Here is a 72,089-nt window from a genome sequence, read left to right as displayed (position 1 = left end):
AATAATCAAAAAATATTAAAATAAATTCAAGTGCATTAAAAGTGGTTTTTGTGGCTGCTGTTCAAAGTATCGTCGAGTGGCAGTGCAAACGCGTTAATTTGAATTTGTTCATACGGCAGCTGCTTGTGATTATCTATCTATCTATCTGCATTCATCAGCAGATTCCTCAGATTGTCAATTGGTACAAATTATCGAAATTTTCTCTTTCACTTCGGGGAAGTCAGCCAACTAGCCAGCCAGCCAGCCAGCCATGACATCAGTGCGCAACAATGCAGTCTCCGCCGCTCTGCTGTTGGGATGGGTTATTTTTGGGTGCCTAAATAGTTCTGGTATGTGAATGCGAACTGAACAAAATATTAAATTTCGCAATTAGTAGGAGGGGGAACATTTGCTTTTTTTTCCACACAATTTTTTGAAGTGCGTGTATGCCATGATTTGCTTGGAGAGCATTTTGCCGAAACATGTAATGTACTTATACGTATGTATGTATGTGTGTGGGTATCATACATACATAGTCGGCATTTAAAAGTTGTCCTTCAACGAATGAAAGGTGTGTAAAGGACATTATTACTACTTTTTATGCTCTTTTGGTGTTTTTAAGATATATTTGTGTGTGTGTGTGAACGGTGTGTGTGTGCGAAGTGTGCGCACAATTTGAGGATTTTAAGATTGCATATTGGATTAGCGTAAATATTTGACGTAACTACTCGTATTTAATACCAATGAAGGCAGTGACTTCTTGGTTCAACATTGAGGCATACACATTTGTCTCTACTCGTGCACATATGGCCGATATTGCTCCACTAAAAACATTTAAGCGATTTTAAAATCTATCTACGTGCATACTTATGTACATATATATGTATGTATTGAAAAACATAGGGTGAAAATTTGACCTAAAAAGTTTCGAACATAAAATCAATCACTTTCCTTTTAAAAAATATCAATTAACTTTTTTCTTACTTGAATTAAGACTTTCGAGCTTATATCCATCTTTGAAAAGAATTTATGGATATTAGAAATTTTTGGTTCTGCACTAAAATTTAAAATGCTTTCGTTGCCAAAAAATTAGAATATAAATGAATTCGTTGAGTTCTAATGGGCTTATTCATAAAAAAAGTTTTCAAAAGCTGATTTATGTGATTTTTATATTCATAAAATAATTTCATTCTTTCTAATCTTTTTATTTTAATTTTATCGTGACATAAAATAAAATTTTATTGCGAGATTAAATAAAAAAATTATAAAATAATAATAATAAATAAAAAATTAAATTCTATTTTTTATTATATTTTCTATTAAATCAAATTTAAGTATCATAAAACATAATGAAATAAAACAAATTCATATCCATTAGATGCACAATAAATTATCTTTACGACTTCAAAATAGACAAATATAGCCAACTTCATCTTGAAATTTCTTTTCACTTAGCTTTTTGCCATTATTGAAAATAACTCAATCATTCCATTTCCATTTTTGAAAATAACTCATAATCGGAAATAGTCAAATCTGAACCAAAGCTAGAAAGGTTAAGCATTTCGTAGCCTGAATTGTGTAGGGCAGTCCTGGCAACATGACTCTGGTGGAAGTGCGCATTTGCGTGCAAAAGAAACATGCCTTGATTTCATTTTTGTATATATATATTTTTTCTTATTATCATGATATGGATTTTCTAGCAGTAATATTGACATGTTTTTCTATGAAATCGACCAAGGAATTAACTTCTGCATCACAAAAAGCAGTTGTCATAACTCATTAGATGTTACGTACCTTTTTTGTGCCACTGTAGCGACTTGTGCAACGTCTGCACTGACTCAGACTCATAGTGGCAAAGTGAAGTTTCATCCCCGGTTCATAAAATAATCCCAGCTCTGACTACAGAAATTCCAAAATTAGCGTAAAAACTCGTCACGCTGTTACTTCTGTAGTGGTCTGAGAATTTGTGACACCCACCTTGCCTTGGCCTTGGACATACCAAGTTTCTCAAGACGGTCGTAGATGACTAAGTGTCATTTTTGCTCTATGTTGCTCGTTCAAACGTGCAACTTTTAAAGCAAGTTTTTCGACTTTTTCAGTAATATGTGAGGACGATACTTCAATTGCAAGGTCTGCGTGATGTTTTGAGTACTCGTATATTGACTTTCTAGCTTGTTTGATGTCGCATATGTATATGTAAACATATACTATGGGTTTAATGAAGCATTGCTTTTCATGGGCAAGGCAAGCTGTAAACAGCTGGCATTTCTTCCATAATGATCAATAATGTTTTTTCTGCTTTGTGCGACCCCTAACCTCGGCACGAATTTCAGTTTTCTCCATAATTGATGTCTTTTTTTTCTGTTTCGATATTCAGAAATCATCTGACCTTCACTTAAATATATAGTGGAAGATGGTGCAAAATTGATTACACCATCAGAAAGGGTATAATTTTGGGAAATGGCGTCGTACGTCAATCATATTTGACACTTGTAAGCTGTCAGCTAGACAGCTGCAGAATACAAAGAGATAAGCAATGGAGCGCTCATTGAGTATTATACAGTTGTTCAAAAACAAATTTAGATGGCACTTGGCATATCGCTGAAATTATTTTCATTTCAAATTACAAGCCTAGTTAAGAAGGCTATGGCTGATATGGCTACTATGGCCCTCAGTTTGAACTTATATTGGAGTTATTATAGCTTGAAACACAGAAAACTGCTACTAAAGCAGGAAGGTATTGATCTGTTAAATATTTATTTTAGTATTTTGGTTCAGTGGCCCCCAAAATCTGAATTCATAATACATATTTTTAGAAGAGACTTATTAAAACATTTTTGATAAACTTCATACATTTTAAAATTATTGCATAACTGAGTGAATATTTTCCCCGCTTTTGATTTATTATCTTACCCCACATCTTCGCAGGCAAAAGTATATATCTTGTTATCCTATGCATATCAGGCAATATATTGCCAATGGTCTCCCATTAATTTCTCATGATGAGCGAGAAACATCAGGATAAATATCTTGATAAGTACCCAAAACTCTCGTCATAGCATTATAATTGAAATGAGCGCAAACTGTTAATTTGCGGCATCTTGTTTTTAGTCATTTTGTTTGCGTGAGTTCTATTTGCTCCTAAAACACAATAAAACGTATTGATCTATGATGATTTTTTTCCTTTTTTCGGCTATTTTTGCATTTTTTTTTTAATTTTTAAGCGCTTCAATGCAATGAACAGCATACTTGATTGACGCCATTCCACAAACGCTTACACAAGGTGGCGCAAAATTAATCATCAAATTTCTTTTTTGAATAACTTTTTTACTAAATACAAAACAAAAGTTTTTGAATGTTGAACATCTTTAGTTTGAACTTTACGCGCTACATTGCTTGTCTGTTTGTAGCAGCTGTCTAGTTCATAAGGATCAAATATGATTGACTTAATTTGCAAAAATATACATATCTTCCGAGAGGGTGATTAATTTTGCGCCACTTTGTAGTAGGTACTAGTAAAGCACATTGAAATCAGAAAAAGAACGGCACGAGGAATTTATGTCAAATCTGATTTGCAAACATTATAAATCTTCCCATAGGGTGATTAATTTTGCGCCACCTTGTGTAAGAACTCAAAAGCCCACACACAAAATTAAATATCAATGTATGTGTTGACATGGCTCAAGCAAATTGACAGCTAATCGATAACAACTGTTTCCCTATGGAGATATGCCATTAGGATCGGAGGCCGAATAAAAATGTCGGCACTCATTCCCACACTATCGCTCTTTCTCTCTCTCAAAATTTTTTCAGTTTGCAAGAAAAGTTAAATTTAAAACATGGTTTGTTCTGCTTGTAAAAGGACTTTGACATCCTGATTCCTGGTGGTTGTGGAGATTAAGAAACTCTTCAATTGTGGCCAGCTAAGCATGCACGAAAAGAGCGACCGAGAGTAAGGATTTTAAGTTTGTTCAAAATAAGATGTTAAAATAGAAAAAAAATTGTAAAATCATAATATTCCGTTGTTTAAATTTTTCAAGCTACCAAAAAAAAGTGAAAAAAAAACAAACAATGAAATTTGAATATGGCAAATAAAACTTGAATTCTCAGAATTTGCATCTCGTTTTGCCAATATTGCAAGTTTTGCGCTGCTAGTCGGGGAGAAAAATGTGTGTTTAAATGTTTGTATGTACATACATATGCGCCTGTGTAGATATGTACGAGTAAATATACGTCTATTCATGAACTTTTATTTCATGTACTCGCATACATATATATACCTATACATATGTACAAGTGCACGTACATAGATACATATATTTATTAACATTTCGTTTTTGTGTTTTGCGGCAACACAGCAAAACTATGTTATGGCATTTCGTCGTGTCAAACATAGGAACAGCAGCAGTGCGCGCAGTGGCAGCATTGGCAACAGCGGCAGCAGCTTTCCTAAAGCTCGCATGCTGTGAAGCAATTTTGTGTGTTGTGATAAGAATTTAATACACCATTAAAGAGCGCGCACACTCAAACCAACACACTTACACATGCACATACATAGTATATGCATCGTTGCATAGTTGCATATTTATGCAGAAATGCATTTTTTCTAATCAATGGACATATTAAAAAAATTACAAACTTACTAAGTAATGGAAATGAAAATGGTATTGGAAATAGAAACAGAAATAGAAATACAGTAATCGCAATGGCAAAAACGGCCAAACCGAGGGGCGGAAATGCGCAAACAAATTAACATACATGCGTACATACAAGTGAAAACATACTTACGCATAGTTGTACATAATACACGTATGCATAGATACTTACATACATACATAAAAAATTGCCTGAATATCAGTTTTTGTAAACTTTTTATACACGTGAATGGTTTCGAATAGAGACACTCGCAGATACTATGCACATGTTCATACAGCGGTGGGCAACTATATAAGGTGATGTGGTCGAATAATATATTTCCCTTATTTCTTTTTTATTACTTCGAGCCACAGACAACAGGCGTGTCAATGTACCCGAAATTGTTATTGTTGTAAGAGCATGTAAATTGCTGCTAAAGTGACAGTCCTTGGCCGGATACAAATCCAGGTCGTTCCGGTAATGTACAAGTAGAAACGTGAATGGCCATAATTATTTTAAACGGTAAGTTAAGTGTGAAAATGGTGTCGGACTGGCGGGTGCCGCAATTGTTGGCGGTGTGCAACAAGCATATTGAGATATCTAATGCCAAAACTAATGCAGTTTCGATCTGATTAAGCGAAAGGCGCGTAATTTTTTGCATTATACCCAACTGCATGTATTGGCAGACCAAAAGGCAGCCAAACCAAGGGACTTTTCGGGCAAAAGTGTTACGATGAAAAAAAGGCTGTTAGTTACTGCTCAAAGTTTTTTGTTTTTGAGAGTTTTTCTAAATAGAAGAAATTACGATCAGTGGGCATTGCTATATAGTCCGGTGCAATTAATATTAAAGGAGACACCACTAAGCAAAAAAAGTGCTGTTTCACCGGGTTAAAGGGTCCCGGTGGTTTAGAATTTTCAAAAAATGTATATTTTTTTCTTTTGATATCTCGAAAGTATAAGCTTTTAAGAATATACAGTCAAATTTTTGGAAGGATATTCCCAGCATTTTCGATTCTACAGCAGTTTCAGCAGCTAGGGTCAGATTCGTCACGTGGCGGCATCAATGGAAAATAACCACTCTCAAAGTTTGAACTCATTTATCTCGAAACGATTTTTTCGGGCTGGTGTTGTAAAAAAAAAACTCTTCAACCCAATCGAATTTTAATATGTTGTTCGCAACATCAATGGCTATCGCCCGTACTAGAATCATATTATTATTTCAATTATTTCGAATTTATTTATTTATTTAATTAACAAACGGAAAAAAACGATTTTTAGAGTGTAAAATTCAAAACCGCGCCATTTTATGATTTTTTTTTATTCTAGTACGGGACATAGCTACAGTCATACTGATTAATAATTTTTTTGGTTTTTGTGTTTCAAATAAATAGAAGAGCCAAAATGGGCAACACCGTCTAGGTCCAATTTTTCGGGAGGATCAACTTCAGCGCTATTTTTAAAATTATTAAAATTAAAAAAATTATAATAAATATATAATATTGCTTTTTTTAAGGACACACAACAAGTTTCAGCCAGATCGGCCTATTTCTTTGTGTTTGGCATTCGTTTAAATCGAGGAAGTAGCAGTTGTGGTTGCAATATTAATGGAAATAGGGTTCCAATGCATTTCACATCCCCCCTATTCCCTACACTTGGCTACCTCGGATGCCTCGGTCTACTATTTGTTCTCCAATTTGAAGAAATGGCTCGCGAGAAAAAGGCAAACGAGGCAGTGATTGCAGAAACGAATGACTATTTTTCAGACTTAGACAAATCCAAGTTTTCTAAAATAGAACAGTGCTGGATGAAGTGTATAAGCCTAAAAGGAGACTATATTGAAAAATAAAACAGGTTTACCGAAAAATATTAAGCAGTTTTTATTTTTTTTATTTTACCTCGTACTTGCCCGACCTGGTTACCTCAAACTGTCTTCTATTACCTAGCATGAAAATGTGACTCCCAGGAATTCAGTTCAAACAACGAGGTTCCGGCCAAAAATTGGAATCTAGCTCAATTAAAGAAGTTGTTGCCGAAAATGAGACGTATTTGAAAGTCCATGAAGAGTTGAGAAATACCAGACGCTAGGAAAATTATATCGACCTTAAAGAGGTTTACCTAAAACAAAAGTTAAATAAAAATTTGAGAAAAAGCTTGCATCTCACGCTTCTGATTCTTGTAATTTTTTGGTGAAAATGGTGTCGGACAGGTGGGTGCCGCAATTGCTGGCGGTGTGCAGCAAGCACATTAAGATATCTAATGCCAAAACGAATGCAGTTTCGATCTGATTAAGCGAAAGGCGCGTAATTTTTTGCATTAGACCCAACTGCATGTATTAACTGACCAAAAGGCAGCACACATATTTAGAATTATACAAGGTGACGCTAAATTTGATTTGAATAACTTTTTTACTAAATAGAAAAAACTGATTTTGAGTGATTGAAATCTTTATTTTGACTTTTACGCGCTTCATTGCTTGTCTGTTTGTGGACTGACTGCAGCTGTTTAGTTCACAAGTGTCAAAAGTGATCGAACGACATCATTTGCAAACATTATAAATCTTCCCATAGGGTGAATAATTTTGCGCCACCTTGTATAATAGCTGATTGAAATAATATGCGCTTGCAAATTATAGACAGAAAACCCTAGGCATAGCGCTCACTGCAATAGATAAAAAGCACATTGGCCGACTATTGAGTTCCATACGCATGCGATTCCTCTCAATTCTAATCAGTCTTATGAGGCGCATGATTGGCCGTATGTGAGCTTTTGGATCCAAAAAAAACCCTAATGGGATTTCTATGTTAACTCATGATTCTCTTAACATTTGCTTTATAGTAGAAAAGTCAGAATTCCTTGGATCATTTTAGAAACTGAATTTCGTCAATTTTCGAAGGCAAGTACCAACGCGACACCTTGAATTTGTCGACATCTCCTGCAACCACAGAGAATAGTGTTTTAGAATTGTTTTCTGTGAATGGGAATCGGGGAAGTTTTTCAGTTATTGATTTAATACACCATAAAACGGATTTCCATTCAGTTGCCAATCGAGCTGATTTGTCAGTACCCGACTTCGATTCTCTTCTTTGCTTTGAACTGAAGTCTTAAGGTAATTAGCAGTCCTCATTTTGAAAAGTATTCAGAAGGTGTGGTCAAGATCAGACGGTTAATTGATTCTCAGCGAATTTGAAAAACTCAGTTGGTTAGCTGACGTCCCCGGGGTTATGACAGCAGTTTTTTTATAAAAAAAGGTGAGATTGTGTTGGTGATATACGAAAAGAATCAACACAATATACGCTTATGTTGCTTGGTTGCTGTTTGAACAACAATGAGTGGATTGCGAATACGTGGATTGGATGAGTGTGCGAATACGTGTGAAATGAGCGGACGGAATTCGGTTTCCGAGTGCCCGTTGACAAAGTTGCTCGCACAATTTTGATCTTGACCATAGCATATTGGCCAAACCTGGTAATCTATCACCCACATCCAAGTTTGCTTTGCAGTCCTGCTTTTACCAAGCGTTGATGGACGTGCAGTACGATTGGATAAGCAGACGTTGTTCTCAATCAAAAATGTCCGATTAGTATAATATTTTGTAAATCTATGTTTTCAATGAAGCTTTCTTGCTCATTTATGTACAGGAACGGCTTTCGTGGTCACATACCCCCCAGAATAGTTTAGCGTTTCCTTTTCTTACGAAGTTCCTCTTGCTAAATATTTTGTTTATTACTTAAAGGGCACACATTTTTTATAGAAAATTATGTTTTATTAACAATTTTAATTTATATTAAGAGCAGAACAGCTATTCGACAAAGTGAGCTTGTGCTGGTTTCTTTTTGAAATTTCTTCAAAATCACAGTTTAATTTCGCAGTGACTTTTTTTTTTATTAGAAGAATAAAACTTCGTTTAAATGGCTGTCTAGGCAAGCTAAACAAACATATTTTATGTAGAGCCATACTTCCACTTCACAAATATTTAATTTAGTTAGTCACAAAATATTTAGTCACAAAATATTAGTTTGGGGAAAAAGAAATCCATGATTTTCTCGGTAGATGGCTGTAGTGATTGATATCTCTTAAAGTATCAATCAAACAATTGAAAGTTGATGCTCGTTGTCAAGGTAGCATTTCACACTAAAAAGATTATTTTGCTGTTTTTCATTTGTTCCAGAAAAGTCAGAAAATTGAAAATTCGGTTCATTTTACAGATTTTCTTTAATAAAAGCGTAAATGCATCCCTGGTCTTGGGTTCAGACATTTTTGATGTTAAAAAAAATGTCGAAAAAGTTGATAAAATCACAGTGGCCGGCATGTTAGTAGTCGTGGCATCGCCAAGAAGCTAAAAATCGACCATAACAGTTTTAAACCATTTGCGCAAAAAATGTATGCAAAAATATTGGATTTCTTTCTCCGCAAACTAATATTATCACCAAAGAATTGTCCTACGCTGTCTCTCAAAATTAGTTTGTAAATGAGTTCAAAGATCACAAATTGCAACTGAAGATTCATTCCTGCTATGAAAAATGTACGCATGTGTGTTATGCTAATTAAAATACTACCATTAGCTCCAGTTAGTTTGCCACCACTGTACAAACACACACACATGTATTTTTGTACTTATTTTCCTAAGCGTACACAACATAAATTCTTGCATATCGTACATCTGTTTATATGCTTGTGTGCATGGATGTATGTGACGCATGTATGCACTTCCAAGTTCGCTTTGCCACAGTAGCATGCCAATGAGCGGGTTAGCTACTGGAACTCTATTCATCGAATATGCCATAATCCACCACTAAGCTATTTCAATGTTTAATTGCTTCATTATAATTATTTGTGTGTGCGTGCTTGTTTTTTCTTCTTCTCAATTTCTCCTCGATCTAAGTGCTGTACTCATGTGCACCCAGAGTACTTACACACATGCGCGCGTACTTATGTACATACTTATGTGTGTATGTTTGTATGTATGCACTCACATGCTTACATTTATTTACATGATATCTTTGTCGCAATGTATTTACGCATGCTCAACACGACATTTGAGAATATTTTTAATTTTTTTGTTTTTTGTTTTGTTTAATTGAGGAATTCAGAAATTGTGTACGGCAAATTTTTTTCTTGTTCTGTTTTTTGTTGAAATTAACAGTTGTTTTGTTCATGACTTTTTAATCTTTTTAACGATTTTTATCCATTTTAACCCTTAATGGCAACTACATATGTACTTACATATATACAAAAACACATACATACATACATATGTATGTATAAATAATCCAATATGGGCATACATACATGCTCACACGTACTTAAATTCATTAAATTACCCATTGGCCCATTATTGGCTGGGAATTTTTAATTGACCTTCCTTTTGAGTATTTTCTGACGCATTTTTGCCGCTATTTTATTTGTAGCTTTTCGCCTATTCTATATGCGAGTAAAATTATTTGCGTTTCATTTTGCCTCAGCACGAAAAAAAGAAAGTTAAGTGCCTCAGAACATAACCGTTAAATTCGTTAAAATATGAATACTGATTTCAGAAAATGCATACCAAAATGTAGAAAAAAATTCAAGTTAAGCTTAAGGTGCTAAAAGTCACTAATTTGGCGATCATATTTTAGTAGCAATCGTTGTAAGATAAAAAAACAAAATTATGCAAACTAAAATAGCCACGTCTTTATAAACGAAAAAAATAAAAATTAATAAAATATAATTTTTCTCGTTTTTATTTTTTCGTTTAATAATATCATATTATATTTCACAAAATGGTTGAAAAACTATAACATTTTTTGTGAGACACCCTTCTGTATGTATTGTAATTCATTGGCGAAAAGATGGATTGGGTAGTGTTAGAAACAAATTATTGGCTTATTTTTGTCCGTTGTCGCACAATCTTTTCGTTGGAAAAGGCACCAACTCAAATTTTGAGGGGAGTATTTTCATGGCACCTTCCATTGACGCTGCAAATTTAATATTTTTCCGAATTTTTTAAGTAATAGTCAAAATAAGCCACACGTGTAAAAAATATTGAGTTAAAATCTTCCACAAAAATATGCGTCACTAAATTCTTTTAAAGATTCTTATAAACAATTTTAAAAGTAAATATACCTTTATACGAGTTTTTTTTTTCAAATAATTCAAAGATCAACTTGAGGCCAAATTAAGAAAACTCCTATACACTGCAAAAAAAACCAAAAGCAAAAAAATAAATAAATTGTGACATTTAGAGAAAAAACGGCAGCTGGCTTCCTCTTCCTTAATTGCTAAACAGCATGCTTGTCTCTTTAGTGTAATTATTTAAGGGATACCTGTTAACGGCCATATTTTCCCTGATTTTCATTAAAATTATTTAAAATGAAGAAGTCAATATATTTTTTTCAAAATTGGCATACAGTTTATTTATACATTAAAATAATATAAAAATTTTTTTTTTATTATAAAAAATAAAATGGCGGATGCACACTCAATTCTTCCAGGAAGGTCGCAGCGAAACTTCTCAATCGACGGCCATTGTAGCATCGGCGTCAGTGACCTGAATACAAAAAACCAACATTTTTTTGTTTATTAATGCCATAGGTAGGTAGGTTTGGCAGCCGCATCGCACATAGAGACAACGATGCCACTTAGACCACGGAATGGGTCCGTTGTGAGCCGCGGGGGCTGGGCTACATTTCCCTTTCCATACTGAACCATCCTGAGCTTTTGACAAAGCGTAAAAGGTTGTTGATACCTAAAGTGTATAGATTATCTATGTTCGTTAAGAAGTACGATTTTAAAAATCGGTTTCTGCTTCTGGATAGAGCCGGGCATGTGCAAAAGAGGTGTTGAATTGTTTCCAATTCCTCCTCATTTCTGCAGCTACGACAGAAATCATGCGTGTATACGCCTAATCTCTCTGCATGATTTCCTATGAGACAATGTCCTGTGAGGGCCTCTACTAAGGTCCTGATTTGAAGTCTACTCAGTTTTATGATACTCTTGGGCAGACGTAAATTAAGCCTTGGCCATGTTTGCCTAGCAATTTCGCAGGTGTTAGCGCTAATCCATCTCTGATTTGCAGAATGGATTAGTACGTCCTTAATGAGAAGCTTACAAGTTGCGAGAGGTATCTCCATAAAATTACTTATGTCTGGCATGCAGGTACCTTCTCTTGCAAGTTGGTCTGCCCTACAGTTCCCTGGTATATCTCTGTGGCCTGGGACCCAGCATAATATTATACGATATTGTTTGGCCATCTCATTTAGAGATTGGCGACAACGTAAGACACTCCTTGGTGTTGTTTGGTATGCATCCAGGGCTCGTAGGGCAGCTTGGCTGTCTGATAGAATGCAGATATCCGTTGATGATATTCTGTTTATCTTTAACCATTTCAAGGCTTCATGAATAGCGTTTATTTCCGCTTGAAAAACGCTACAGTGATCCGGTAATTTAAAGGATTCACTAATAGAAAGCTCTTCGCAAAATAACCCTGATCCTACACCGGTGTCCATTTTGGATCCGTCCGTGTAGATCTTAACGGGTGTGTTCGGTGTTGGATCTTCTTCAAGCCATTCCAGCCTAGAAGGGATTTTCATTAGGAAATTCCTTTCGAAGCAAAGAATGGGAGGGTGATAATCACATTCACTGGGTATATCCGTGTAGGAGTCTAAAATGGTTGAATGTCCATGTGTGGCAGTTCTCCATTGTGAGCTCGCTTTGAGCCTTAAAGCGGCGCAGGCCGCTGAGTATTTGCAGAAGAGATCTAGGGGTGGCAGATGTAACATGATGTCCAAAGCCATGGATGGCGTGGTTTTCATGGCGCCACATATTGCTAGTTCCGCTGATCTCTGCACCTTATTCAATAAATTAGAATAGGTTTTTTTCTGCATAGCACACCACCAGACAACATTTCCATATAGAAGAATGGGTCTGACGACAGCAGTGTAGAGCCAATGAGCAACCTTAGGTTTAATTCCCCAGGTCTTCCCTAAAGCTCTCTTACAGGCATAAAAAGCTAGGTTCGCTTTCCTGACCCTTTCTAAGGTGTTTGACTTCCAAGTCAGTTTCCTATCTGTGTTTAGTCCCAAGTACTTGGTTTCTTCCGAAATCACAAGAGCTTCCCCTTTGAGCGTAATTGGACTTAGCTGAGGGATTCTGTGTTTCCTAGTGAACAATATGAGTTGTGTTTTGTCTGGGTTGACTCCTAGACCACACTTTCCTGCCCACCTAGAAAGTATATCTAGAGCATTTTGTATTAGGTCTCTTAATGTAGATACAAATTTACCAGAGACAGCAATAACAACATCGTCGGCGTAAGCTATCACCTTACAGCCCACCGATTCCAGTATTAACAGAAGTTTATTTACAACTGCGTTCCATAAAAACGGTGAGAGGACTCCACCTTGCGGTGTACCTCTACTTACCGATCTCCTGAGCACCGATTCTCCTAGTTCCGCTTCAATGATTCTGCTATTTAGCATTTTGCCAATGAAGCCTACCAAGCCCGGTTCTACCCTAAGATCAGTGAGTGCTGCAGTAATTGCCCCCCCTTCAACATTGTTAAAGGCCCCTTCAATATCAAGGAAAGCGGCTAAAGTAAATTCCTGTTTGTGCAGTGAACTCTCTGCCGTGTAAATAAGGTTATGTAGAGCTGTCTCTACCGATTTTCCCGATTAATGCCACAATTTCTATATGAATTAAAAACAAATGAAAAAAAAGTTCGCGGAATAAAAAGCTTAACAAAAAATGATATTTGGGTCGAATTTTCGTACTATTTTTGCATCGAAAAAATTATTTTTTCCAAAAATTTTCGAAAACTTGTAAATTCACATAGAAAGTAGTATCATAAAAAAAAAATAAATAAATATATAAATATTTTTTTCAAATAATTCGAAGATCAACTTGAGACCAAATTAAGAAAACTCCAATACACGCAAAAAAAAAAAACCAAAACAAATTATGACATTTAGAGAAAAGACGGTAGCTGGTCCAATATTAAAGAGCTCTTCCTCTTTCTTGATTGGTAAACCGCATGCTGGTCTCTTTTTGGCTGTTACACAGTGTAATTATTTAAGTAAAAAAGTAATACATTTTGTAAACTTTATTCAGCGGAACAATGAAATAAATGAAAGTTCTGAAAGAGTTCTTTACTACACAGTATTATTATTATAAATTTTTCTTTCGTTAAGTCATTTAAAAGACTCGCAGCTGCACAGCTTCCTTGCGAAGCCTGTTTACGAAGTGCGCGCATGCGGATCAACTGCATTTGGAATTTTTAGTAAATCGATTAAAGGTGGACAAAAAAAAAGTTCATTATACAAGATGGCGCAAAATTGATCACCATCACTCCATTCAGCAGTGCGTAGGTTCGAATCTACGTGCGTGAAACAGCAAAATACGAGAAAAAGGTTATTTTAATAGCCGTCGCCCCTCGGCAGGTAATAGCAAACTTCCGAGAGTTTTTCAGCCATGAAAAAACTCCTCACAAAAAACATCTGGGGTCGGCCGTTCGGAGTCGACTTAGAACTGGCATCGGATGTCAATCACATTTGACACTTGCGAGTTAGACAGCTGCAATATGCAAACAGGAAAGCAATAGAGCGGCTAAAGGTCAAAACAAAATTGTCAAGTTATTCAAAAACAAAATTGGATGATTAATTTTACGTCGCCTTGTATATCATTACCGTAATACACCTTATATATCGTAACTCCTACTTTTTCAAAAATGATTTTTTAATGGACTTTAATGTTTTTCAATGTTTTTTGTTTTTAAATGCATTATTGGACAAAGTAACTAGAATACATAAACAAAGCTCTAATTGAACTCTTCATGTGCTGATTAAGTTAACGTTCAGTTCTTTGCTTCGCCTGTAAAGTAACAAAAAATGAGTTAGAGTTTTTTTTTACATTAAGCTATGTAAATATCTACAGAAGTAGAGAAGAAGTTTTGTTGAGTAAAAATTAAAAAAACAATAGTAAAAACTTAAAAAAAAAAATAATTCGAAAATTTTTAAAAGTAAAAAGTATGTCTAATGGAGATAAAAATCCAACCGCACTTCTAAGTGTAATTGTGAATATACTTGCCCATTTTAAATTTTAAGTCAATCGATCAAGATTTATGTATGTCGAGTTACGATTTTAGCTGACTTAAAAAATGTATGTGGTATCGAATGAAATGTGTTTTGTAGTTCGTATTCAAAATAGAAGTATCTGTTTATTCATTTTTCCTCACCTTAATTCTTTGCGTAATTCACTTTTAAGCTCTAAGAGCATCTTTTAAGCAAAGCAGTTGCTTGAAATTTCTGCAGTAGCTTAACCAATTAATACCAGTTTACAACAGCTAAATACAGCAGTAAATGTTTAAATTGCTGTTATGTCAAATCTCATACATTCTCTGCCCATATACCCTCTTTCAAAACGGAGTTGAGTCAACTTTAATGGCAATAACAGAGAGTGTTATTTTAACAGTGTGAGTCATGCGTACAAATGTAAAATGTTTTACAGAACACTTTCAGGCGCGGCCAGAGCCGTAACTAATTATACGAACAAAAGAAGGGGCGTTAATTACATTGTATGTGTAGTGCAGAAAATTATGTTTTCTCTTATTTTTGGGGTAAAATATAACCAGCAATATTTGCAAAAAAAAGACATAACAATTTTTTTAAATATTTTATAAAAATGTAAAAAAATAGTTAAACTTTGCTCCTATGAATTAAAATTAATGCAATGGCAATAAAATAAAATATTCTGGCAAAAAGTAAAGGACATTTTTTAATAGCTGGAAATATCTGCTATCATTTTATAACCATATCAATGCCATGGAGTGAGTATATGTAAGTATATTATAATATGTAAAATTATTTATTAAAAATTAAGTTCTTGAAAGCTTAAAAGTGCTTAAAAATTTAAATTGATGAGAAAACGAAAAACTGAGTATGCAGTATGACTACATAAAATCGATAGTTTCACATGCGTATTACATTTTTAATGAATAACAAAAATAGCTTATTTTTGTCGTATGGTAATATATGCAAAATATTGTTTACCCCTTAAAAATCCATTACAAGCCACATAAAACTTTTACATATTTGCTACGCAATTAATTAACTGTGGCCAATATTTTTTCTTTCGTAGTTCTAGCAGATGTTGCCCAAAAGTCAGGTGAAAAATCGCAAAACCAAGACAGCGTCGACGTAGACTACTACGATGAATCGAGCCCTGAGAACATGAAGGCGCCAGTCAAACCCGCGCCCACACTAATGCCATATTTTGAGGAGGAGAAGAAAACTGTGTACGCCAAAGAGGATACCGAAGTGATTTTGAATTGCCCAGTTAAAAATTATAATGGTAAGTAATTAAGAAACAAAAAGGAAAAGAGGAACCAAACACGCAAATACCAATACACACTTATGCATCTACACACACACACGCATGCTTGTATTTGCTTGCGTTTGCACAGGGTATTTGTAAGGTTGGCATGATTCATTGGCAAAGCGTAGCTTCATTATCACATAACTAAACAAACAATATTTCCATATGTACATACCTACTCACATTTTCACATGCATATGCGCACACATACTCGTGCATTTACGTATATATCATGTAAATGAAAACAAAATATGTAAATTAATTTCGAAGTAAGCACATGTGTGCTTCTATCTTCTACTCGTTTATAGAAATTCACACCTATTTTTTTGTACACACCCTTTCCTTGGATTGATCTGTGTGTGCGAAGTACGATTTCCTTTCAACGCCACCCCTACCTCTGTCGACGCCTACACCTTCTTACTAATATCCACCATTTCCATTTTCACCGACAGTCACACAAATCCGCATTAGCATTTAGCATTAATTAGAACATAACTTTTTTTCTCACATTTGTGCCCGATATTTAATACTGATTCTCTTTTCACTTTTTCTTACGCTTGGCCCCATTTCAATAGAATCGCAACATATGATAATGTGGTTTAAAAACAACAACACCATCACCACTGGCAGAGAAATACTCGTCGATGCCGCTCTTGGCTATCACCTGGACAAGGACATGAATTTGGTCATTGATAAAGTGTCCGAAAAGACCAAAGGCGAATATTATTGCACCATTATGCCACAGAATGTGCGTTTGAATATAGTTTTGGAAATCGGTGAGCAACCCGCAGCGGACAATAAGCAGGCGATGGTGAGCGCAAGCGCTCTCAGCCTGGTATTAGCGCTCTTGGCGCATAAATTGAGCTTCGGAATTGTTAGCTTAGACAACATTTTTTAGGCATTCAATGTATTCAACTTATTTACCTGAATATGTGTAAAGAAGTAAAAGAAAAATATTGTAATTGTACTATAGCTGAGGATAATTGTTTTTTTGTTTTTCGTTTTTTGAATCCAGTACCTACGACTACTTGCATACTTAATAGATGAAGACCAAATACAAAAATAAAACAGGCACATACTCGTCTACAAATAGACAGACATACATATGTACGTATGTATGTTTATACTTAGTATTCAAGTACATATGATAGTATAAATTCCAGCATACGCAAAAACTAATAAATACAACAGTAATTTTAAAATTCGTGTATGTATGCAATGTGTATGTGAAGCAACTAGAAAAAATGTCTTCAAACAAAATAAATACTATTTTAGTGTATACAGCCCTAGAGAGATATTTGTTTTGTCATTAAGATGGATTTCGTCGAATCGATGAATTCGTACGAATATCTCCAATTAAGCAAAAATTGTTTCGGTGAGCAAGAAAATTTCATATTCGACAAGTCTCAAAGACGGTATTCGTCGAATCGATGAATTTTCACAAATAACCTCAAATAACATAAAATTAGTTTTGGTGAGCAAAATTTTATATATGATATGTCTTAAAGACGGTGTTCGTCGAATCAATGAATTTGCGCAAAATAACTTCAAATAACATAAAATTCGTTTCAGTAAGCAAAATTATCGAAAAATTTCATATTTCGCATTTATTAAAAACGGTGTTCGTCGAATCGATGAATTTGCGTGGAATAACTTAAAATAACATAAAATTCATTTTGGTGAGCAAAACTCTAGGAAAATTTCATATTTGGCATTTCTTAAAGATGGTGTTCGTCGAATCGATAAATTTGTGTAAAAAAACTTCAAATATCATAAATCTCATTTCTGTGAGCAAAACTCTAAGAAAATTTCATATTTGGAATTTCTTAAAGACACTGTACGTAGAATCGATGAATTTGCGTGAAATAACTTAAAATAACATAAAATTCGTTTCGGTGAGCAAAATTCTAGAAAAATTTCATATGTAGTAGGTCTTAAAGACGGTGTTCGTCGAATCGATGAATATGCGTGAAATAACTTCAAATAACATAAACTTCATTTCGGTGAGAAAAACTCCGGGAAAATTTCATATTTGGTATGTCTTAAAAACCATGTTGGTCGAATCTGTGAATTTCCGTGAAATAACTTCAAATAACATAAAATTAGTTTCGGTGAGCGAAACTCCAGAAAATTTCCCACTTGATATTTATTAAAGACGGTGTTCGTCGAATCGATGAACTTTCGTGAAAAATCTTCAAACAAAATAAAATTCGTACTGTGAGCAAAACTCTAGGACAATTTCATATTTGGTATGTCTTAAAGATAGTGATAGTCGAATCGATGAATTTGCGTGAAATAACTTCAAATAATATAAAATATTTTTCGATCAGAAAAGTACTTTAAATAAGCACAAATTACTTTAAATAACAATACCAAATTTTCGCGTTGAAAAGCTTTTAAGGGGATGTTCATCGAGTATATGAATTTGCATCTGTTCACCTGTTTTTTTTTACTGAAAACTGTAAAGGCGTTCTCCATGTTTTTGTAAACTTAACAAAAAAACACAAATCTGGCTTAAGCAGAGTTTGCTTTGGAACGAATAAAATATGAGCTTTTACGCAATAAATCAAAAACTCTACTTTCCTTAATATGGATTCTAAAATGACTAGTAGTTGAAAGATTGCATTGAAATCCAGATTGGATCAAGAGCTTGATAAACAGAAAGAGCTAATTTGTTTTTTGTTACATATCTGCAGAGTTTTGTTTTATATTTTTCTGCACCAAACTGCAAAGTCGCATTTACATTTTTTTCTTTAATTATCGCCACACTTGTTTTCTTACAAATAAAAGTTCCCTACCACATTTAGATTCTAGAAACATTTTTTTTTTTAACAAAGCTTTAATTAAAGCCACTAGCTTAAAAAATGTTCGACAGAAAATTTACTTTATGGGCTTATATGCATAGATGTAATTCCAAGGAGTAATAGGTTACTTTCAGACTAAGCTTTAAGCAATGGCAAAACCAGTAGCAAAGTATTGCAGATTTTGCAATTCCTACATCCTTATTGGACTTTGGCCAAACATTGGCCATTTGTAGGAAAATACAACATTTTGAATCCATTTTTTTCTTTCATATTTACACCTTTCGGCCGTAGAAGTCACTATTTATTACTGGTATAATTTATATAAACTAACAGCTAACAAACAATAAAAAAACACGTGTTCATCGAATCGATGAAAATAGTCTTTCTTGGGTTAAGTACAGATTTTCACGAATGTGGAGTAACTTGAGGCAATTTGTGTGCCAAACATCCCCAATAACAGAAGCCTAGGCTATGCAGGGTGTTTGAATTTGTACAAAAGTTCGTTTAATAAACGAAAATTATGTTATGTCTATACAGCAATCGACGCATAGTGATTTTAATGGGTACATACACCCAATTATGCTGTTAAATTCGATTTAAATGTTGAGTGCATACTTTTCTTGGCCTCAGAGTATTTTACATATTTACTATACTTAAATATTCGTGTAATGTAGAAATATTGTGGTTTTATAAACATAGAACTCCGTTAGATAATACAGAGTATTGTGAGATTTTTTAAAGAAATTTCCGGTAATGCGAACATAAAGTAACATATTAGTAAAAAGCTGTTAATGAGTATTTTGAGGGGAGAACTGCATTCATTCAATAGTTGAAAGGATTAAATTTGAGCAGAGTTACTTAAAGTTGGGCAATTAAAGTGGGAATTTTCCACAAATGGAGATTCTGTTCAGAAAAACTATTGCATCAGTTTGTCTAATGGATGAATACTGAAAATTTAGGATTTTCATAATTCGAGGATATTTAAGTGCATTCTCGTTGACATGTTAAGGATGCGAAAGGTATTTCTAAATATTTGAACTCTCTGCTTTGACAAAAAATCATTTAATAAAATATAATTTTTTTTTAATATACCTGCATCCTCTTTTATGTAAGCATACTCGATTTGCTTCTCAAACTGCCTTTGGTTACTCTACGCAATCACATATTTGCACACTCAAACATAAAGTATTTACGTACGCTAAAGAAGTGACATTTTTAAAAAGAGTTATAAAGAGTATTCTAAAGCGAAAAAGGTGTGGAGAAACCAAATACTCGATTCAGTCATAAGTAAAGTAGTTTTTACTCAAACCTTTAGCTGTTGATTTAGTATATAATTCCATACATATATGCGTATATACACCCGTATTTATTTACAAATACAGATACATACTGTGTACTCGTTGTAAGGATTTTGTATTGTCGACGAAATTTGGAACCTAAACAGCAGTTATAATAGAAATGTCCCAAACGAAATGCCAACCAATCACCAAAAGCCACATTCTAGCACTTGCTAGCAACCACAAAATGCAGATGTTCAAAGCAAGCGCTGAAAATTTGCTGAAAGCGTAGGCTGCCGGTATGCGTTGAGCGATCATCTACAAATAAGTTAAATAATGACTAGACTAATTAAGGGAGTCAAGGAATTGATGGCGTACTTGTCCATAGATATGCATGTACTCGTATGTAGAATGCATGTGGAGGTAACAGAGAAAGCAGTGAAACCGAAAAGTGCCATTATTTTACATAAAAAAGATAGGAACGAATCAAGTGTAGCAGATTTTATTAAAAAAATGTTTTTTAGCAAATGCTTTTAAAAACAAACTAAAATAATTTTACTGAAATGAAAAACTTTTTTCTATTGAAATATTAAAACTTTTTTTTTTAAATTTCTGTTGACTAAAAATCAGTAAAACATGTGTGTGTAGCAAATAGAATAATTTTTGATGCCTCTTCTTAAAATTAAAAAAAAAAAAAATTAAATTAAAAAAATATTCACGCATAAATATATATTTATATGAATACTAAAAAATATCCTTTAAAATCTATTATAACTGCTTGTTTACGCTGTCATGAGTACAAATTTTTATTTAGGATATTGAAAGTTGTGTATGTAGATGGACTGTATTGAAAATTGTATGTATTGTAGTTATAGCTATGCTTGTTAATAGCTGAAAGAATTTATTAAAACTTATATAAAGAAAATAGCAACAAAAATGAAAAAGAAAAAAATAAATGTAATGGAAATTGTAGCAGCTTCTTTAGCAGCAGCAGCCAGCAAATGCAGCAGCAGCACTAAAACAAAATGCCTTGAAAAATTTGATTATCTTTACTTGTAATGAAGCTGAGAAAAAAGTCGAAAATCGTAAATTTGTGTGTACTTAAATGATAATGCAAACCAAAAAATAGTCACATACATATGCATGTATGTATGTGCACAAACTGGCATACAGTTATACTTATTCACGCACTACAATTTTGAAGTGTATGGCATGTTTTCGAAAATGGGAAATAAAAAGTATGTACTTATTTTTCGAAGTGGCAAATGGAACTTGAAATTATTTGCACGAAGTGGAAGCGGTGTTTTGTGGCTGTAAGTATGGAATAAAGTTATGTTTATACTAAAGGGTAGTTAAGTTTCAAGGGCCGATGTTAATTTTGAATAAAATACACTTTTTTTAGGAAATTATTGTCATTTCTCTTTATTATGATAATATTGGTATGGCTCAATTACGTATAGAACAAAATATCGGCCAAATGGCCGCCGCGGTCTCGGCGGCACACCTCCATCCGATGGTCCAAATTTTCGATGACGCTGAGGCATAATTGAGGTTCTATGCCGTTAATGTGCCGAACTATCTCATTCTTTAGCTCTTGAATTATTGCTAGCTTATCGACGTACACCTTTTCTTTCAAATAACCCCAAAGAAAGAAGTCCAACGGCGTCAAATCACATGCTCTTGGCGGCCAATTGACATCACCGCGACGTGAGATTATTCGGTCATCAAATTTTTCGCGCAAAAGAGTTATTGTTTCGTTAGCTATGTGACAAGTGGCACCGTCCTGTTGAAACCACATATCGTCCACCTCCATATCTTCCAATTCGGGCCATAAAAAGTTCGTTCTCATCTCACGATCGCGAGCACTATTCACAGTAACTGCCTGGCCGGCCTCATTTTGGAAAAAATACGTCCAATGATGCCGCCGGCCCATAAACCGCACCAAACAGTCACTCTTTGTGGGTGCATTGGTTTTTCGGCAATCACTCTTGGATTATCATTTGCCCAAATGCGGCCATTCTGTTTATGTTACAAATCCACTGAGGTGATTATGTGCCTCATCACTGAAAATGATTTTCTTCGAAAATTGGTCATTCACTGTTGCCATTTCCTGCCACCATTCTGACCATTGACTTGGTTGTTTATCTTTCCATGGTTTAAATTGAGTTAGTCTGAAATTGAAAAATTTCAAATAAAATGCACAAAAGAACTTGACGTTTAGGTGTGGTTCATGTTCAACATCGGCCCTTGAAATTTAACCGCCCTTTATATACATACATATATATATATATTTATACATAAAATTGCTTAAAAGAGCCGAAAAAAAATTTGAAACTTAGTTTTCTAGCCAGGAATTTGTTTAGCAATTAATTTCTAAAGAAAATTAGGTCATCATTTTTCTGTAGTAAAAATAAATACTGAAATGGAAATAAATACTTATGCGCGCCCGCTTACATATATGTACATATGTATGCATGTAGAAATATGAGGACTTTTATGGACGTCTGAGCGCTATGTAACACATACACACGTAAGCACATATGTGCATAAATCTCTCTGACGTTATTCCTCTAAAGAACGTGACAAAATCGAATTTTTGGCGATTTCCATTCGAAACGTATGGCATTACTCAGTCTCAACATAACGTCTCGTTGCCAAGGCTGAGAAAAACATGAAATTTATTTTTTATTTGTTTTTAATTTTTTTTTTCAACAAATAAGTAAACTAAAATATATTATATTACATAAGCCTATGATGCTCGGCGTCAATACAATAATACTGTGTGGCTTTTGCAATCTTGACAAGTTTAGGCCAAGTGAAACATTTAATTGAGAAAGTTTCTCCTTCAACTTGAATGTCGCCGCCGAATGCCAGCTAGTTTTTATGAAAAGCTTTTTCATGTCATTGGTTTTTGGTGAGCGTTAAAAAATAATTATAGTGAAATAATTTCGCCAAACTGAATCAATTGAAAAATTAAATTGCATTTGCTCCAAAGATGTTTATTACTTTGGGGCAGCTCATAAATAAGTACAAACAACCTAACATTAAAACCTTTGTTGGGTGTTTGGCCGAGCTATTATTTTTGCAAGGGCCTTGAAAAACACTCAAAATGATTTCAAAATGTTAAAAGTAAGAAATAAATACAACTTTTAAATAGATGATGGGGTATTATTTTCGAATAATTATGAAGGGGAATGAAAAGAGGAGATTAAATAATACCGTTATGTTATGTTATGTTATGATATGTTATGTTATGTTATGTTACGTTATGTTATGTTGTATGACAGGTGCATTTTTCCCAAGGAAATTCAAGGGCACTTTTCAAAATGTTGGCGGCAAGGGTAGGTAGTTAGGTAGGGGAAATGGTTGAAGTGCCAGTCTGGCACTCCTCAAGTAGCACTAAAGCGCCGTTTTGATACCATTATGAGACCTCCAACAGGCAGATATCTACAGCCAACCAGACTGTTGATATGATGGAGAAGATTGATGGGATTTAGGTTGGCGCACTGCCCCAGGCTGTCAAAGAAGTGATCTTAATCGTCTAGCTGTCAAACCCGGGCATTTACAGAGAAAGTGCTCAACAGTCTCCTTCTCTGAAAGCTCCCAACAGCTTCTGCGATCGTCCAGTGACCGGTAAGCACAGCAACGAGGCACAGCGACAAGGGTAAATATTAAATAAAAAAATAAGTGTCTGATTTTTTTGGCCATAAAAAAAGGCGGTAACCCCAAAAAAATTTGTTTTGTGTTATCCTAGTATGTAAAGTTTAACTAACAGAAGCATGGCCGGCAAAATTCAAACTAAGAACTGCGTTATAAAAAAAATTTAAATTCTGCTAAATAGGCGCATTTCTTTCACAGTACGCTTGTGTCATTCCTTAGTTTTCTACGTTTTTTCGTTGTTTTTACGAATTGAAGCACTGAAACAAAATAGTTAAATCCTCAAATTACGGGATATATTGAAAAAACAAAAAAACCGCTGCTTCCATTATAACCAAATGAAAAAAGGCTTGCATGGGCAAAGGCAAATCCAGAACGGCATTGGGCAAGTGTAATATTCAAAGATCACTTGGCGAAGTCGATGTTGCGCGAACTAGCAGATGCCGATATCACATGGGACACCACAAAAACAACAGCCCAACACTGTATACAATGGAAGAGTCTTGTCGAGGCCGTATGCTCTCGAGCGAAGTGAACAAGGAAATAAAAAAGATATTCACGAATGATTATTCCTTTTGAGCGAATTGTTGTCAGTCCTGGTGTTCTGCTGATAATCGATCACTTCAATGAACTGTTAAACATCCATTTAAAGTTCATATTTAGGACTGCCTCTCCAAAAAAAGGATTTGCGCGTTTATTAGTGTTTACCGCTAAATTGAATGCAAATTTGATGAATAATTTTTATGATAGAAATAATATACATTCGGAGATTCGCCTTTGACTGGCGAGGGAGCGAGCGCTATTAGAAAAAACGTTTCTATTATTTGTTGTTCCTACACGGAGATTCAAACCTGTTCACCTCAATGTTAGACACGCATTAACCTATTCGGCTACGGTGGCAGCTTAATAATTGCAATTCACAAACAAATAATAATAATTTTTCCCTTTTATTTATATTTTTTAAAGTATTGATGTGTGATTCAAATGTCCGTTGCGGCTTCGCACGATGGCACAACTGATCCAATTTTCATTGACTTTCCCGCATAGATCCGACAGAAATTGAGTAATAGCCTGCCTGGTAATTTAATGAAATCAGTCGATTGTGAAATTTTGGAATATATCTGCGACTTCCTAGCTTTGCTAGCTTCCCAAAACAATAAGGTATCGAGGTCTAATCGCACGATCTTGGTAACCAATTCACGCCGCTTCTACGGAGGAGACTTCTAACATACCCCAAGTCGTCCATGCAAAATGTTTATGTTGTTGTTATAACGGCATAAAACATTTATTTTTAAAAGATTAAATTTGGTTTTTTCATTCTACTTTTTCTTAAATAAACTGTGTCAAAATTTCGAGGAAATCAGAGAAAATTACGGGGATATATAGTTAGAGAAATTTGAAACAAAGAAAATTTTAAACGAATTTGATGCATTTATTTTCAAAGCTTCGAATTTGTTGATTTTCTTACTTTCTTCTTCTGTGTTCAGATTTCAAGGAAATCAAAGAAAAACCTGCGGAGATTTATAACTTTTACCGAAGTAGTCTCCTTAGGGAAACTTAAAGCAAAGAAACCTTAAACGAGTTTTATAGATTTTTTTTTTGGAATTGTTTTTACTTTCTTCCAGGATGCGCTCATAAGAATTATTTTCCAATTGTAAATTTTTCATTTGTAATTTTTTCCTCTTCTTGGTCTGAAATTTACAAAATTTTATTTAATCTAATTTGTAAAGACCGGTTTTTTAGGTTTTAATAAAAACCACGTAAGATAAACCTCTTATTAAATTCATAACTATTTAAACATATTTACTTCCAAACAAGTTTTTTCTAATAGCGGTCGCCCCTCGGCAGGCAATGGCAAAACACCTCCTAACAGAAGTATGCGCGCCAATTATTTTTACTTTACTTTTACGTACAGATGAAAATTTCACTTTATTAAGCATTTCAAACAAATTTCAGTTTATGAGCATAAGTTAGTGATTGTTTTGAAATAACAAAAAATAAAATAAAAATAAAACAATCATACTTACATCAGTACGCACACACATATATATTTTTTAGGGACCACATGTAAGCCCCCGCATAATTATCTTTAATCGACGAAGTTTTAGGCTTTTTTTAAATATTGCTACCTTTAAAGTTCCTTTTAACTCGTTTTCTTTTTTTAACTGCCAGAAAAAATTAGATTAGCTTGCTCCGAAACTAAGGCAAGGCTGTTGTAGTAAAATCCCTAAATTTTCTTGTTCAATTACGTACTGTTAAGGAGTGCCGGTGGTTTAGAATTTTCAAAAAAATGACTTTTTTCTTTTGATATTTCGAAAGTATGGGCTTTTAAGAATATACAGTCAAATTTTTGGAAGGATATTCCAGTATTTTCGATTATACAGCCGTTTTAGCATGTGGAGTCAGATTCGTCATGCGGCGACATCAATGGAAACTATCCACTCTCAAAACTTTAAACTCAATTATCTCAAAACTACTTTATTCGGCCTGGTGTTGTCAAAACTAAAAACTATTCAACCGAATCGTCTGAAATTTTTAATATGTTGTTTACAACATCAATGGCTATAGCCCGTACTAAAATCATATTATTATTTTAAATATTTCTTTTTTTTTCATTAAAAAACTTAAAAACAACAACGTGTTTTTGAGTGCCAAATTCAAAACCGCGCCACTTTGTGTAATTTTTTTCTTTTTTATTCTAGTACGGGACATAGCTACAGTAATACTGATGAATAGTTTTTTTGGTTTTTATGTTTCAGATAAATAGAAGAGTCAAAATGGACAACACCGTCTAGGTCCAATTTTTCGGGAGGGTCAGCTTCAACGCCATTTTTAAAATTAAAAATTTATTTTTTTCATTTTAATAAAAAAAAAATTATTAATATTACTATTACTATTAGCTTTTTATTAAAATGAAAAAAATTTATGTTATTAAAATTATTATTTTAAAAAATTTATTTTAATGTTATTAAAAATATATTTTTTTTTTTTGTATGTAAAAGAAGTTAATAAAAAACATACAAAATTTAAATATCGTTTTTCACTTTTTTTGATTGTAAAAAAAACTTTCTGAAAATACCCAAAATTTTCGAGCTCAAACCACCGGGACCCTTAAGGCAAAATCAGCAGTTCTTAATTCGCATCGCCTTAATTGCAATTTTACTTCACTTTCAGAATTTCCTCCAACCTCACAACAAGATTTAAAGGGCAAATCAACCAAACTTCAAACATAAAATATGCACTTTAGACTTGAATAAGTTTATATATACAGGGTGGCTGATGAATTTTGCTACATTAAGAAACTCAAATAACTCATTTATTTTTTTTTTTTCAAGTTGAAGGTCATTCAATTTTATTAAATGTAGCTTAACTAGTTTTAAAAATAATTGAATTTAAATGCCCCCCATGCTCGTTGACAGAAGTGCGGCATCTTAGTCAAAAGTTGTTCATTACTGCTTTGAGAGTTGCGACAGGAATAGCCGCAATTGTTGCCCGAATGGATTGTTTTAGTTCATCCAAATTTGTTGGCTTTGTTTTATAAACTTCTTGTTTACATAAACCCCACAAGAAAAAGTCAGGTGCAGTAAGGTCAGGCGACCTGGGGGGCCAACGAAATTCGGAGTTTCATGAAATCAGTTTATTGGGAAATTTTCGTCGCAACTCTGTCATAACAGTCTGGGCCATGTGAGACGTTGCCCCATCTTGTTGAAACCACACAGAGTTGAAAGGAATTCTCTTTCGGCGTAGTTCTGGATAGAAAAATTCTTTCAGCATTTTCAAATAACGGTCTCCAGTAACCGTAACGGTGTGACCATTTTCTTCAAAAAAATAAGGCCCGACAATACAGCGTGAAGAAACCGCACACCACACTGTCACGCGAAGAGGATGCAATTCCGTCTCATGGAGTATCTGTGGGTTAGAAGTACTCCATATTCGACAATTTTGTTTGTTCACATTGCCGTTTAAATCGAAATGGGCCTCATCAGACATGAAAAGGCAGTTTAACATGTTTTGGTCTTCTTCCACCATTTGCAGGATCTTCTGGCAAAATTCCAAGCGAATCGGCAAGTCTGCTGCATTCAGTTAGTTAACCATTTGAATTTTGTAGGGAAATAAGTCTAAATCTTTGTGCATTATTGTTTGCAAAGACTGTCGGCTGACACCAAGTTGAGCAGATAAGCTTCTTGTTGAAACCCTTGGATTGCTTTGTATAGCTGCAGCTACAGCAGCGATCGTTTCCTCCGTCCTAACTGGTGGGTTTCGATGATAAGGCCTTCTTGCGACTGTTCCTTGCTCAGCAAAATTATTCACCAGTCTCATTAAAATCATCAAATTCTTGTTTGCGTGTCCCAGTTATCCATTTTAATAAATTTTAAAGATCAATCTGCAAATTAAAACAAAAATGGAACAGATAACTTGAAAAGAAAAAAAGTTATTCAATTTTTTTTTGGTAGCGGCTTTCATCAGCCACCCTGTATTTACTATGAGCGTCAAAAGGTGTACACCACACATTGTTCAGTTTTGACTATTTCAATTATTTTTTATACAAATATAGTTTATACTACAACGAAAACTATGTAAAACAATGCTTCGAACTTTGAATAAAATTTGTAAAAATGCGGCAAATTTCCATTAAAATTTCGAACTTTTTTATCAGAAAAATTTCACCTACGCAGTTTTATACATCCTTTTCGTATTATAAAGTGCAAGTTCCAAGTGGTTCAGAAATTATGTTGATTTTTGACCACTTTTTCTGCTGTCGGTTTTGAGAGTTGTCTTCCATGTAAAAAAAAAAAATGTTGAGTAATCGTTAAATGCAGAAACTGCACAAGATAGCGCCCAAAAAAATGTGTCTATTTGAAGTTTCACTATATTTTTACAAATTGTATACATTGCTGAGGGCATGAATCGAAGCTTGAGTGATGTAAACGTTGATTAAGTATTCACTACTCGCCAATCTAAATACAACCTTACTCTGGTTACAACCCTACCTGGCAGCTAAGTGAAGAAGTGTATAAAAAAAATATTTTTATAAAAAAATAATTGAAATTATAAAATAAATAAATAAATAGTCAAAACTTATGTTGTCTACACTTTCTTTTGACGTTGACTGGATATATACGACTATAATTGGTGCTTACAATCTTTGTTGGTTGTTGTTCGATGAGGGACCTATAGTCTTATGCCCCTTCCGAACGGCAGATGGTTATTTTTTAAGACGCTTTTTCATGGCTTTTTCACGCTGTATCGGTATGAAAAAGTTAAATTTAACTTTGGAGATTAGCTGAGAAAACGGTGCTTTTTTTGTCGTGACTGACTAGCAAGTACAGCACTCAGACACAATTAAATCCATTGTACTGCACGCGGATTCCCTTTTTAATTTTCATTAAATCTACTCGACCTCCGAAGAAATCTGAGTAGATCTTATGCTCGCTTCTTAACACGTTCCCTGTCCCAATACAAAAATGCAAAATTGACCGACAAGTCCAACAGGGTTTTTTGAATAATTTGTTTTTTTTTTGTAGTCATAGGATAGCTTTAGTAATAATATTAATTTAAAAAAAAACGGATGTAGGGTATTTCTACCTGAAACACATATGGTCCATGAGCGGACATTTTTGCCTCTGCACGTCCATGAAACACATTTGGTTCATATACCCCCTGACGCACATATGGCTCAGGAACGTATCAGTGCATATCAGGCGCACGTTTACTGAACCATATGTGGCTCAGCGGACAGGGAACGTGTTAACACATCAGTGCCAAAGACCGCAAGTCTGTTCGAGCGAAGACGCTTAATATTAGAATTTGTTAAGTGTTTTTTTGTTTTGCTTTAAAACAATTGCAAGAAGTATTAACGTAAAAGTTTATTATGTACATTTCACTGCATCTTGTCTAAGGTAGAGGTACATACATACATATTTATAACATGTGGCGAATTTTGTATACAGTATTATTATAACTATTTTTTTTTATTTTCTTTATATCGCATATAAACAGAATTATCACCACTTTACACATAAATATAATATTTAAAATATTTGTTTCTGACTCGATTTTTTTGTTTAGTTCTATGTTTGGCACCATCGGACTTACATGCATATACAAAGTGGCGCAAAATTAATCACGCTATAGGAGGATTTATAATTTTTGCAAATTGGCGTCGTACGTCAAGCATATTTGGCACTTGTGAAGTAGACAGCTGCAGTCTACATAAAAAAATTTTTTTTTTGGAAAAAAGGTATTCAAAAATAGAAGTATATGACTTACGTTGCGCCACTTTGCATAAATAATCCTGTAGGACTTAACGCCTTTGCGCTGCAGGCTTTTTAAAATACGCTTAATACTACAACATACAGTTAAATGAATAAATATTGTGTTTATATGTATGTATGTGAGCGTAAATCTTTAATCTAAATACTTTTACATTGTCATATACCTACATATAATATTTACTTATATACTCATATAGATGCACATACATACATACATACATACATACACACATACATATACATATGTATCTGTTTCATATACTCGTATACATTTTATTTTAGACTCTTTGGTAACTTTTATAAAACCCAGCTTTTTGGCCACATAAAAAGCGCGCAAGCACCGATGACACCAAGGAGCGCGTGCGAACAACTCAAAGCAGCACTGCTATTCGCACTTTTCGAGCCGCCACCAAAACTGGCTACAGCTATCATATTTCCCGGCGCGCCCGCTGTATCCAGATCATCTAAGAGAGAGCAAAAACAAAAAAAAGAAATAAAATTTAACTTGTACAGTATTACGAAAAAGGTGTTCCGGCAACTTGTTACGCATTACGTACGAGCCTACACCAACAACTACAAGCATATACTCGTCTATTTATGCATACCCACCTTCATCATCATTATTATCATCATCTTTGATTACGAAATCATGCTGCGCGGAAAATGATGACCAGCCAATTGTATTTTTCGCTCTCATCCGCACGTGCCAACTCCCCGGTGTGAGTTCCATCTCATGAGTCACCTTCCAAATGTTACTTTCCGCATGACGGTGTGTATGCACCACAGACACCTTACTCCAAGTGTATGACTGTGAATGTATGTAGAATTAAAAAAAGATACAGATATAGACGCATACATACATACATATGTAGACAGTAATCATGTAAGTGCGTAAGCATTTATGTAAATACCGATAAAGCTAAAGTCTCCCGATAAACTTAACCCGCTCTACTCATGAACTAATTTAAATACCGCTGATAGCGTTTACAAGTATCTCACAGTGCGAGTCGGAAGTGGCGCAATCAAGTAAATAGTAAATAGTTAGTAGGTGCTTCAAGCCCATTTGCATAATCGAAAAATGTTTACCTAGTTAGTTAGAATACAAAAGTAGTAATAGAGAGTTGTATAAGAAGAACTGTGTGCGATAACAGTACAGAAAAAATTTCGAGAGTATTCCGAATGTGTGAGCAATTAGGACATGCACTTGAACTGGTGTGCGAGGCATGATGGAAAGTATAATGATATGCCGCCTATCGTAGTACCGTTACTTTGCTCTCAGCGGATTTGACAATGTGTGACGTCATATTAGCACCATTGGTGACCAGTATGCCCAGATTCCCATTTTCTTAACTTAATTTAATTTTTTTTGTTATTTAGTCTCGAAGTTTTATCTCTTTCTTCATGACATTTTTCTAACCTGTTCTAATTAAAATGTAATGTTTATAATTGTTTAAAATATACATTTTTAGAAAATTAGTTCAATAATTCACTCAGTTCTATTTAGCTTTACTTTTTTTAACATCTCGTTGCATTGCCCGCGATTTCGGTTATTGTTGGTGTGCTTCTCCTTTCAGCAGTCAAATCTCTCTCTCACTACTGTAGTGTTGCCTAGCTTTGGGCATAAAAACGCACTAAAATGCCCATTTAAAGAAACTATAATATAATACCAAATTTTTATTGAGTTACTTAAAGAACTTTATATGCGTGCCAAATTGTCTTTAAAATGTGCGTTTTTTTTTAATAAATCTGTTATGGTTATGTAAAGGGTGATTTTTTAGAGCTATAGGAAAGTTTTTCAAAAACACACTCGTAAAATTCAGAAAAATGCATGAAATTTTTATTTAAATCGATAGTACAGTCCATATATAGTTTAATGTTTGAAGATTATTTCATGAAAATGTTGACCGCGACTGCGCCTCAAATGGTCCATCCGCTTAGTCCAATTTTGGCATACTCTTTCCAATGTTTCGGACGGTATCTCACATATAAATTCTGTAATGTTGTCTTCCAATGCGTTAATTGAAGCAGGCTGGCCTGAATAGACATGAGCTTTAACATAGCCCCACGAAAAATAATCTAAAGGCGTTATATTGCACGATCTGAGTGGCCAATTGACAGGTCCCGAACGTGAAATAAAATGTTCACCGAACTCGCCTCTCAACAAGTCCATTGTTACGCGTGCTGTGTGGCATGTGGCACCATTTTGCTGAAACCACATGTCATACAAGTCAAACTTTTGCATTTTGGACAAAAAAAAGTTGGATATCATTTCACGGTAGCGCTCATCATTCACAGTTACGTTACGATTCGCAGCATCTTTGAAGAAGTACGGTCCAATGATACCTCCAGCCCATAAACCGCACCAAACTGTGACCTTTTCTGGATACATTGGTAGCTCTTGCAATTCTTCTGGCTGATCTTCACTCCAAAATCGACAATTCTGCTTATTTACGTACCCATTGATACAAAATGAGCTTCGTCGCTGAACATAATTTTTCGATAAAAAAGTGGATCTTCGGCCAACTTTCTAAGAGCTCATCCACCAAAAATTCTGCGTTGCGGTAGGTCGTTCGGCTTCAATTCTTGCACCAGCTGTATTTTGAAAGGCTTCATACCTACATATATCCTTTCGCAAAATGTTCCACGTTGTTGAGTAACAGAGGCCCAATTGCTGCGAACGGCGACGAATCGATAATTGATGGCCATCATTAACACTGGCCGATACAGCTGCGATATTTTCTTCAGTTTGCACTCTACGTAAGCGTGTTGGTAGTTTGATTAAACTGACCATAAAATGGAAGAAGCGCGCGATAAACTTTCTTAACAGAACACGAATTTTTTAAATAAAATTCAATGATTTGCAAGCGTTGTTCGTTTGTAAGACGATTCATGGTTAAATTATAGACCAAACTGAAGATTTTTGACAGTGAAACAAACACGAAACGTACGTCAGTTGTTTAAAACAACTGTTTAAAAAGATAATAGCTAAAAAAATCACCCTTTTACTTTTAGTCACGTGACTTTTTATATACTAATTTTAGTAAAGAAAAGCTAAAATAAATTTTTGTGTAAAGTTTAAGTACCTTTAAACAATGTAAACAATTTTTTTATATTTATTTCTATTGTTATACCTTCTAAAAACAGTTTTTCTTTTAGCGCATTTTTGACGCTGCTGGACGTATGTAACCCCTTAAACACATCGTTTGTGCATCGCTTGGAGACGATGTTTGCCTGCCTTCGTATGCCTTCATAAAAAAGTTGATCAATAATGATAGATTACAAGCATGGTGAAAAAAATTCAGAAGGTGAGGCCGACATCAGACTGTTAACTGGCTCTCAGCGATTTCAATATTCTTTCGCTAGTCGTAATCTCGCTAATTCCCTTAGTAATCTATCATTCTTGGACTACAAGGTTAGGCCTTTCGAAGCAGAGTTGTGCGAGTAACTTCGTCTGCCACGTCATCGAGGGTTCGGCAATAGAATTGTGCCCGCTCACTTCACACGTATTCTTAAGATCTTCCAACCAGTTGCCTTGGTTGTTCAGACGGCAATGAAGTAACATGAAGAATGCCTGCGTAAAATTTTTTATTCACCAATGCAAACTCACTTTTTTCAAAAAAAAAAAAACCACTGGCACATCCTCTGCTACGTCAACAAATCAACTGATTGCTTCTAAATCCCTGAGAGCTGGTTCACGGTCTGATGTTGCGCTCACCTCTGCATTCTGTACATCGTATAAGCTGATCGCTTGTTAGGGTGAAGCCAATGCATTAAATTCAACATTTTAATGCAGACGATTGGTTTTCGTTTACGCGGAAATGAACGGATAACTATTTTGATAATTGCCTAAACAGATACGATTGCCCTTTTTCGGTAAATGTTAAATTTAACGTTACGATGCATTCTTCTTTCTGGGTTAAAATACTTTTGGATGCAATAGATTGGCCAAACTAATTTTTATTCTCCCCGTTAAAAATTAACCTTAAAAATAAACTACAAATATACTTACGCCCGCCATCTTGTAATCCAATATCGCCTCAGATAGCGGTTGTATGCTACGCACTAACCAACGTATAATCGCTTTTCTACCACTGATCCCCATGTCCTCCAGCTGTGGGTGTTCTGGCTCATAGATGATATGCACGTTTGTCTCATCCTGACCGATGGTATTCTACACAGATTTTTATTAAAAAAAAAAAAAAATTGCGCATTCATTGTCATTCAATTTATCTCATCTCAGTCTTACTTGCACTCGACATGTATACTCGCCGAGATCCTTTGCGCTCACATCCATCACCGTCAAGATCGAACGTTTGCGCCCCTTATGCGTCACCTCGTTAAACGCATATTTATATGAATCATTCAAAGTTTTATCATTTCGTAGCCACGACACTCCACCAGCTGGATTAGCTATATAATCACAATACAATTCGGCATCGCCGCCTTTCTCCGTATTGACAAAATGCCGATAGGTGGAGACCTTAGGTTTATATACAACTTCAACGACGATCATGGCATGCGGCGGTTCCTGTGAACGATCGTCGGCCAGACACTGATAGATGCCACCATGTACGGTGTCCACATTGTCTATATAGAGTTGTTCGCCTAAAACGCGTTCGACTACCGTTTCGGCGCGCTTGCCCTTCAATAGAAATTTACAAAGTTGACTTAAGTGTTAAGAAAACTTCGACATCTCACAAATGATTAACTCACATCTATAAACCATTTGATTTGGACATTTTCCAGTGAATAGTATTTACATTCACAGTGATGTGGTTCGCCTTGACGAAATACGACACTGCCGTTGGTCACTTCTTGCCCATCGCAGAATATCATCAAGCTTTCATCGACCTCTACCAGCGCATGCATACGCACCTTCTCGGGCAACACTTCGCAATAGTAATCGCCAGCATCCTTAACTGTCACATTCTGAATGATTAGCGAGTTATTCTTGAGCACATCCACATTGGGGGATATGACGAATTGTCCTGTCGCAATCACAATTTTACCCTTGTACCACATGATCACATTATTTGCTGTTCCAGATAATAAAATTCAATTGCTGGTTAGAGGATAACTTAGCTGGCGCTTGTACTTTGGCTACTCACCTTGAATATTCCGCACCGCACAATCGATTCGTACATTTTGGGCTGGTTGTGTGTAAATTTCCACTTCCGGTTCCACAAAATATGGTGATTGTACCCTTAGCTCCGCTGGTTTTATCTGTGGCTCCTCTTCTAAAACTTCATCTTCGTAATCATCAGCTGGCTGCTCATCAATGTCGCCATTTTCATCAGCGTCCGCATCATCTTCGTAGTAGTAGTCATCTCTTGCATAATCGGTGTCGCCGTCATTGGGCGTAGTAGGCTCGGCAGACGCTTCTGAAAATGAGTTAAGTAATGAAAATTTGCGCGAACTTTTTGTTTTTTGGTTGAAGTGAGCGATTTGTAAAAATGCTAATGGAATAATTGATATATTCAATTAGCACTAGTTCAATAACCTCTACAAGAAAGATACATAGGAAAAAGGTGCAGAAAATTTCACAACAAAAACCAAACAAAAACACACTAATTGAAGTGTTTTTGTAATGTTTAATATTCTTTGATGTGATTTGCATGTCTTGAAGCAAATTTTACAAATTAATAAATCATAGGAAAATTCCAGGAAAACTTTATTCTAATGTAAATTATTCTCGAATAAAAGCCCTTGAACTTCAAATAAATAATGTGAGTATATCCGTAATTTTCATATTTGTTTCCATTTTATTAGTTTTCACAAATTTACTTATTATCACCTTCAATATAAATACTTACATATATGTACCTATATCATATACTGGGTGCGTACGGCTTTCACCAACGGATGCCGATTTATTTATGGGGTTAGGAGTAGTCAGAATTTTGAAAAAATTGGATTTTTTTGCATTTTCTCAAAGTATAATATCTTAAAAATATTGTGTGAAAATTTTAAGTAAATCCAACAAATACTTTTCGAGTTATTCAAAAATTAACAAAGGGCGCTCGGCGCAAAACTTTAAATGGATTTTCTCAAAACTATGTTTTTTGAACTGGTGATCACAACATCCGATAAAGCAACGCTTGGAGTGTTTGAGAGAAAGATTCGGCGTAAGATTTTTGGACCTTTGCACGTTGGCAACGGCGAATATCGCAGGCGATGAAACGATGAGCTGTATGAGCTTTACGACGACATAGACATAGCGCAGCGAATAAAGATCCAGCGGCTACAATAATTAATTATCGGTTTTTTTCTCGAAAAACTGAAAAATATTTCCTGAGGCCACCATATTGTTACTTTTGAAAAAAAAAACTTTGATCAGGTACAATAATTAATAAAACTAATTTCTCTTATGTGCGGCCGCCGTAGCCGAATGGGTTGGGGCGTGACTACCATTCGGAATAAACAGAGAGAACGTCGGTTCGAATCTCGGTGAAACACCAAAATTAAGAAAAACACTTTTCACCATAGCGGTCGCCCCTCGGCGGACAATGGCAAGCCTCCGAGTGTATTTCTGCCATGAAAAAACTCCTCATAAAAATTTCTGCCGTTCGGAGTCGGCTTGAAACTTCCATTTGTGGAACAACATCAAGACGCACACCACAAATAGGAGGAGGAGCTCGGCCAAACACACAAAAAGGGTGTACGCGCCAGTTATATATAATATATATATATATATAATTTCTCTTGTCCGATTGGTTTTAGATGAATCTCCAAGGTCTTGTGATGATCACCGTAAGGGACTTCTGGAGAAATGGGCTCCCCACAAACAGCGATAACTTTTGCAATTATTAATTTTTTTTGTTGAAATTTTGCTAAAGTCAAGTCAAAACATGATGTATGAATGCTATGTTTTTTTTTTATTTTTGTAGCAAAACAAAAAATATTGAAAATCATCATTTTTTCGGGCCTCTGACTACCCTTAACCGCTTACGTTTGACTGCAAAACTCATAGAGCTTCACACATCTCGCTCTCTGAAGGCCTAACTTATATTATTTGAGGTATTTGAGGATAACTGGAAAGTAAAACTAATTTGCTTTTATTTTGATCAAAAATTACTGAACCTTCACGATTTTTTTACGCATCTTTAACTTATTGTAAAGGGTCATCAATTTAGAGGTAGCGGATATAAATCGAAATAAAACATCGAAAATTCAAATTGATTGGGTAATATTTATTATTTTTGTGTAGAACCAATCACAACATTATTTTGTTTTAACCACCGTAACCACCAATTTCGAATGACTCGTTGAAGTACATCGTTCGGTATCTCGTGAATACCTTGAGTAATGTTGGCTCAATCGAGGCTGGTTTATCCACAAAGCATTCAAACTTTACATATCCCCACAAGTAAAAGTCCAAAGGCGTGATATCACACGATCTTGGTGATCACTCTATTGGTCCGTAACGAGTGATAAATTGCTCACCGAAACGACGACGCAGTAAATCCATTGTTTCACGAGCTGTATGGCAAGTAGGGCCGTCTTGTTGGTACCAAATGATGCGGAGATCACGGGCTTCAACTTCAGGCATTAAAAAGTCACCATTCACTGTTAGATTGAAGCCAGCCTCGTCTTTGAATAAGCCCATAGGCCGCACCAAACGGTTGTTTTCAATGGGCGTAATGGTTGTTCTTGAATAGCTTCGGATTGCTCTTTAGCACAAAATTTTGCAGGATGAAATGTCAATGAATACTGAAAAAATTATACATTTAGTTTGACAGCAGACGGCGTGATCTGTGAAAAAATCTCTATTGTAAATAGTACTTCCAATCTGGTCACCCTTTATATTTATAAAATCAATCCATACAATTTTCATTAGCTGCTATAACCTTCTCGATCCGAGTCCGGAAACGATTGAATGCCCGAATCAAATGATCTTTATTCATATTGACCATAACGGTATTAATTGCAGCCTTCAGAGAAGAAATAGTGTTATGAGGATGCTTATTGACTCCACGCTCAACTATGCCTCATACGTAGTAATCCAGGATGTTAAAGTCTGTGAAGTTAGGCGGCCATAGGTTCGGTGTTATGTAGTCATGGAAATTTTCGGTCCTCCACTCTTCTGTCGCTATCGCTTTGTGTGAGGGAGCAGAGTCGTGCCGTAAGATAAATAGCCTGTTGTCGCGTATACTATCAACCCAGCGTTTCACTACAGTCTGTAGAACCTAGATTAGAAGTGTGGTCGCAAGTGGGGCATGTCCTTTGTTCCTCGCAACACTTAAAACCATAACAGTGACTGGAAACTTCGTGTGCTTGATAAAAGGAACCTCTATAAGATTGGAACTTGGTCAAAATTTTTTTTCGTCAGAAGAAAACATAAAAGCTCAGACGCTTAAGGGTGTTTAATTTGGTTTAGAAGGCGTTTTGATTGAGTAACTCATTTTTCTCGAATTTGATTTGACATAAACTGTCTTCTGCGCATAACGTAGGATTCATACTGGAGATCTTCATGAACAACGCGACGGATAAGATCCTCGTAAACATTAAGCTCCCTCGCATGGTCCGTCAGTGATTTTGAAGAGTTCTCGCCAATGATCGCTTACATTTATTAAATAACTGCCGCACATCGGACAGGTTCAGAACGTTCCTCTTATTTCCGCTTTTTGCACCAAATGCTGCATATCCACCTGATGCTTTCACTTTAAGGCAAACCTTATGAACGAATGAACGAGCGCACTTAAGAAAATTAGAGATTTCTAAATCGGTTTGATAAGTCCATGTCTCTTCATTTCTTGAGTTAAGTTGTAGCCCTTCATGTTTTATCTGAAAAAGAGCCAAAAGAAAAATAATGGTTTTGGGAAGTTACGGTCATACGCATATTCTCAAATACCAGATGATACTCGTACCCTGTATATATGCCAGCAAATTATTTACAGTAAACACATTGTAAATAATACCGTGGAAATAAATACTTGCCGTTATTTATTATTGAAAGTAACTTTATTTTTTTGTATTAAGAAACAATATACTATATATGACGATTTTCGTTATTTTAAAATTTACAAAACCTCTTTAAAACCAATCCTCGATTAGATAATGTTATTATCGTTTTCTTTTTGGTTACGATTGCGTTTAATACAAAGCAGCGCAAAAATAATCCCCATTTAGGAAGATTTATAATTTTTGCAAATAGCGTCGACGTCAATCATATTTGGCACTTATGAAGTAGACAGCTGCAGTCTACAAATAGACAAGCAGTGGAGGGCGCAAAGGTCAAAATAAAGATTTGCAGCACTCAAATTCAAAATCACCCTAAATCAAAGTAATTTTGGTTTATTGCGTAATAAAGTTATTAATAAACAAAATGAAATGATTAATTTTGTACTTGAAAAGGTTATCCAGGATTCAGATATAAACACAAAGGGAATTGTTTTATTTAAATCGGTTCAGTTGATGGTTTACGCGGCCGACATAGAAATTATTGCATCCTCGCTGCCTAGTTTGAAGAAGCTTACGGAAAAAGTATAGAAAGAGCAGTAAAAAATATTGGCTTAGAAATAAATGAAACCAAACTAAAGCCCATTTTTATCGTAAGTTATACCTACATACCAAATTAGTAAAAAAAAATAAAATCTTAAAACCCACACAACTCTATTAATTTTAATTCAATTACAGTCAAATAGGTATAACTCATTCGACGCAAAATTAAATATACTATAACAGTAATGTACTAAAAAACATCCTCAATATCGGATAATATCGTAAAAATGATGTCAAAGTTGAAACAATAGAGAAAAAATAAAAAAATTCCAAGTACTTCCGTCTACAGTCTCGTCATTTGTCATTTCAGAAAAATTGTCAACAAACTGTTAAAAAGGCTTGTTTTTGTTTTTTCGAACTAAAAAAACAAATTCGAAATCGGATGGAAATTGGCGAAGTTAGGAGTGATGCTTCCCATCAACCTACTAAAAAACGGTTTTATGGCCATAAAATGAGATTTTGGGGGTGTATTGGAAATTTCTCCTATACCATTTTTTTAGTTTTTCTATAGCCATAAGTTGTGCTAGGTCTCCATAAAAGTATATTTAATTTTTTTTTTGTCACACAGTGTTATTATTCCCACTTCGCTATACGGTAGTGAAACCTCAGAGATGCGGATATACAGAAGCTGCTGATCTTTGAGAGGTGTTTCTGTGAAAAATCTGTGGCGCGATATGTAATAAAGGTCATGAACTCGACAAAAACTATACCTGTTACTGTCTGTAATAACGACAATAATGATCAATGGACTGAAATTGGCAGATCACACATTATGGGGTAGTACCGATTACCCCCCAATAAGTGCTCTTTGGAAAGGGCCTCAGACAGAGAAGAAAGGGCTGCGCTGCTCAGCTGGATTGACGGAGTAGATAAAGTCGCAGGTTTTTTGGAATTTCGGGCATGGCCGTCACAGGCACGAAACCGAGACAATTGCTCAATTGGCTGGAGTAGACGAAGAACCGATCAGGATGATTCTATGATCTCATAAAAAAGGTGCATATAGATGTCTATTAGAGAAAATAAATTCTTATCCTTCGAAACGTCTGAAATTACGCTTTATATATACATATATATAATTGGCGCGTACACCCTTTTTGGGTGTTTGACCGAGCTCCTCCTCCTACAGTTTCAAGCCGACTCCGAACGGCAGATATTTTTATGAGGAGCTTTTTCATGGCAGAAATACACTCGGAGGTTTGCCATTGCCTACCGAGGGGCGACCGCTATTAGAAAAATGTTTTTATTAATTTTGGTTTCACCGAGATTCGAACCAACGTTCTCTTTGTGAATTCCGAATGGTAATCACGCACCAACCCATTCGGTTACGGCGGCCGCTTTACATTCTGTCAAAAAAGTACCGGGAATCGTTCAATAAAAAGCAAAATAGTTATTTAATCATCAAAATGTATTTTGTCACCTTCAAAATAGGTCCCATTCGAAGCAATACACAACATACATACATGCCAACGATTAGTCCAGTCATAAAAGCACCTTTTAAACGCGTTTGAAGAGATCTTCTACAGCTGCTTCAGCAAATTCTCCATAATGGCATCTGCCTCTATCGACTCAAAGCGACGTCCGCGGAGTGGCAATTTAAGTTTTGGGAAAAGGAAAAGGTCGCAGGTGACTAAATCCGGTGAATTCGGTGGTTGTTCGATGATATTTGTCTAGTTTTTGGTTAAAAAAGTGTTCACAATCAGCTTTATGAGACGGTGCGTTATAATGGTGCAAGATCCATGAGTTTTCTTTCCACAAATTGAGCCATTTCCTACGCACATTCTCTCTCAACCGTCGCATAGCTTCCAAATAATGTTTTTTATTTACCGTAGAATCATTTGGAACGAATTCCGAGTGCACAACACCATGATAATCAAATAAAACGAGTGGCATGACATTCACTTTTGACCGACTTTGACGTGGTTTTTTTTGGGTTTCAGCTCATGTGCATAGCGCCATTTAGCCGCTGATGGTTTTCCAGCACCATTTCCTTGACTTTGACGACGTTTTCATCCGTTGAAGACGTTGAAGGGCGACCAGATCGGGGCATATCCTCCACGACTTCTCGGCCCTCTGCGAAAGCCTTATACTCGTAGACTCGTGTTTTTGATAAAGCACACTTGCCATAGGCTTTCTGGAAACATTTCCAAAGATTCGGTAAACTAAATCCCGTTCAAAACACAAAATTTGTTCGATATTTTTATCCATAGTTAAAATCGCAGAGCACACCTGCGGCTGACTGATATAATTAAATGCCAAAAATAAGCTATTTGACAGATCTCGCTCAAACTCTGCGACACTATAGAAGACAGTTGTACCAAATCGAGCACCATTAATTAATCACTGATTAACGATTAGACAAAGAAAGCAACGGGTACTAAAAATATTGTATATTATTTTAAATTTTTAGGTAGATGGCAGCCCGTTTAAGAATATGACTGAATTAAAATTTCCACAAATACCCTTCATCTGGCACTCGTGATAGAAAAAATTTACTAAAATTGTACATATATTTAAATGTAATTTTTAGACAAGTGGCAACCCTCGTCATAATTATTACTTCTGGATAAAAGTGAATTTAAATACCTTTCATTCGCTAAACACATTGCACTATTTTACTTTACTTGTATATTTAATTTTCTAATCGTTTAGACAGGCGGCAAATCAAATTCAAAAGTTTGTATATTTTTACTTAAGTATTTTTTACCTGTTTTTACAAAAAAAAAAAATGTCCAAGTGCTCTTAAAATTATTCTTTTTAATACTTAACAATTTTTCTTTATTAAATAACAAATTCATTAATTACTTTTGTGTGCTGCTTTAATTTAATAATGACTAAAACACAAATATTAAATTATAACACATAAATAAAACATTGGTCATTCTCAAGTAATTCAAAATTTCGGTCTTCCTAGTCTTAAGGAGGCGTCTGCACATATATAGGTACATATGTGTATATACATTGAGTACAATGCAGTTTGGCTTCCGGAAAAACCGTTCGACGATTGACGCAGTTACTACGGTTGTCAAAGCGGCCATTAAGGCTATAGAAGGAAAGCGGTGGCGTTGGGGCACCAAGGAATACTGTGCTGTAACCACATTGGATGTCAAAAACGCCTTTAATTCGGCAAGCTGGTCGCACATCTTGAATAGCCTGTACGAAACTGGCATTCCGCCGTATCTTCTCAGGATATTAAGGAGTTACTTCTCTGATAGAGAACTGATGTATGAGAGCAGTGCTGGAACAAAAAGGTACAAAGTTACTGCTGGCGTGCCGCAGGGATCGGTCCTAGGTCCTGTACTCTGGAATATCATGTACGACAAAGTCCTTTGCTTACCGGTATCCAGAGAGGTAAGAATAATAGGCTTTGCGGATGATATAGCGATAGTGACGGTGGCTAAGCACATACAGGAAGTGGAACAGATTACAAATGGAGCGATAAAACAAGTGAAAGATTGGCTCGAACAGGCGGGACTCAAATTGGCAGAGCAAAAAACGGAGACGGTTCTGATAACAAGTCGGAAAAAAGTCGAGCAGATGAGAATCAGAGTGGGAGAGCAAATTGTTTACTCACAACCGGCTCTGAAATACCTAGGAGTTATGATAGATTATAGGTTAAATTTAAAGGCCCATATTGAATACGCGGTAGAGAAAACCGCTAGCATACAAGCGGCACTCTCGAGGATCCTACCCAACATAGGTGGTCCTAAGTCAACTAGAAGGAATTTGCTTGCAAATGTGGCCACTTCAGTCCTCCTGTATGCAGCCCCAGTTTGGGCAAATGCGGCGGAACTGAAGGATAACAAAAGGAAGCTATTGTCCGTATATAGGCTAAGTGCCCTAAGGGCATGTTGCGGCTACAGAACAATATCGGATGACGCGGCGTTTGTCATAGCTGGTATGATACCAGCGGACATTCTCGCGAGTGAAATGAAGCGAGTCTATGACAGGTGTGCAGCGGATGCCGAAATAAATAAAAAAGCGGTGAGAGAAGAAGAGCGGCTTGTGTCACTAACAAGGTGGCAAGACCGATGGAATACCTCCAGTAAAGGGTCATGGACCTATAAACTGATTCCCGATTTGCGACCATGGCTAAATCGGAGTTTTGGAGATACAACCTACCATGTGACACAGTTCCTTTCTGGACATGGAGATTTTAGGAAATATCTGCATAGGTTCGGGCATGATGACAGTGCCCTGTGTGCATCAATGTAGAAGAAGACGTGGAACATGCCAGTTTCCACTGCCCACGCTTTAGAACAGAGCGGAGAAAATTTTATATCAAATTTGTCATAGAAATTCCTATAGAATTAGAAGAATATCTAACCGACATTAAGATCGAACCAGATTATCAATTTTTTCTGTATTGAAATAATCACTAAAACCATCTAAAGGTATATAAAAACAAGTGTATGCGATAAGCTTTAAATAGCGGTTTTTCCAAATTGCATTGAAAAATTCACAATAATGTGCTGATCTACACGTGGCCACACAAAGAATCTATAGATTTTCCCTTGGTCACAGCCATGGCCAACGGAATTTGTTTATTTAAATGAAAAAGAAAGCTTCACTCTAAACGCTGGCGCGCGCGTATTTCTTCCACTCTCGTGATTTAATAGGTACTCCTTGTAAACTAATGTTGCATGTCCGCCACGCATGGCAACACGTTCATTGGGTTCGCTAGACAAGTCGGCCCATTCATTGACATCATGGGCTGCATCTCCTGGTACCTACCCTAGCAAAACAGTGTTCCTTGCCTGCCCGCTACTAGGAACAATGACGTAGTCCTCAACGAATTTGGATGTTATTGTGTGAGATTGCAATTCACATAAGACAAAATTCTGGCAAAATTGAAATTTTTTTCAAATTTGTACTTCAACGCAATAATTTACCATCTTCCCGATGTGATTTTCATTTGGCGGGGAAAATAGGCCAGACTCTATTATTCTGATTTCTCGATATTTCGGCCGAATTCGACTCGAATCGGAATTATGCATGGTCGGAATTTTTTAAGCACTCATGCATAGTGCCCTTGAATTTACGCCAAAGCGAGAGAATATAAAGGATAGGCGGCGATGGTGGGAATTCATTTCTGCTTTCCAAACTTCGCAGTTTTGTTTTATGAATCTTACCAAATTGTTGAGAGAAAGTGAATGTAGCACGTCCATTCTCAATACACGCGACTCTAAAATATGCCATTGAGCAGAGAATTCTGCCAGGAGCAGAGAAATTGTTTTCTACTATTCTTACCCCGCAATGAAAATATACACAGTGGATCTTCGATAATGCCTATGGTGATTGTATGTCGGCCACATGGATTGTGCACCGTAATTAGTTATATTAGGGCTCGTAGCTCACTCTTCCTTTGTTTGAGAAGGAAAATTATTTTCAGCAAGTCTTTCAGGCTTTTTCTGTAAACACTTGGTTATTTTTCAAATGTCAGTACCAAAGCAACGGTTCTCATGACCTTCATTAATAATGTATTAAACTATACCCACTTTGGTTGTGCTCTACAATTGGTTCAAGTTCGATTGGACGTACCAAGAACCATAGTTCGCCAAGCCACCGGCCAGTTCGTTGACTTTAACACCACAGCGCCAACACCCACATAAGCTCATTCCATAACTTACATTCCTAGATTATTTTTGAAGGGAGCAAGCGGTTTCTAAGACCTTTAGAGCAACTGCGATATCACTTCATACCCTGATTTTATGACTGTCTTAGGAATCCTCAAACATACTCGAATTTCAATAATTTTTGTTATTCATTTCAATGAAATCACCCTCTGTGGGCGATCTGATGTTCCATCATCACCACGCGTTTATCTACGCGATTCACAACATTTATGCCATTCATAAATTTTCGTGTTGGATAAACAATCATTTCCATATGATTTTTGAAGCATAAAAAGATAAAGCATGGTAAAAGATTTACCAAGTTAACATAAAAGTGAATCGCAGCTCTTAGTTCGAAACTCATTTACCCACGCAGTAAAAAAAAAAATATGCCTACAAAAATGACGCAATAACTAAACAAAAATGTTAGAATATAGATTACGCAGAGTGAAGTGGCAAAATCAACGTATGATAACTTTGCTGCGACATGTTAATTGTAGGTGAGGTGTGTGAGAGAACTAAGAAGGGAGTACCAAATAAGCGAAGATTTATAGACAGAACTGGAAAGTTAGGTTAGGTTAGATTTATATGGACAAGGAAGAGAAAGTAAAAGATAGACTATTTTTTATTCCTAAATACTTAAAGATTGTGGTTACTCTCAAAATGAAGTCAGATATTACTTATATATATGCGATGACGACCAACAACCATGCATTTTTCCTACATAACGGTGATTTTCAAAATTACACAACCTGCAGTATTTTTTGTGTTTTTGTTTTTTTTGTGAGTGAGGTAGGGTTCAAAATGCCTTCGCACTTACAGCGACCAAACAATCACAAACAGCCCCTAAAACAAACGCTCCTCTCCTTCTGGGGAGACACCCTTCTCGGAATTATTTTCTGCATTACTTCGGGAGAGCCAAGCACGACATCCATAAAAGACCAATTCTATTCATCCAAGTCTGGGTCCACCATATCTCTTACCTTTGAACATGCGGTATACCTTACCTTGCCCATGCGGTGTAGGTATCTCCGTTGCCCGAGAGGAATTGAGTTAAGAAGTAATTCACTTCCCCGAAGTTCCTTTGGACCATTTGCCCATTGATGGAATGCGTTTCGCCGTCCATCTGCCACTTGGCCTTACCACTGCATCATGGTTTGACTTCTCCGTTCCGCGACGCTAGTGATGATGTGTTTCTTCTTGTGGTCTCACGCATCCATGTGGTCGACGGGTATCTCTCCGCTGCTCACAAAGTCTGCAGCGCCAGAGACAGTGCGGTAGGCTGAGGTAACTCCGAGTGCCGCTGTTCATTGCACAGCGGCCAATGCTTTGCGCTTAGCTTTGAAGTTTAGCACAATTCCCCTTACTTCGCTGCCGTACAGGAGAATTGAGTTTGAGGCGGCCATGATTAGCCTTAACCTACAGCATTTATGAAAGTGGAGAAGTCATTGTTGGCTGCCGTAGCCGAATGGGTTTGTACTTTACTACTTGACTACGTAGGGCAGGGGTTCGTAACCAACTGTGGGTATGCAATATTAAATGATAGAAAAAGTGTTTCCTAATAGCGGTTGTCTCTCGGCAGACAATGGCAAAACCTGCGAGTGTATTTCTCTCATGAAAAAACTACCCACAAAACACTATTTGCCGTTAGGAGTCGACGTAAAATTATAGGTCTCTCCATTTGTGGAAAAACATCAAGATGCTCAACACAAATTGGAGAAGGATCTCGGCCAAACGCTCTATAAAGGATGTACGCGCTAATTACTTATAAGTATGTACGAAGTGTGTTCAAAAAGTATCGCGAATGTTGAATTTTCGCAGGTTACGGATATTCGAATTTCGATTTTTTTGTGGCGATATGTTGGTACTAATGTCTCTCACTCATGTTAATTGTTGACAGCTGCTTTGCTTGCACATGTTTCGGCTCGTCTTCGATTTTTACCTATTCAAAAAGATGGACCAAAGAACCTGTATCAAATTTTGTGTGAAAAACGAAATTAAGTGCGTCGTTGCACTCCGTATGTTGACTGTGTCATACGGCGAAGCTACTTTGGACCAAAGCAACGTTTATCGGTGGTACAAAATGTTCTCAGCAAGCCGAGAAGATGTGAACGACGAAAAGCATGCCGGACGCCCGAGCACTTCAACAACAGACGAAAAAATGTATGAAGTGAAGAAAATGGTATTGGACAATCATCGAATCACCATTAGAGAAGTTGCAGAGGACCTAAACATATTAATTGGCTAGTGCCATTCGATTTTTTCCAATGATTTGGGCATGAGACGGGATGCCGTAAAATTCGTACCAAAACTGCTCAATTTTGACCAAAAGCAGCATCGCGTGAACATTGCTAATGAGATGTTGGACTCTGTCCGCGGTGACCCAAATTTGATCCACGGGGCCATAACTGGTGACGAATCGTGGCTTTATGGTTATGACGTGGAAACCAAAGCTCAATCATCTCAATGGAAGCTGCCGTACGAGCCAAGACCGAAAAAAGCGCTCCAATTTCGGTCGAATGTAAAAGTTTTGCTTACCATTTTCTTCGATTGCAGGGGCGTTGTGCATCATGAGTTCTTGCCACAAGGTAAAACGGTCAATAAGGAATATTACCTGCAAGTTATGGGCAATTTGCACGAAGCAATCCGCCAAAAACGCCCGGATTTGTGGAAGAACAAAAATTGGCTCCTGCATCACGATAACGCCCCTGCTCACACATCGTTTCAAGGTGGACTTTTTTGCCAAAAGCAACACACTAATGATGCCACAGCCACCGTGTTCCCCAGATCTACCCCTTGTGACTTTTTCTTGTTCCCGAAACTGAAGAACCATGAAAGGACGACGATGCGCTACGATTGACGAGATAAAGGTGGCATCGAAGGAGGAGCTGGACAAAATATAAAAATTGTTTTTGAAGTGCTTCGATGATTGGAAAAAACGTTGGCAAAAGTGCATAATATCTCATGGGGATTACTTTGAAGGGGACAAAATAGATATTAATGAATAAATAAATAATTTTTGAAAAACCCCAAAAATGGTATAAGTAAAAAAACGGCATTTGAGAGTGTCGATTAATGGACAAAGAGGCAAAGGAAAGCTCAAAAAATACCCCATTTCAATCACTTTTTGAATATTTATTATGCATGTTTTAGCAGCGCTTTTAGCCATCATTTGAAGAAGCTCTCTGAAGGCTGCAATCCCGTGCTTGGTTTGCTGGGTAGATGCATACCTGCATATATACATATATGTACATTGAATATTCGTTTATCTAAAACGTCAAAACGCAAAAAGTCAATAATTTGCGCAAAAAGGTGCCAATTGAAAATAAATAAAAGCGATAGCAAAAATCTCGAAAATCAGTGGACATGTTTGGATGGCCTAATTTTTGCCACTACTGTTTTATCTGTTTATTTAGTTCTTGTTTTTGTTGTTGTAAATCACATGTTAATGATAAGAACACATGTTATTTGAAATCTATCTATAAATATTCAAGCTTCTTCTATGCAAATGTATGCATGTATGTATGCAGATAAATACATCTCTCCCATGTACATATGTGTGTATGTGTGTATTTTATTTATACACAAATCAAATTGACTGACCGAATCGACAGATTGATCATTTCTAGATCCTCTAAACGCCTTCTGATCTACATACATACATATACCCTATGATCAGTAAGTACCGGGCATCTTTAAATAGAACAAAACAGAGTGAAATTTCAGGCAAATTTATTTTATCTCCTTCAAAATATGACCCGTCTGAAGCAATACACATGTGCCAACGTTTAGCCCAGTTCTCCATGCACCCCTGGTAGGCCGACGAAGTGATGGCCTTCAGCTCTTTCGTCGTCTTTGATCCCCTCTATCGACTGAAATCTCCTTTCACGAAGTGGTAACTTCAACGTGGGTAACAAAAAGAAGTCGCACGGGGCCATATCAGATGAATACGGTGCTTGCACGATGGTATTCACTTGGTGTTTGGTCAAATAATCCAGCACAATTTGGGCTCGGTGCGATGGCACGTTATCAGCATGCAAAATCCAAGAATTGTTTGCTCACATTTTCGGCCGTTTGCACGTACAGCATCTCTCAAACGCTTCAAAACGGATAAATAATATTCTTTATTGACTGTCTGGCCCGATGGAAGGTACTCATGGTGCACCACGCCTTGGCAATCGAAGAAAACAGTCAACATCACCTTCCCGGTACTTTTTGATCATAGGGTATGCATATGGTACATACGTACGCGCGTATATAGCCCCGCCCTTGATAATATGTAGTTTCGCTAATGCGGACAAAGGGAACTCTGCACATGTTTCAACAAATTTGTTTTACCAAATTTTTGGTTTAATTTTTGTATTTTGTTTTTTTATCTTATTTGGCAATTTACCCATTTTTCTGCAATTAAGCCACTATTTATAGCGGTTTATGTCATGAAATGTAAGAATGAGACTCTTTATCTTTTTTTTTTGTTGTTGTTTGTTTGTTTTTTTTTAACTAAAAGGGGAAGTGAATTTGTGTAAATAAATTTGTACAAACTATACATATTTACGCCTTTTTATACACCAACTACTTCGCTTTTCGGTGGTTTATAGTTTGACATGCATACATACATTCCTACAAATCGCACATTTACTGCAAGAGTATCATAATCCAAAAATAAAGTAAGTAAGTATGCAAAAGTTATCACCGGCTCCTATTTTATGCGATATAAAAAATTTATTGCCACATCTATTACCTGTTTCTCATTAGATGAAAATGTGTTTTTTTTTTGTTATTTAATTTAGCGCGACATAATAAATTGAAAACTTTAAAAACGTTTTTTTTTTTTTAATTCTTGTTATTTTGAGTTATGCCGTTCTTGCATCAAACGCGCGTTATGTAGTGCCTTTGGTTCATTATAGGCAAAGTTGCTATCTTATCGGCACCCGCCTATTTATCATATCAAAGTTTACCTTAAAAATTATCTTTACTCAGCGGTATGCAGTACCGAATCACAAGAATTCACAAACAAAATTACACATACACGCATATGTATGAATGTTCTAGCTGCATGATGTTGAATAAAAAGCCACCAATGCTAACAATAACAAATTTGATATCTCAGCAGCTTTGCTGTGGAAAAATCACGTAGTTTCACATTCCAGAAAGAATTGGCTTTGAATATGGAAAACATTTTCTCGAGCAAATTTTTAATTAAATTGCAAGCTCTGCAGTGATAAACGTTCTTAAGACTAGTATCTTTATTTTGATAAAACAATAATTGTTGGCTATTTAAAATGATTAGGTCACAAGCAATAGCCAACTAAGTCGACTTGAGCAAGAATGGAGATACTTACTTCTAAGCTACTAAAATATTCGAATTTTTGTGCATTAATTTGAATGAAATCAGGAGGATGAAGCGGATATATCTTTTGGTAGAAAAATGAGTCCCGAAAATTCCTCCCAATATTGGTACATTTTTGTGTGCTATACTTGCTCTGCGTCATCGTCATTAAAGTAAAGTAAATTCGTGGTCTGGATGAGGCTTTCATCAACGAATGCCGATTCATTCATGTCAGACGATGTCACGCAAAATTCAAAAAGCTGGACACATCTCGCACTCTGAATTTTAATATATAAACTTGCATCGACTAAAGCCATAACTCCATAACTACCAACAGATTACTACTACTATAAGATTACGAGAACTTTAAAGTAAGCCAAATTAAGGTAGGTAGGGTGGCTGTGGCAACGACACACTTAGACCTTTCCTAGGTCCATTGTAATACCACTGGAGCTTATCCTTACCCCATGGGTTCCTTTTCAAACCTTCCGGTAGCTTTAATAAACGAGCAAAGCTTCGTCGTTTCCACGACAGTCGGTTCTACGTTACCGAAATGACCCGGATTTATATCCGGCCAAGGACTGTCAACCCAGCAGCATTCCCCGTATGTAAATATGGGGAATGTTTATGCTGCTACAACAACAACAACAGCAAAGCTTCGTTAGTTTTAGATGCGCTATGTCCGTATCAAGAGTGCGCAGCCTCCTCGTAGCTAATATACATATATTCCCTATTACCAACTTAGAGTACAAAAATGTAGAAATATTTTTTTAAATAAAATTTTTGTATGTAAAAGAAACGGGAGAACGACAAAGGCAGCCATGTAATGAAACCCACAAATCTTTAAAAAAGGAGTAAGACTAGCAGGCAAAATGGAAATTGACTTTCTTCAAGAAAATTGAGGTAACAGCAGGAATACTCGCTAAACGCCTCTCTGAACCCTTAACAATAAAGTAAAATAATACTTTGTAGGTTGATAACAACCTGTTAGTCTTTTTTCAAATGCGTGGAAGAGCAAGGTTGAATGTCCCGATTTACACAGGGAAACATTTTTTTCATGGGAGAAGAACGTACGGGAAAGAGAGAGGGGTTTTTCGTCCCCACGACAGTCGGTTCTACGTAATCGGAACGAACCGAATTTATATCCGGCCAAGGACTGTCACTTCAACAGCATTCCCCATATATATGTATGGGGAATGCTTATGCTGCTACAACAACAACAACAACAACAACAACAACAATAGAGGGGGGTTTTTGTTTCCCGTACTGGCGACACGCTTTATGCTTCTTATTCGTAATGTCAAACTTTAAATAAGTAAACGTCAAAAGCAACGAATATTGCCGGAAACAATTCTGCCCATGTGACCGCGAATGAAACAACAAAAGAGAATATCCAGCGTCTCCCTTTCAGATGTCTCTCTGTGTAAATCGGGACTAAGGAAAGCTCTCAGAACTGCAGTGTTTAGCCTTGCGAATCCCAGTGCTTTACTAATTGTCGTAATCGGGGTCCATTCACAATAGGTTCAAAAAGTGGCGCTATTTTGAAAGGATGAGACCAGAAAATTTGGTTTGAGTGGGTTGTTAAAAAGATAGGTGATATCGTGTGGGGCTTCCTCACATATTTAACATACATATGTTTGCTCTGTCGAGTCCTCTATCGGAGTTTCTCATGGAAAAGTAGAAGTTTAATCTGCCACAAATACGGATCGGAATTCAGCAAGTTTTACGCGAGTCTCACGAGGCAACTCAAGCTACTGTTGACCATAAATGTTTGGGGAACGTTGCTGAAGTGACAGTAATTGACCGAATATATAAGTACATCCGTGTCGTGCCGGATGCATTAGAACCGACTACTGTAGGAATCAGCAAAAATACACTAGCGTTGGGTGCTTGTCGGACTTGCAAGGTTTCCCAAGGTAGTCAGTTTTACGTAGCGCAATAACTCGAGGGTTTACAAGAATGTAACCTTTCTTAGATGGGTGAACTCCACTCGAATATGTTTAAGGTGAATGGCTGTGGGGCGGTGGTCCTTCCACCTTTATTTCTGTATAGGAGATGTAGGTTGGTGTTGCCTTTGTGCATATGAGGGAAGGTATTATGCTGCCATAGGTAATGGTTTGGGCCACACAATGGCTCTCAAATTCACCAGACACGAATCAGCTGGATTATTCTCTTTGGACCATTTTGGAGAGTAAGAACCGAATTAAAAGATTCACCAGTCTCGAGGCGCTAAAAAAGTCATTGTTCGAGAGTAGGCCAAAATACCTAGAAATTACATTCTGTCAGCTTGCGATTCGTTTCTGGACCATCTCAAGGCCATAATCAAGACAAAAGGTGGTAATATCGGGCAAAAGTAAATTGATTCTTAATTTTGTATTATTTTCACACATTTTTTACTTTGAATTGAATAAAAGTAATTTTACAAACTAAATTTATGGCTTGTTATTGTTGTTGTTGTTGTTGTAGCAGCATAAACATTTCCCATACTTACATACGGTGAATGCTGCTGGAGTGACAGTCCTTGGCCGGATATAAATCCGGGTCGTTTCGGTAACGTAGAACCGACTGTCGTGGAAACGCTAAACGGCGATCTGCCACCTCTCAGTTGAAAAGGTTGGTCACATCCCTCAATTGTGACAAAATATACTTTGAACATAAGCAAACTATTACGGAAGTAGTTTCCAGATACAAAAAAAATCTAAATTTATGGCCTTTTTTGTTGGTTATACTTCGAGTGCCAGACCCTGTACATAATATATTATTTCCTTTTTTTACACTTTTCTCATAAGCGAACTCCTCCCATAAGGGGACACTTTTATTAGTCCCTTAGGTGTCCGCTTAGGAGAGAGTACACTTTATATACTATGTATATATATATATATATATATAATTTTGTTTTATTAATAAATTATTCATGTTTTTTTTTTTTTTTTTGTTTTTGAGGACTCCAATATTTTTGAAACAATGTTTCTTTGTCGAAATGAAAATAACGAGCATTACTCATTACGACTTTGAGCTCATTTTTCGTATTCGAAATGTAGATCAGACCTAATAGCATTTTCAGCTTCATTTTCAACATAAGTCTATACATTTGTTCTAATTTCAGTAGTTGTTATCAACTTTTGAAATACAGCTGCCTTAATGCCTTAAGTACTCAGTAAAAGCATTATTCAATAGCACTGCAAATAATATTCAACAGGTGTTATCACAAAAGCGAAAAATTCAGATAATTCCACACTTACCAGTGCTGAACTGCAGGCAAAAAGTTGAAATAAATATGACTAAAAAGAGTGTATGGCTTTTCATTTTCATTTTCTGTGTTTTTGTTGTTGTTGTTGTTGTTTTTGACTTGCGTTGTGCAATATTAGTTGTTTAGAATAAATTTGGTTTTGGTTTTATGTGTTGTAAAATACATATATTTATTTTTAATTTTTTAATTTATTTTCCAATATTAATTTTGTATTCACTTTTTAAACAGAAAATAGCTTTTTAAATTTTTTGTTTTCGTTTTTAATTGCTTTGTATTCTATAATTATGAGTGTAATTATATTTGTGTTGCTTCTTCTTTGCACAATTTAAACCAATTATTTTTCTCGGCAAAATTTTTTGCGTAAACTCCCAGGTCCTTATGCTAAATTCACTCAATACACAGCAGCTATTTCGTTGAGTCTTTATTTATTTTACTTTATTTATGTGTTTCCAAAATCTTCAAATACTGCGTTTTTATGATTCACAAAATATAAACAGTCGTTTAATTTATAAATAGTTTTGGGAAAGTCTGCCAGCCGTAATTGCATTGCATTATTTCACTCTGCAGCAACTCAAATTTTCATATGTACAAATCTTCAATTATGCACGCATGTGATGTACTAAATACCCGTACGTTCATGCACACATTTTCCAACGCGACCAAAAAAACACTGTATTGTACACAAATTTCTCGCGCTAAAATAAAATTCACACTTGTTTAGCAGGCAGAAAACAAATTACAAAAAAACAGAAAAAAACGCATGCCAGCAGCTCATTTAGCCTCATATAAATTCAGTCGTATGTAAATGTACAAAGTTATATACGGAAAACTTGAATTCGATTTCATTTACAAAACAAGATTTTTTTATGGTATTTCCTAAATTCCACAGCCTCGCGCACTTTGTGCAGCTTCTTTTTATGTTGACAAATTCTCGTAACTTTGTTTTTTACTTCCGTCAACGGATCAATTGCACTTGATTGAATATCATTTATCTGCTTATTAAATATTGACTAGCTTATTGTTGTGCTTTTTTGTTGTACTACCAAAACTAATTTAGAATCCAACTGTTGAAATTAAGAATATTGTTCCCTGTACTAGTATGCACGTTGGTTGGTTGGTTGGTAGAGCGCGTAACAATACTTAACAGCGCTCGTATTTGAATCTTACTAAATGTTGGTACTATAGTTTAGCCATATAGTGGTTGTGCACCTTACCGCGTTAATGAATGAACTGTCAAACACAAGTATGTACAAAACAGGCCGCAGCCGGTTGGTGTATGTGCTTTTATCGTTTCGTTGCCATTACAGCTTTATCGCCCATTTCGCTTTGTGACTGGCAGTGCGGCGGAGTGGCCCAGCTCAACCCACTCGTGTTTTGCCGGCGCTTAGTCATGATGCGAATGGCAACACGAAATGGACTATGTAAAAAGTGGGAGTGCGAGTTTTGGTGCGCATGTAATGGGGCGCAAATTGTTACGTTTCATTGATTCAGATGAGTAGGTGTGTTTTTGATTTTTATTTGTTTCATAATTATATTTCATCATGCCATAAGCGGTGAAAATAATTTAAATTACTCAAAAATTATACCTAGTTGTAAGTTCTAAATATATATGTATAATTAATCACAAATGCAAAGTGTATGCTTTATAAATCATTCTCATTTTTAAATCTCATCATCCTCGAGACCCACATCTTCTGCAGGGAAGTCTCCTACTTCGACGGCGGTTGGTAGCACGAACCCGCCGTAGTTAGGAGCGCAACTAAAGTAACTCTTGCCATCCACGCTGTAAACGAGAATGTTGTAAGATTAAAATTGTCATTTGTAAGTCGTACAATCTTTTACCTTCCATTATTTTTACCAAGCGGTTCGTCATACTCGACGCCAATAAAAATGCCCTTCTTGCCATCGATTGGTCCCTTAAATCTCACTGTTCCACGGCGCACTGGATTGCCTGGCACTGTGACCTATGTGCAATTGAAGTTACAAGGATAATTAAATTCATAATTTAATAAATAAACTAAGCTCTGACATTTCTATACCTAGAATCGGCTGTTTTGTTAACAATTTAATACGGCATTCGCTCTTACCTGACAGCGCGCACCGATGGTACACAACTCAGCGCGTTCTTGCTCCAGCTGTTTCTGTCGTTGCAATTTCTCTTCCTTCTGACGAGCTTCTTCCTCATTATATTTGCCCATGCGATTCTTTTTCAAGAAATTACGCACAGTATCCTGTTTAGTTTCGTATTGGTCATCGGTCAACTCGAATTTCTCCACATCTGCTATCCAGTTGAAATTATCAATTACATGTATGCGCATACCCGTTTCTATTGGCAACGCACCCACTAAGGTGGTGTCATCAGGCAGACTTGTGACCAATCGGTCACCATTATACAATTCCAATTTCATGGTAGCTGCATTGCCACCTGTGATAACTTCCAATTTGCACTTTTGGGAAAAGAACAAATGATATTAACAAACAGATATTGTACCGAAAATACATATGAGGGGGTGTGCAATATACTTGCATATATACGTATGCATGTAAATAGCAGCAATACAAACCTTCAATTGACCAACTGTGAGGCTTTTTGCAAATTTCAGGTCCAACGCAATGTTATCACTTTTGGAATTAGATATATTCACTTTAACATAATCCTCGCCACTATTGATTTGCAAAGGCTCCATCTTCTCGAACGATTAGTCAAACTTTAAAAGCCAGCTTAATTGAATGAAATCAGTCTTGGAAGATTTTCAGATTTTTTGTTTATTTCGTTTTGACAGCTGCTGAAAGCTGTGGCGAACTTTTGGCTTTAAATAACGGCGTGCTTTTGTAATGTGTCAATTTGTCGCCGTCAAAAAGCAGTGCTAAGATTTTATTGATGTGGGTAATGCAGTGTCCGTGTTTGAAAAAGTAAAAACTTTAGAATTTAAAGCATATCTGTAAAATCTGTGTATAACTTAGAGAAGAAGGCTATCATAAAATTCCCTTAAGTATTTGCTGGCCGCCGTAGCCAAATGGGTTGATGCGTGACTATCATTCGGAAGACGTAGGTTAGAATCTCGGTGAAACACCAGCATTAAGAAATAGTGTTGTTGCCATGAAGAAAAAACATCCGTCTCATAAAAAATATCTGCCGTTCGGAGTCCACTTAAAACTGTTGTAGGTCCCTCCATTTGTGGAACAACATCAAGAGGCACACCCCAAATAGGAGTAGGAGCTCGTCGAAACACCCAAAAAGAATAAGCGCCAATTATTCATATATATGTATAGTCTGTGTCAGAAAAAAGGAACCGCGATTATTCATGCTGTATAAAAGATATATATTTAACATTTTTTTACCTGAAAGTATGTACATATGTACAAAACTACGAGTCGTAATTACTTAATTAACCGTGTAGTCTTCATAATTGTCGAGTATAGCCTGGCATCTTCTCGACATGCTTTGAACCAACTTTTCTGCGTAGCTCGTCGACAAAGAGAACCAAATTTTGCGAATTTGACGCACGAGTTGCTTTACATCGTAGAATGGCTTTCTGGCAACATGCGTTTTCATAAATCCCCACACATTTTCAATGGGGTTGGCGTCTGGGGACTGGGAAGGCCAGTCCAATACTGTAACGCTATTTTCTTGCTTTGTTGTTTCTCAATGTGTTTTCTGACAGCAGTGGTTTTGATGATGTGGGACGGTAGGACATGTTCGCCTCTTTCAGACGTTGTGCGCGCTTGGCGTAGTTGCAAAGAAAGGTCCCGATTAGAAAGTTGGACGATCACTTTTTTGTCTTCACTCGCTTCAAGCCGCGCTCGGAAAAGTCATCAACATTTTGTACACTTTATACCGCTGATTCCACATCACAACAAACTTTTTGACGTGATAACGTCTTATAATTCGATTTAACAGGCTGCACGCACGAAAAAATGTGTCGTTACCTTGCTCATTAGTGTTACCTTGCTCATTTGTCGTTACCTTGCTCATTTGTCGTTACCTTGCTCATTGCCGTTACCTTGAATGAACTGCAAGCGAAAGCGCGGAACGAACAAAGCAAACGAACGGCAACGTTCGACATCTTGCTCGCTCCTACTTAAGTGAGCGTATATATGTATGTATATGCGCATATGTACATATATACCATAAATTCACGTATTAGTATTTGCATGTGCCTTCTTATTGATTATTATTAATTTGATTTACTTGAAGAATTTAAAATAAAACCAAGTTTGTTAATAATACCTGTTGTTTTAATGTTATTATTATTAATTATTTTATTATATATGAAGGAAAAAATGTATGGGAATATTTACCACATACCTTATAAGATATGTTGTATACTAATATATGTATAATAATATAAACATGCATATACATATACAATTTCGCGCAATTTTCAAAAAGAAGAAATCTATATGTAAAGATGCATACAAATCATATGGACATATCAAATATACGAATCTATTCCGTACGCAAGCAAATGTAAGCTAATGTGCTTGGACTGCAAGCGAGAGCGCGGAACGAACGACAAAGAGCACAATCGGCCCCCGCGTTCGGCAACGTTCGACATCTGGCTCTGTCCTACTTGAGTGAGCATATATATGTATGTATATGCGCATATGTAGGTATATAAATTCACATACTTGTATTTGCATATGCCTTCTTCCTGTGTGCATGGTAATGAACCATTTCTCTGTTGAGAATAGGTCGATGATAGAAAAAGTAGGAAATGAAAGAAGGTGTTTCGAGTGTAAAGTGTCTTGCAAAAGGCAAATCGATGATGATGCCTCTTAGTGTTGTTGACTTATTAACGTCTGATGCACAATCGAAATTGAAGAAATCTTTCATGAATTTAATAAATGTTTCGTCATTTTTCACGTTTGTGTAAATGTAACTTGACCTATTCCATTGCAATTCCATTTACCTCCTCCTCCATATCCATACAAAATATCTATCAAACAAATAAAATTAAAATTTTGTTTTGAAAATTGCAACCATTCCATCAATATTTTCTAATGACGTTGTCACGTTAAACTATCGTCAGTAAACCGACTTTACAGACAACCTCTTTTTTGATTTTTTAATAACTTTTGCAGCTGCGGCGTAAGATAATTTCGGACCTTTCGAATGTGTGCATAAAAATACCGCCTCAAAACGCTTCGCGTACTTCTCACTCATTTTTGTTTGATTGCGTTTACGGGAAAGTTTCGAACGACACTAACCTGAGTTAGCACCGGCGTCGCAGCACTTGAGTGGGACTATTATGCAGCAAAAAGTAGAACGAAATATATCTGGAAGTTACAAGAAAAAACCGGTTCTTTTCCTCTGATACAGACTGTATATACATATACATATACATATATATTTGAAGTTTGCTGCTGAATATTTGATCCTTGAAAAGCAGTCCGTTTTAATGGAAATGAAATTTATTCCGTTTTAAGAAAAAGTGTTACCTAAAAAATTTTTTTACTAAAAAAATTATGCTTACGTAAAAATATTATTTTAAAGTGAGAATACTCACATTACACGTTAACACAAAAATATTTATGTAATTATATTATTTTTATTACAAATATTATCATAGACAGATTAGTTTTAAAGAAGGTAATACTGCTAAACTCGCTAAGTTCAAAAACCACCATCTGCTAGCCGACGCCGATGTAATCGTGTTGCTATCGTAAACTTCATTCGAAATCTCCGAGTCCTCATTCGGAAGCTCTTTGCTCTCGTCAGACGATAATTCCTCGTTGCCATACAATTCCGCTTCAGTTGAATAATTTGGTAATTCAACTAAACGAATAAAATTTAAACAAAAGTTATAAAATGTTGCACCAATTTAAATATAATATAAATATTCAGAATTTTCGCCAACGCAATGATGTGAATAAATCATTCAAAAATTTCCATTAATATTTTGGTATTTATTGAAATAATTTTTTCACACGTAGTTTGCGAAAAGCTGTTTCTTTTACCTTCGCCGCCTGTTGCGAATCTCACAATTTTACTACTCTCGCTCCAACCAAAGTGATTGCGGGCGAACACTACGACCTCATAGACACTGGCCGGTTGTAGACCATGCAAGGTATAGGTGGTTATATGAATAGGACCTGGAAAGTACACATAAACAATAATTAAAAACAAACTTCAACTGTAAAGTAAAAGTAATGCAATGGTCTACCGGCGGATAGTTCTGATGGTATAGTCAATATGGTCCAATCCGTTTTGAAATCAGTATCCAAAGTATGTGGTGTTATGCTTGCTGAAAGTTTCGAAAAAAGCACAACGTAAGTAAATAATATTTTAACAACCATTTAATTCACATCTCACCTGATGGAATTTGCCGAAACTTCAACTTAAATTCCATTAACGGTGATAAACTCTCCGTTTGCCACACCAAAATGTGTGAAGTTGAACTCTGCACGCCCGGATTGATTTTGAAAACACATGGCATTGGGCGTCCTGTCAAATCGATGGCTGCACTCTTAAAACCCAATTTATTCTCCGCGCGACACTCATACAGCCCAAGATCAGAGTCGCGTACATTTTTTATGGCCAATGTATGCTTGATAACAGTGTTGAATTGCAAATTGGAGCCATTCGGTTGCATTTCGGTTTCGTAACGGCTAATTCTGGAATCGTAGGTCATCGGCACGCCATGATGAAACCAGTTTACACCAGAACCCGGTACAGCCTCGACTAGACATTCTAAATCGCTGCGTGAGCCGACTTTGGTGTAGACAACATGTTGCGCCACACGCACCTCGGGCGGAACTGACAAAACAAAAAATCAAAGCAAAACGAAATGAAACACATTGAAGCAATTATCTTACTATTTATACCAAAAATCATTGTTTCCTTTACTTACACTGCACCTTCAAAAACATCCCAGCCACAGCTATATCACCTACACTATTATTAGCCACACACTCTATTGGACCAGATTGCTCGCGCGAACCCACCTCTATTTGTATACTCAGCCGGTTGCCAACTAGTTGATTATCCACCAATTTGCCATTCCAACGCCAATACAATTTGGGCTGTGGCACACCTCTTGCTTCGCAGATCACCTGAAAAACAGCTCCGATTGGCAATTCGATATTACCTTCTGGTTCTGTCATTACTGTAGGCGGATATTGCACGATTAGGGAATGCATTTTTTCGACTTCTGTGTTGTTGTCGGTTTTCAGCGCACAACTGTAGTCGCCAGTATCTGCCGGTTGTAGTTGGGAAATTTGCAGGCTACCATTAGACCAGAGTCGTATACGATCAGGTGTTGGTGTTTCAGTGCTGTCGCGTGAATCGGCAAGTAATTGGTCCTCCTTATACCAACGGACATATTGAAATGTAACTAAATTGAGAAAAGAGTGAGTTTATTACGCTGCGATTTTCCCGACAAATTTCACTGTGTCGATTATTGAAGCTTGGAATGATTTATATTTGGCCTACTTTGTTTCTTGATTTTTCGTTATAAATTACACAGTCCTGCGAGGGTGAGTTTCTAGAATGGCTGTACTTGTTTCTTGTAGTTTTTTATGCGCTGAAAACGAATCTGACCTTCAAAATGCTCCATCACGTCAGGATTTTTGGTAAATGAAGCCTAAAAGGCCAAAAAATGGCCATTTTAGCCATTTTTGATAATTTTTTTTGGGATAGAAAATTTTTTTTTTCAATTTTTGACGAAAAGGTCGCATAGTACAACTCTTTAGCTTTAAAACCCATTTTTTTAAATTATTGTACGATTTTTTAAAATAAAGTTATGACATTTTGAAATTAACAGTTTCAGTTACGCCTATCGTTGGGTATAACGTCTATTTGGCGTAACTGAAACTGTTAATTTCAAAATGTCATAACTTTTTTTTTAAAAATCGTAGAGATCCGCAGTAGAGCAAAAAAGAGCTAATGCCTTGTATAAGATTTCTGACCGTTCTCGCCTCTAAATATGAGATATGCTTGGTTCTTATTAAATAACCAAGTAAAACTAGAAGAGGCCAATCAGCTGACACAGTTCTGCGGGGAAAATCAACATTTCGCAGTTTCCTGCGCCTACGGGCTGCGGCTACAGAGTCTATAGAAAATACTTGGTCTACATTGGTGAGTTTTCATTTATGATACTTGGTACTCTCAGAAAATAAAGGATGTTATTGGTGAACACAAGCAACGAAACCATTAATCTTTTACGGGAAAAGTTTCCGAGCTGTGTTATCTCTCGAAGAGGTGAAAGAGAAGGTCTACGCCAACAGCTCAGGGTCGATTCAAGACCAGAACGATGCCAAAGAACATAGGGCAGCCACTTTGCAATTTGGTTATGGAAAATTTCATGAAAAGCATATTGTTCTGAAAGCGTGGTAGTGGTCGCCATTTGCCTGATGTTATTTTCCACTATCAATAGCATACCTTTCTCTTTATAATGAATTACACATCCGATCATTTATATTAAAAAAAGCATTTTTCTTTGAATATCAAAATAACACCTCTTATTGGAAAACCCTTACATTATGCTTATACACGTTCTTCGTGCTTGTATTGGGGAGTAGCCGCGCTATTGTATTAAAAGTGGAATCATTCTTTTTTAAGTTTAATTTAAACAAATTCAGCTAAATATTTCTATGTATAATTGACAAATGCGTCCTTCTTTGCGTTTTTGGCCAAGCACTTCCTCCAATTTGTACTGTGCGCCTTGATTTTGTTCCATAAATGAAGGGACCTACAGTCTTCGAACGGCAGATGGCTTTTTTATGAGTAGTTTTTTCAAGACAAAAGTACACCTTTGCCTGCTGAAGGGCGACGGTTATTAGAAAAAAACTTTTCCCATCATTTGGTATTTCATGCCCACAGTGGATTTGGAATCTAGACCGAAAATGCAATTCCCTACTCTCAGAATAAAAAATTTAATGCTTTGAGAAACATAGGTATAAAACCCCAAATTATCAACTAACCTAAAATTTTTATTTAAATATTATATAAAGTAAATTTTCGAAAACTTAACTACATCATTCAAATGATCTTTTCTCAGAAGAGATTAAAGTTGCATGCAGATAATGACATAAATAACGTATTTGATTTAGGCAATGCGGTAGTTCGCGCCTCTACTGGTTGTTCCTTATATCGCTAGGCATCAAAACATATTCGCAAGGTGTCAGTATAACTAATCCTGAGAAGGAAGTTAAGACAGCATAAGCGTGAGCCTCTCGAATGTAGCCTCACATGTAAAAACATTAAGAGATTCAGGTACTGAAGTCATCTTACAGGTACTCGCACAGTGAGGAAAAACGGCATTCTAAAAATATGGCAGTAACTTGAAAACAATATTCGACTGGCATTCAACCTCGAAGTACTTTAAGTAATAGGTCTATGAATAAGTTCGTGCGGTTTTTTTCGAAATTTGAATTTCGGATCATTCCCATGGCTTTTAAACGTTTGGAAATGGTTGATTGATCAACTCCCAAAGTTTTTGCAACCTCTTCTTGCGTTTGAGCCGGATCTTGATCGAGCAATTCCTCCAATTCGGTATCCATGAACTTTGGCGGCGCACCCTCGCGTTCTTCGTCTTCCAAGCCAAAATCACCACTTTTAAAGCGTGCAAACCACTTCTGGCACGTTCGCTCAGCTAGAGCATGCTCACCATAAACTTCCACCAAGATACGATGACTTTCGGCTGCTTTTTTCTTCATATTAAAGAATTCCCCGCAAAAACACATTATTTGGCACGAAATTCGACATTTTCAAGTGTGGTAAAAATATTGTTGTTTACGCTTCAAATAAAAAACGTATACTGACGTTTGTGCCTTACGACAGTAGCTCTCCAATGAATGTTTGGAAATGTGGATCGATGGAATAATAATCAAGTTACGCCATCTGTTGTAAAACCGCACGAACTTATCCATAGACCATTACTATTTTAATCCATGCGAACCATCTATTTTGATCGGATAGTTCCAAAACGCTCCAAGAAGTAGGAGCAGGAATGTGGGACCTAGAGCACATAAATCCCTAACTCTAAGTACAGATACCACGATTTTCCATGCGGAGCTCTTCGCCATAATGGAAACAGCGGAAATCATATCCAAAAGAGGGTTCGATAAAGTAAAAATTAAAATGCTTTCGGACAGCCAATTGGTTCTCAAAGCTTTGAGTCACATTCAATTCAAAAGTCCTAATAGTTTGTAACAATGCACTCAACAAGCTGACCACTCATAATCAGGTCTCCCTAATTTGGGTACCAGGACATGAGGTACATGAAGGAAACGAGAAGGCAGACTTTTATGCCAAGAAAAGGGCAGAAGGGCTATTTGTTGGGCCAACCCCATTTTTCGGCTTTAACAAAAATAATATAAAGCAGGAAGCCAAAAAATGAATCCAAACAAAAATCAGGGAACACTGGAACGGCACAAGCGGCCTTAATCACTCCAAAAAGTTTTTGAACTTCAATGCCAATAGAGCAAAATCTGCTCTAACCCTAGATAAAAAGGGCCTCAGATTACTCTATGGAACATTTACAGGTCACTTTGCCTGTAATAAACACTTTAACACAATATGATTATCTGGTAGAAGATCATGCAGGTTCTGCTGTGATAAAGAGGAATCTATGGAACACTTAATCACCAACTGTGAGGGATTAGACTACAGGAGGCACAGAATCCTGGGCTCGTACCTACTAGAGGAGGAAGACCTACAATTGCTCCATCCTAAGGAACTGGTTCGAGTCCTTAGTATAGTAAATTATAATACTCGATATACTCGATATACTAAGTAATTAGGGGCGCACAATAGGTCAATCTGGTCGCAGTTTACAAGGGCTTCGGTCTAATCTGTACAACCATTACCATTACCATTGACCGGATAACCTCACTAGAAATACATATATACATTTTTATAAAATCCGATTTACTTTATACCTCGTATTTAATTTATCTGTAGAACCAATTACCACAATAAAGGTATATTATAACCATAAAGCCCTTAAAAATCAAAAGGAAAAAATAGAAGTTCATTTAAACTTAGATTTGTTAAATTAGATGGTAATCTCGAAGAAATGACGCGCACTCTTGGGCAGGTAAATGGACGCCAAATGTTGTTGCACAATTAAAACACGAAGCAGCGGAGGAGAGGAAGGAAGAAAAAATACTATAACAAAGAATAAAGACTAAATTGCTGCAATGACAACAGTGAGTAGGGAAAATTCTACGTTATTCCGGTACGTGTTGTCGGTTTTCGTAGGAACTTTTATATTATGTCAGCCCAATATGGTCGGTCAGATCCAATAAGACGCATTAACGAGAAACCTTTGAAAATGTCTGAGGACCTGCTAGCTAAAAGGGGTACAACAATCATTGCCGCACTCCAAAATTACGCACAGAAACCATGATAAAGGATGGACTACTGGTAAAGCTTGCGCAGCATTCATCAAGAAAAATTCAGGCCTTCATTTGCGCTCGTTGCAGATGAACTTGTTCGAATCGGTACAACGCTTGATCTACAAATAGATAAGACGCTGATACCTATGCCTATAGCTACTTATATATAGGGAAACCATCAACAAGGTAAATACAAGTCGGCAAAACCTCACAACATGCGAACTAAGTAGACAGACATCGCCAAAATGGAACAGTGGTCGATCAAAAAGCTTGTTAACACGTTGAGTGCCACCATACAACAAAAAAAATGGGGTTCGTTCCGGCCACGATTTTTTTTTACATAATACAATAGAATATTGTTCAACAAAATGTAGGCCATATGATGCCACATTGGTCTCATATCCATAGGCCAAGCAGCATAAACAATGCAATGGCTCTAGTATGGCGTGAATACACTACTGCTAATAGCCTCTATGAAGCAGCTGCATCAGCACAAACCGAAATCTCACACATTATACCGTGAGACCAAGTGTCACCACGAGGCCTGAAAGTCTCTTTGCACTGTGAGACCAACCTGGACTCTCATGGCACTCAACGTGTTAAGATTTAACAGAGAAGCTATAAGAAAAATGATAGAGGTATTAGCTGGTCATTGTTTAATAGGCAGCCACGTTAGAAGGTTAGGACTTGCGTACTTCGATTTCTGTAAAAGCTGAGGAAACAGTGTGAGTGTGGTAACTTAGCTACAAGGAGGCTCCGCACTCTTGATACGGCATTTTTAACTGATGTAGCAGATATAGTGCGTCTAAAATAATAGGTCTAAGCGTGTCATTGCGACAGCCACCCCACCTACCTACCTAGCTTGCGCGCGTTCCGTGGATGCTATTATTTAAAACCAAACAGCATTTAATTCAAAAGAAGAGCACAATTTTTTTGATTCAGCTCCATTGGGCTAACAACGAAAGCTTCGGTGAATGGGCCAATTGCCTGCACTTGATATGGATAACTTAAAGTTTAACTCCATTAACTCCATTTAATTCAAAAGGAGAGTAAAATTTTTTTGATTCAGCTCCATTGGGCTAACAACGAAAGCTTCGGCGAATGGGCCAATTGCCTGCACTTGATATGGATAACTTACGCAATTACGCAACTTCGCGCAGGAGCATGTTGCTGACCAATTTTTTTTTTTACTTTTTTATTTATTTTTATTTTTTTTGTGGTTTTGGCTCAAATTAGCAAACATTATATATATAGGTATATAATAATTGGCGCGTACACCCTTTTTGGGTGTTTGGCCGAGCTCCTCCTCCTATTTGTGGTGTGCGTCCTGATGTTGTTCCACAAATGGAGGGACCTACAGTTTCAAGCCGACTCCGAACGGCAGATATTTTTTTTATGAGGAGCTTTTTCATGGCAGAAATACACTCATGGCCTGCCGAGGGGCGACCGCTATTAGAAAAATGTTTTTCTTAATTTTTTTGTTTTTTTGGTGTTCCACCGAGATTCGAACCAACGTTCTCTCTGTGAATTCCGAATGGTAGTCACGCACCAACCCATTCGGTTACGGCGGCCGCCAAACCCCCCAAACATTAGTAGAACCAAAAAAGAGGCCCAAGAACTCGGAAGCCCTGCGTACTCGCAGAGAAAGCCGGCACAACACCAACCACCACTTCACATGACCCTAAAGTCTATGAATCTAACAATCCTAACGCCTTGAACCAACCACTGATGTTCCTGTTGACAGAGCTTGAAAGTTCCCAGACATAAATTGGGAAAATGAAAGATGAATATCCCACATATAAAGTGGGTATACGACCCAGATTCCCAGATTCAAGATCTGCCGCTCCAGGAAGTTTTCATAAAAATATTTCCCACTTGTTGCTAACACTTGAGGCTTTCGGCAAGCTGGGCAGCGCTTCGTGATACCGTTTTGACAAATACTACAGCATTTCCTGGAATGTTTCTATATCCAGCTCATTAAAACTTTTTGCTTTATATTTTTTCCAAAATATTTGTTACCATAAGGAAACTGAATAATCTCTGTTGCAGCATGCAAGTGTTTTATTTTCAGCCAAATCACGCTATTATTATATATATTCTAGTCGATTAAATAGGTACATTTATGTTTGTATGAATGTATGTATGTGTGTATGTGTGTATGTACTATACGTACAATGATTGTCACAAGGTAATAGCACAGTATCATTTTCCATAACTTTTCTCGTTAGATCGTCGCGTCTTAGCTCAGCGAATTCTTCTGCAGCATTATCTGAGCTCATCAAGTCGCATCTTGCCACCGCAAATAAAACCGCAACTGCGATGATAAGGCGTGCGGTTGAAAGTGTCATCATTGAAAATTTAAACGTTACGAAACACTGTTCATATAATTTTTATTGGTATTTATATGTTTTTAAGGACTTTTTTTTACTTGTTTGCACATAAATTTCACGCTTTACTTTTTAAATTTTCATTACAATTTTTTGGAATTTTACTTCTTTTTTATATTTAACATGTTGCTTTTTAATTACTAAATTTTTATTAAATTCTGCGCTTTTGTACAATCACCGCCACTATTTTATTACAGTTGCTATTTATAAATTAACGTTTCCGAAATTGCAATTTGGCCTACGTTGCGCAGCGTCCGAGAGTTAATCGCATACTGAGCCCAAGCATTGCAAGCAGTGTCGCAGTGTCTCAGCTCTCCAGAATTCACGAAAAGTGTAAGCGCCGCTTGCTGGCGGCTTAAGTGATCATTGTCAACATTGCCTTACTGATGCTCTGCACTGGACAAATTGCGAGTAAATGACGTCGTTTGCTTCCGTTTCTTTTACTTTTCATGTTGCTTTTTTTATTTCGTTTTTTTTTGTTTTGCCTCTCTGATGGACTAACAAATGCAAGCATTTGTCTGTAGGAATGCATACAAATGCACATATGAATGTAGTCCATGCAAGCCCAAATTTTGGGCGTTTTGTTAACGTTTTAAACGTGCTGCTGGGGCATAGCTACAGATAATCATTAGAAGAAAGTCATGGGAAGATTTCGTCTCGTCTCGTATTGGAATACAATGGCAAGTGAAAGACGAAATATTAAAATTCTAAGAGCGAAATAAATGAACAAAAAAGGAAATGAAAATACAAACACACCTACATGCATACATACCAACGTACTGGAGTGCATAAATGAGCGGCGCGTCGGTTAATTCAAAAGCGATTACTCAACGGCAAGCGGAAATTGAGAAAAACGGCCGTTTAGCTTTAAAGCTAGATTAGGTGGGCAAAAAGGTGCCAACGGTGGCTGTTAAGCCGCTACACTTCTTAAACACCAGGGTGCATTGTTGCAGGGCTAGATTCTATGTTCCCGTTAATTTACTTTGAATTACTTTAACGATCGATTTTAGTCTATTAACTAAGCTCAATGACTTTTTATTGGCTCTTCATAAAAAAAGGCTGGGCAGGGAAAGAGAAGGTAATCAACGTTCACTTGCTTTTCTATCTGCCAACTGCTTCCACTTACCTAAGATAGCTTGGTCCCAAGATGGACTAAAAAATGGCATTCTATGTATTTTATTACCCATGTTCTGTGCGACAGATCTTGCAAAGTTACGCCACAGCAAAATGAATCTCAAAATTCCAATTCAATGTACTTTTTTGTTGTTATGGAATTCACCTATTACCTAACTTTCCTATAGATCTGGTTAACTTCTTATTTCATATGGCAGTTTGTGTCACGTGCTCATGCGTTTTGAGTTTTTCGTAATATCTCTGAAACCCTGGCGCATCTCTTTGAGAGATTTACGGCATAAAGATTTGCGATTTAAAGTATTTCTCATGGTAACATTCGAGCCAAGAGCTTCAAATGCTACAGTGCGTGTAAAGAAATATTTAAACCTTCCTGTATTTTTATTCATTAAAATATTTAGAATGACTGCCGGAATGTAAGAGCGCGGGAAATACTCATCCCCAGTTTTCTTTACTTCGTTTAGGGTCGTCAATCCTTCTAATACTGAAATTATTGTCAAAGGAAAAAAAAAACTGTATTAGGAGAGGGCGCATTTCAGTTATGGGTTTCTCAAAAAAGGAAGGTTTGATTTTAGTTAAGTTGTTGGCATTATAATAAAAGTGATTTTTTTGTGGTTCAATTTGCTAATGTAGTATCGATTCAATATAATAAACTAAAAAAACAGAAACAAGATCGTGCGTCTTGTTCTACTTACATAAATAGAAATACTTGAATTAATGCAAATACACTTCTAGTTTTTCAAATCAAATATTTGACAACAACAATAACGACATATCACCCCAAACATTGACAATTTGTGCAGCTCAAGTTAAATTTAATGAAGTAATTGGTCATAAATTGAATTGAATTTAAACGATGATACCACGAAATGTGTAGCCAAAAGATGAGCATCATCGGTCACGCCGATCGACGACGGCTAAGCATGTTGACAAGAATACTTAATTAAACTTACAGCACACTTCCACACACTCATAAATACATATATTTACGAGTTCGATTGATATGTCCGAGTAGCGGAATGTGTGGTCGCCTATTTTGTTTGTATACGGGTATGTGTGTGTGCGTTGTATAGGAAAAGCAGCTATTGAAAAACAATTAAGGGCTGTGTGACAGATGGTTAAGTACACGATTTGTTCGTGTTGCTGACCTTTCTTCGGGCTTTGAGAGCGTAAAAACTGCAAATTAGGACATAATTATTTTACAGTAAGCTGAAAAGTAAATGAAAAGAAAATAAAATAAATAAAAAGTATATTAAAATGAGTTAAAAAAATATTAAATAAAGCAATAAAAACTAAATAAATAACAAATAGATAAAAATTAATATATAATATAAATTAAAATTAAAATTAATCAAATTAAATTAAATTACATTAAATGAGAGCAAAAAATGTAATTAAGAAAAATGTAATAAATAACAAAAAAAAAAAAAAAACAAATAAAAAATTAGATAAAATGATATAGATTAAAATAAAATAAATTTAATCAAATCAAAATAGAATCAACTGACGTAAAACAAAAAGAATTAAGCAAAAAATTAATTAAAAGATAGTAATATATAATAATACAAAATAATATAAATTATGATTAAAATAAATTTATTAAATAATTTTAATAAGAAAATGGAATGAATTGAAATAAAATTAAAAATTAATTAAAAAATAATAATATAAAAAAACAAAGCAAATAATGCGACAATAAAAAATAATATAAATAAGGAGATAATAAAAAATAATATTAATTAAAATTAAAATAAAATAAATGAAACACTTTTAATCAAAATAAAATGGAATGAAGTGAAATAAAATAAAAATTAATTAAAAAATAATAATATTGTAATATAAAAGAAACAAAGCAAATAATGCGAAAGAGATAATAAAAAATAATGTTTACATCAAAATTAAAATAAAATAAATGAAATACTTTTAATCAAAAAAAAATAGAATGCATTCAAATAAATATAAATATATATAAACAAGTAAAAAAAACTAGAATATAAAGAACTAAAAAAATAATAATATCCAATAAGCAATAATACGAACGAGATTTTATATAAAATAAAAAAAGCGAAAATAAAATAAATTATGAAAATGTAAAATATTGATTATAAAGTAAAATAGATTTATTAAAGATTTTAAATGAAATAAAAAATTAAATCAAGAATGTTTATGGTTTATCTGAAATTTGACTATAATTTCACTGCACGCAGAAAGATGACTGTGGAAAGTGCTAATTAAAATATTTTCAAGAAATGGTAGTGAAGTGAATAATTGAAAAGAAATAAAATATTTTATAAATAAAGCCATGCATATCTTCGAAACCAAAGCATACAATCTTTATTACGTTTCTTTTTTTGTGTTTCATATATATTTTCTTAACACTATTATTGTGATTAAATTTTAAATAGTATTTTAAAATTCTAAATTGACTTGTACAAGCACCGAAACAGCTTTCTACAAGCTTCCTTTAGTTGTTACTGGAAAAATAACTCCGTTGTACATGCATTTGTGCACACCCTGTAAGAAAAATTATTGAGAGATACTGTTTTTAATAGTGCAATTTTTCTGGCTTATAAAACAATTCTAACAGCTCTTAAACAGTTTCGTTCAGACAAATTAGGTTAGGTTCGGTTTCTAAAGATAGATAGTTCCTATACAACCAAGAAATCTTGACAAGTTCGAAAGGAGCTGGTTCTTCTATTTACAGCGTTTGTTTGATATTTTCCTCGGATATTTATCATTAACTGCCGAGGAATAACTGCTATTACAATAGGAAAACTGTTTCTTTCTTAGAGTTTAGAAGCCTGAAGACGTCTCCACAGGTTTTATTTTCGCTCCGGTATTGCTACGCGGTTGGCACTCGGCTAAAACATTAGCCAATCCCCAGTCCTAAATAAAGGGTTTTCCAATAACAGGTGTTATTTTGAATAGCCCGCTATTTCGGTAGGTGTCACTTTTGAAGCTGTCATTTTTTGATATTTGACAAGTAGAAACTACGCCATAAATAAAAGTGGAACGATACACGCTTAAGCAACGCATTGAAATTATTAAAATTGACTATAAAAATTGTGAAAATTTGGCTGAAACGGTTCGTAAAACTCAAATATTTTTGGGTCATCGTGAAGCACCTTGTCGGACCGTCAACATTCTTCAAATGTGCTATGACGGGGGACTGCGCTATTGACACCATAGGCATTAGAATGCGTGTACGTTACAATAACTTCTGTGGGAGCAAGCAACCTGGCTAACTTAACCTAAGTGCTATTTGAGGGAACATATTCTTATAGCTACGTCACTAGGTGGATAATATGTCAAACTTCAAGAAAAAAATGCATTTACTTATTGCAGATCAAAATTGCTGTGCCCATCACGCCACCATAAATAAGTGTCTTGGAAAAATGTCTCATCCACAATTCCATCTACAATCTGCGATTCGAAGGTATTTTAGGGAAATTGCATTCTTGACTGCACCTAATGGTGTGAATACCGGTACTGCAAGAACGGTGCCAGTTCATCTGTTTTTTCGTTATCTTCAATGCTCCGATGTCCCGGGACCCAGATTAAGGTTA

At 36.0% G+C, this 72,089-nt stretch overlaps 4 protein-coding genes across 4 annotated transcripts in view; 1 reads left to right on the top strand and 3 right to left on the bottom strand.

Annotated features, from left to right (window-relative positions):
* LOC129243907 (uncharacterized) overlaps positions 1-21,304 on the top strand; it is a 21,674-nt gene extending 370 nt beyond the window's left edge. Inside the window, exons 1-3 of the mRNA XM_054881345.1 lie at positions 1-329; positions 15,721-15,933; positions 16,533-21,304. The exon at positions 1-329 is cut by the window's left edge and continues 370 nt beyond it. Coding sequence (XP_054737320.1) covers positions 251-329; positions 15,721-15,933; positions 16,533-16,855 — 615 coding nt within the window. The 5' untranslated portion in view covers positions 1-250 and the 3' untranslated portion in view covers positions 16,856-21,304. The remainder of the gene's footprint in view (positions 330-15,720; positions 15,934-16,532) is intronic.
* Positions 21,305-29,646: 8,342 nt separating this feature from the next.
* LOC129245611 (protein amalgam) lies at positions 29,647-54,872 on the bottom strand. Its single transcript, XM_054883883.1, has 7 exons — positions 53,655-54,872; positions 35,079-35,351; positions 34,684-35,006; positions 34,217-34,612; positions 33,980-34,141; positions 30,580-30,778; positions 29,647-30,434 (listed from the first exon to the last, which is right to left on the bottom strand). The coding sequence occupies exons 1-7, from the start codon at positions 53,722-53,724 to the stop codon at positions 30,268-30,270; spliced, it is 1,590 nt and encodes a 529-aa protein (XP_054739858.1). The 5' UTR covers positions 53,725-54,872; the 3' UTR covers positions 29,647-30,267.
* Positions 54,873-55,179: 307 nt separating this feature from the next.
* LOC129244703 (tubulin-folding cofactor B) lies at positions 55,180-56,460 on the bottom strand. The gene is made up of 4 exons (XM_054882491.1): positions 56,227-56,460; positions 55,750-56,109; positions 55,505-55,626; positions 55,180-55,445 (listed from the first exon to the last, which is right to left on the bottom strand). Exons 1-4 carry the CDS (start codon positions 56,347-56,349, stop codon positions 55,325-55,327), a joined length of 726 nt encoding a protein of 241 aa, XP_054738466.1. The 5' UTR covers positions 56,350-56,460; the 3' UTR covers positions 55,180-55,324.
* A 2,711-nt stretch (positions 56,461-59,171) lies between these two features.
* On the bottom strand, positions 59,172-67,751 carry LOC129246028 (neurotrimin). The gene is made up of 6 exons (XM_054884529.1): positions 67,179-67,751; positions 60,517-60,999; positions 59,979-60,422; positions 59,830-59,910; positions 59,624-59,758; positions 59,172-59,441 (listed from the first exon to the last, which is right to left on the bottom strand). Exons 1-6 carry the CDS (start codon positions 67,354-67,356, stop codon positions 59,230-59,232), a joined length of 1,533 nt encoding a protein of 510 aa, XP_054740504.1. The 5' UTR covers positions 67,357-67,751; the 3' UTR covers positions 59,172-59,229.
* Positions 67,752-72,089: the final 4,338 nt, after the last annotated feature.

The sequence above is a fragment of the Anastrepha obliqua genome, chromosome 4 (genome assembly GCF_027943255.1).
Source record: "Anastrepha obliqua isolate idAnaObli1 chromosome 4, idAnaObli1_1.0, whole genome shotgun sequence".
Lineage (NCBI taxonomy): Eukaryota > Metazoa > Arthropoda > Insecta > Diptera > Tephritidae > Anastrepha > Anastrepha obliqua.
Note: the sequence above shows the minus strand (reverse complement) of the source record. Positions and strands in the feature narration are given on the sequence as shown.

Coding starts and splice junctions, on each gene's coding strand:
- LOC129245611 (XM_054883883.1), bottom strand. CDS start 53,724: ATGAAAATGAAAAGCCATACACTCTTTTTAGTCATATTTATTTCAACT. Junction 34,142..34,216: donor AGTATACATGTCGAGTGCAA/GTAAGACTGAGA, acceptor AAATCTGTGTAG/AATACCATCGGTCAGGATGA. Junction 30,435..30,579: donor TGATAATAATGATGATGAAG/GTGGGTATGCAT, acceptor GCTCTCTCTTAG/ATGATCTGGATACAGCGGGC.
- LOC129244703 (XM_054882491.1), bottom strand. CDS start 56,349: ATGGAGCCTTTGCAAATCAATAGTGGCGAGGATTATGTTAAAGTGAAT. Junction 55,627..55,749: donor CCATCGGTGCGCGCTGTCAG/GTAAGAGCGAAT, acceptor AATTGCACATAG/GTCACAGTGCCAGGCAATCC. Junction 55,446..55,504: donor CTTGGTAAAAATAATGGAAG/GTAAAAGATTGT, acceptor TCTCGTTTACAG/CGTGGATGGCAAGAGTTACT.
- LOC129246028 (XM_054884529.1), bottom strand. CDS start 67,356: ATGATGACACTTTCAACCGCACGCCTTATCATCGCAGTTGCGGTTTTA. Junction 61,000..67,178: donor ATTACCTTGTGACAATCATT/GTACGTATAGTA, acceptor TTCTCAATTTAG/TTACATTTCAATATGTCCGT. Junction 60,423..60,516: donor GATGTTTTTGAAGGTGCAGT/GTAAGTAAAGGA, acceptor TTGTTTTGTCAG/TTCCGCCCGAGGTGCGTGTG.